This window comes from Solanum verrucosum, unplaced genomic scaffold (assembly GCF_900185275.1).
Source record: "Solanum verrucosum unplaced genomic scaffold, falcon-dt-bn FXZP01000281.1, whole genome shotgun sequence".
Lineage (NCBI taxonomy): Eukaryota > Viridiplantae > Streptophyta > Magnoliopsida > Solanales > Solanaceae > Solanum > Solanum verrucosum.
In genome coordinates this window covers 939,791-1,011,879 of record NW_026020554.1, presented here as the reverse complement: position 1 = coordinate 1,011,879, position 72,089 = coordinate 939,791, and the positions used below count along the sequence as shown (strand labels likewise).

At 31.8% G+C, this 72,089-nt stretch overlaps 3 protein-coding genes, 2 non-coding genes and 1 pseudogene across 6 annotated transcripts; 3 read left to right on the top strand and 3 right to left on the bottom strand.

The window, feature by feature from the left end:
• Nucleotides 1-10,023: 10,023 nt before the first annotated feature.
• LOC125810189 (organ-specific protein S2-like) lies at nt 10,024-11,249 on the bottom strand (annotated as a pseudogene).
• A 27,803-nt stretch (nt 11,250-39,052) lies between these two features.
• Nucleotides 39,053-56,815, bottom strand: LOC125810188 (organ-specific protein S2-like). 2 transcript variants are annotated; one of them, XM_049489719.1, is made up of 3 exons: nt 56,709-56,815; nt 55,862-56,032; nt 39,053-39,644 (listed from the first exon to the last, which is right to left on the bottom strand). In XM_049489719.1, the coding sequence occupies exons 1-3, from the start codon at nt 56,751-56,753 to the stop codon at nt 39,168-39,170; spliced, it is 693 nt and encodes a 230-aa protein (XP_049345676.1). In that variant the 5' UTR covers nt 56,754-56,815; the 3' UTR covers nt 39,053-39,167. The 2 variants fall into 2 exon arrangements, with proteins under 2 accessions (XP_049345676.1, XP_049345677.1); XM_049489720.1 differs by lacking the exons at nt 55,862-56,032; nt 56,709-56,815 and adding an exon at nt 40,486-40,530 and having other exon boundaries at nt 39,053-39,815.
• TRNAQ-CUG (transfer RNA glutamine (anticodon CUG)) lies at nt 42,312-42,383 on the top strand. Its single transcript has one exon. It is a non-coding gene; the product is annotated as a tRNA-Gln (tRNA).
• A 5,017-nt stretch (nt 56,816-61,832) lies between the features above and the next one.
• On the top strand, nt 61,833-66,577 carry LOC125810187 (uncharacterized). The gene is made up of 9 exons (XM_049489718.1): nt 61,833-62,051; nt 63,179-63,385; nt 63,493-63,588; nt 63,687-63,807; nt 63,956-65,222; nt 65,318-65,483; nt 65,800-65,964; nt 66,040-66,192; nt 66,310-66,577. The coding sequence occupies exons 1-9, from the start codon at nt 61,848-61,850 to the stop codon at nt 66,493-66,495; spliced, it is 2,565 nt and encodes an 854-aa protein (XP_049345675.1). The 5' UTR covers nt 61,833-61,847; the 3' UTR covers nt 66,496-66,577.
• A 2,003-nt stretch (nt 66,578-68,580) lies between these two features.
• On the top strand, nt 68,581-69,632 carry LOC125810127 (uncharacterized). The gene is made up of 2 exons (XM_049489652.1): nt 68,581-69,192; nt 69,315-69,632. The coding sequence occupies exons 1-2, from the start codon at nt 68,581-68,583 to the stop codon at nt 69,630-69,632; spliced, it is 930 nt and encodes a 309-aa protein (XP_049345609.1).
• Nucleotides 69,633-70,472: 840 nt separating this feature from the next.
• TRNAR-CCU (transfer RNA arginine (anticodon CCU)) lies at nt 70,473-70,545 on the bottom strand. Its single transcript has one exon. It is a non-coding gene; the product is annotated as a tRNA-Arg (tRNA).
• Between the last annotated feature and the right edge of the window lie 1,544 nt (nt 70,546-72,089).

Here is a 72,089-nt window from a genome sequence, read left to right as displayed (position 1 = left end):
ATATAGAATTAATCTTCTTATATACACTTTATTACATGTATCAGATACACATCAACAACCTGATACAATAAATGTGACAATATATAGTAAGAAGCTCCTTAAGAGAGAAGAATCGATTAATACATGCTTTTTAGATCTGAATATAATAGTCACTAACCTGTTATTTATTTCTTTCTTAAAAACAAAATTATTACGCATTCTTCATTGAAAAGATACATATAACATTGAAAAGTCACAACCGTGAATTTGTCAATGGAGTATAAAGGGACCACAAAGAGATACAACTCTCACAATGAGTAACACTTAGTATCCACTCAATCAATTTTTTTTTGAATTAACTAATGTATTCAGTTGCTCCAAAATAAAACTATGTGACAAAGAAAATTTGAACTAAGTTACATGGCCAACGAAATATTGATTTCACAAGTAGAGATTTCTGGGGTGGACTCGGAAAGATCCTTACTACCACCTTTTGCACTCTCATGCAAAGGTTGGTCAGAATCATTGGTCTGCTCTCTGTCAATTTCTTTGAAAGGAGAGTTGCTTCATAATTTGAAAGGTTCTTCAATGAAAATGGAGAAGAAATGTGAATTTTAAATTTTTTGGTTCCTTTAGGCTATAATGATTGAATCGTTGACAGTAATGGAATAGCTAGTACAATTTATGGGATCTTAATTTGATTTTCAGTTTTCTTTTTTCTCTTAATTAGCGCAACAGATGGATATTATGGGATCTTAATTTAATTTTCAGATTGTTTTCCCTTAATAACTGTAACAGATGGATACATAATGTATCCGAATCCTTAGTTATGTATCCAGAATGTCTAAAAACATGGGATTTGTGTAATTAGAAAAAGAGTAGGGATAAAAGGTATTTTCATCCTTACACTAAGGGATTCGTAAAATTTATACTATTTTTTTTAATCATCTATAACTATACAATGATAAATTTGTATTAAAATTGAATTATGCATACAATATAGATGTATTATAAGTGTTTTAAAATATATTAAGCTTGTTTGGTAAGAAATTGATACACTATATTAAAATATGTGCTAAACGTATTATCCATCAATAAATTTAGTAGTATATGTGGTTTACAAAATTTTCTCTATAATATGTATTAAAATTGTATTATAAGTGTTCAAGTGAAAAAAGAATGTTATTGTAATAAATGGTAAATATTTTCTAAATATAATATATTTATGTAAGTTTCCATAGAAAATTTCAGAAATAACAAAGATAATAAATATAATAAGACTTTATAGCTATAGTTTCGATAATTTCCCTCCATAGATATAGTTTTGTTTGCTATGGAGGTTGCGGTTATATATTTCTACCCATTTGTATATTTCACTTGTGAATATACAAAAATGGTAAGTATATACAAATTCTATATTGTACATTTAGAAATTTTACAGAACTCGATTTGTATATTTCGCTTGCTAATATATAAACAGGGTAATTTTTTATGAATTTTTCATAAATCGTATACAAATATCTAGGGCAAGCATATACAAAATTCTTGATTTATACAAATCAAGCGAATTATACAAATTAGACTAATAGCAAGATTGGACAAACTATAGTTGCAAATTAGAATTTCCCTAAACAGTAGCTATAACATTTAATATGGTTTAAATGTTTGTTGTTTTGCAAAATTTTCTCTATGTAATACTTCCCTCCGTTTAAAAAAGAATGACCTATCTTTTATTTTAGTCTGTTTAAAAAAGAACGTCTCTTCAATTTTAGCTTTTCACATGACATATTTAGGACCATAAAAAACATTTTGGTACATTTAACATAACTTTAGTTTAGAACCAAGATTAATTATTATTTTTATTAAACTTTGTGTCGAGTCAAACTCATTCACTTTTTTAAAACGGAGGGACAATGTTAAATTCAAAAAGAAATCTGAATACAACCATGCATCAAGTACTTAAAAAAGTTAATTAAATGATTCATGTTTATTGGTTAAATTAATTAATCAAAATAATTAAGTCATATTCATTGATTGAAAACTTGAGTTTCAAAAAAATTAAATAAGGATAAAAGGGTAAAGTTACATTATTTCTTAATGACATATAAAAAAATATGGAGGGAGTATTTATTAAATTCGATGAGAATCTTATACAACCCTGCATCAAGTATTTAAGCTCTTTATTCATGATCACTTGACATTGGAAGACACAAAAAAGCTGAAAGACACACAGTGCTCTTTATATTTCATATTATCAATCATGCTACACAGTAATATTTGGCCTTAGTTCGATTTTTTTTATATTTATTAGGCGAAATGGTCTGGTGAATTCTTATACTTGTATTAGTTTGTATTCTGAACCCTTCTACTTACACTTTTGTCATCTGGACCCTTAAACTCAATTAAAATGAGACTTTTAAGCCCCTCCAACCATGTGTGTAGCTCACTCTCCTTTATATAATTGACATGTCATATCCACGTCAGATATATTAATGCCACGTCATAATTATTTCATAGCTATTTTTTAAAATTATTAACCAAAATTATTTAATAAAATGTAAAATAATAACATTTTACTTTATTATTGGCATTTCTAATTGTCCCTATTTCACGACCAAAAGAAAGCCATCGCCGGCGTCGTCGCCATTTTTGCCGGCGAAATCACAAATACTTTTTCCCTCACCCATGTTCATCTCTGCCGCACACCATCACTATTTTTCTTTCCTCCTCCAACCTCCACAGTAACAACAACCTAAACCATCGTACAACCAGATCTGGTCACCGCACAATCAGATCTGGCCAAACTTTTTGTAATCCTCACACCCCAAATTGCTTACAAATACAATTTCATACCAACCTCTGCCGTGAAACTCGTCGAAATCTATCCATTATAGTTTCTCCCCTTCCCATTGTTTCATGGCCCAAACCATCGCCGCTTTCGCCATTGTTGCCGGCGAAACCACTCATATTCCTTCCTTTACCTGCCTTCATCTCCGCCACACGTCACGACCATTTTCCTTTCCTTCTCCAACCTTACAAAACCAACAACCTAAGCCAACACACTAGATCTAGCCGAAAAATAGATTGTGGAAAAAAAGAAAAAAAGGGTTGGGCAGGGGATGAATATGGCTGAAAATGAGATGTAATGGGTGAAGAAGAAGGAGTTTTTAAATTAATGGTTAAAATTTTTTTTTTATTATAATTATAAATATTTTAAAAGTAAAAATGCTCTTCACTCGCCTTAATAGGTGTGTAGTTACACACTTTTGTTGACTATACCTTATTTATCGACACTAGATCAGGGATCTCCCATTATGGCTAACGGTCATTAGCTTGAAATCAGTAGATAATTAGGACTCTATTACTTGTATAAATATCTTGTAAATCCTACAGTTTTATCATTCAATAAACAAATCACAATTCTTTTATCTCTAATTGTTTTGGATCTCTATCGTTATTCAACTTGGTATCAAGAGCCTTGTTTTTTTCCCAGTAAATTTGTTTCGTTCATCTTTGGTCCAAATTCTCAATCCATATCCATTATTCCTATAGTCATCTCTGAATCTATTCCTTGACTGATTAGGATGGATTCACGAGATACCTTGTCAACAAAATTTGATGGGCATAACTATCCGATTTGGAAGTTCCATTTCAAAACCTTTATTAGAGGCAAAGGCCTCCTTGGTATTCTGGATGGCTCAAAGGTTGTACCCACAGAAGACAAAGAAAAAGAGGCTTGGGAGGCTAACAATGGAAAAATTATCACATGGCTTGTCAATTCGGTCTCTGTTGATATTGCCATGGAACTGACATCTTTTGAGAAAGCATAAGAAATGTGGAGTCATCTATATACCCTCGGTAACTAACAAAATCTGGCTCGAGAATTTGAATTGGAAAGACTACTTGCAGAATCTATACAAGCTGAAAAAAATGTTCGTTGTTTCTATTCTGCATTACTCACATTATGGGCAGAACAAGATCAGGTTTTTTCCGCCTCTATTCCTGCGGCTGGATTGAAGGATTTCATGACTACGATGAAGAGGACAAGGACAGTCCAATTTCTAATGAAACTCAGGTCCGAGTTTGAGCATTTGCGTGCTAGTATTCTTAACAGGGAAAAACTACCAACTTTGGAGGTGGTAGTTTCTGAAGTTCTTCGAGAAGAAACTCGGCTGCGTTCTCAATCTTCGATAGAGAATTCCCTTACCATGGACACTGCCTTGGCTGCATACAAAAGTTCTTCTTCCTCGGGCAACTCTAACAAGCCTGTTTAATGCTATCATTGCAAGGAAACAGGGCACATTATTTCCCACTGCAAGAAGTGAAATTATTGCAACTATTGTAAGAAGGATGGTCATATTATTCTGGAATGTCGTAAGAAATCTGGTCCAGGGAAACGCTCAACTCCTCATAAAGCCTTCCAAGCGATGGCAAGGGATGCTGGAACACGAGAAACACCAAGCACAAAAGTGCTTGCTCGTAATGATATCTACAAAATGATACAAGAATCATTGGTGGCTGCTCTTCCTGATGCAATCTCTTCAGCTCTGACTGCTACGTATCCTGGTAAGACTAAACTTTCAGACTCAACGGTATGGCATATTGATTCTGCTGCATCTAATCATATGACAGGAAATCAAAAACTGTTTTCTGATTTATCTAAACCACGTTCTAGACATGAAATTGTTACAGCAAATGGTCATGTTTTAACTGCATCAGCTATTGGCACCATTAAGCCATTTTCAGAAGTTCTTTGTGCACCAAAGCTTACTGCAAATCTTTTATCTGTTGGGCAACTTGTAGAACAAAATTTTTTGGTTATTTTTTCTCCTAATGGTTGTGTTATTCAGAACATATTGACAGGGGAAACGATGGCCAGGGGACGTAAGGTTGGCAGGCTGTTTCTTCTTCAATCTCAGGATACCAAACTCCATCAGTGTTTTCTTTCAGCTTCAAATAAAGATATCCAATTTTCAAATAAAATGTGGAACTTGTGGCATCTCCGTTTAGGCCATCCACACGCTTCTCGGTTAAATTTTATGCTTAAATCTTGTAATTTGTTGGGCAAACATTCACTGATTTTTCCCTCTAAATTACCTTGTGAAAGTTGTGCAAAATCAAAGAGTCATAAACTTCCTTTCCAATTAAGCAGTACTAATTATTCTACTCCCTTTGATTTAATTCATAGCGATGTTTGGGGACATTCTCCAATTATATCTCGTTTGGGATACAAGTATTTCATTCTATTCATTGATCAAGTATCTCGTTATACATGGATTTTCTTCTTGAAACACAAGTCTGAGGTACCAAATATTGTCAATTTTTTTTATAACCTTATAGAAACCCAATTTGAGAAAAAGATCAAGATTTTTCGTTCAGATTCAGGAGGGGAATATGTCAATATAAACCTCACTAATTTTTTTCAAGAAAAAGGCATAATTCATCAGCGTTCTTGTCCGTATACACCAGAACAAAATGGTGTGGTGGAACGTAAGAATAGACATGTTGTTGAAACTGCCTTAGCTCTTCTTGATACTTCAAATGTTCCAAAAATATTTTGGGTTGAAGCAATCCAAACATCTATTTATCTCATAAATAGACAATCATCCTCGACCATGAAACAAAATTGTCCTTATTTTATTCTTTTCAAAAAATTGCCTGACTATTCACATCTTAAAGTATTTGGCTGTGTGTGCTTTGTTCTTCTTCCGGATCATGAAGGTCATAAATTATCTTCAAAAGCCGTTAAATGTGTTTTCTTATATAGGATACAATGATATTCAAAAGGGGTATTTGTGTTATGATTCAACACGTCGTTCATTAAGAATCTCACGACATGTTATCTTCTTTGAGAATTCTTTTATTTATACTAACAAAGACTCACAATTCTCTACTATGTCTTTCCTGAATAAATTTTCTTCTCATGATGCTGCTTGCCATAGCCACCTTGGTTGGTCCTTTGTCGACCATGTCCTCTACCACATCAGGTACTACTTATGACTTTGATCCTTTTATTGATAATGATACTACTTCGGCTAATACTAATTCTTTACCTCACCCACATAATGCCTCATTAAATCTTAACAACCAACCTTCTCCCACTCGTCAAAATAGCATTGACCCCACTAGACGATCATCTCGGCATGCCCCCCCCTCCAGAACGATACTCAACAGGTGAATATGGTCGATCTTATGCCTTACTAACAACCTTGAATTCTATAGTTGTACCAAACTCTTACATGCAGGCTAGTGGTCAGAAATGTTGGGAGGATGCAATGCATGAAGAATTAGTTGCCCTTGAGGAGAATGATACATGGGATATGGTGGATAGACCAACAAATGCAACAATTATTGAAAGTAGATGGGTGTACTCCATCAAGATAAAAGCTGATGGATCCCTAGATCGATACAAGGCAAGATTAGTAGCTCAAGGATACAAGCAGGAATATGGAATCGACTATGATGAAACATTTGCTCCAGTAGCTAAGATGACGACCGTACGTATATTGCTTGCCTTAGCATCAATAAAAGGTTGGAAGTTACATCAACTGGACGTCAAGAATGCTTTCTTGCATGGAAATTTGCAAGAAGTGGTCTACATGAATCCACCACCAGGTTATAAATATATTAAACTAAATCAGGTGGGTCGTCTTAAGAAATCCCTGTATGGATTAAAGCAGGCTCCTCGCTCTTGGTTTGGAAAGTTTCGCACTACAATCTTAGGTGCTGATTTTACTCAAAGTAGCTCAGATTATTCATTATTCTTACGTCGGACTACCTCAGGTATTACTATTCTTCTTCTTTATGTGGATGACATGATTATCACAGGAAACGAGGCAGAATATAGAAGTATGTCTGCTGCATGCTCTGAAATCATTTGGCTGCGAAGGTTGCTATCAAAACTTGGCATCGAAATGAAAGGATCAACCACATTGTATGGAGACAACACTAGTGCAATCAGAATAGCAACAAACCCCGTTCATCATGAAAACACCAAGTACATAGATGTAGACTGTCACTACATTAGAGAACTGGTTGAAGATCGGAGTATTAGCCTGAAGTATATATCCTCTAAAGATCAACTGGCTGACTTATTTACGAAGGCCATGTCAAGAAGTAGACACAATTATCTGTTGTCCAAACTCATGTTTTGTGATACACAACATTAGTTTGAGGGAGGGTGTTGACTATACCTTATTTATCGACACTAGATCAGGGATCTCCCCCAAAATCAGGGATCTCCCATTATGGCTAACGGTCATTAGCTTGAAATCAGTAGATAATTAGGACTCTATTCCTTGTATAAATATCTTGTAAATCCTACAGTTTTATCATTCAATAAACAAATCACAATTCTTTTATCTCTAATTGTTTTGGATCTCTATCGTTATTCAACTACTTTTGCCAACTCAGACATCTTACTGCCACATAAGTCTGGTCAATGGTCGGAGGGGTTTGTGAAATTGTGTTTTATTGAGTTTAATGGTCCAGATGACAAAGGTGTAAGTAGAAGGGTTCAGAATACAAACTGATACAAGTATAAGAGTCCACCATACCATTTCGCCTATTTATTATTTGAGACTAGTATCATTATCATGATAATTGAATACATTTGATTTTGGATCGAAATCTCTTTCTTGTTCAAGATCGATGTTATCACCATAATAACTAAAAAGTATTATTTGACCTTGACTCGAAATATTTTTTGATTGTAGATTTGCGTTATTATCATAATAACTAGATGCATTTGATCTTGGCTCGAGAGATCATTTGTGACAATCAATTTTGATCTATTTATGTGACCAAGGCATAAGATGTTGGATTACAGACTTTTGACTTGTCTTTCATTACATCTGTCTAATATTCTCCAGGGTCTTTTCTTGCATCAATAAAATAAAAATAATATATATAGATTAGCCTACCTCCATCATCGAGGCTTGCAACGACATGTTTAATATAGATTACAAACTATGTGAGATTTGGGGAGGGTGAAGTGTGTATACATTGCTATTTTTATTTTATAAAGATAAAGTGGTTGTTTTCAATTTTAAACTCTCGGCTCAATTAAAGAATATCAAAACACAAATGTGTAAAACAAATATAATACTTCCTCTGTCCAACAATACTTGTCCACTTATTTACTTTGCAAACTTCCTAAGAAACTATAAATAGAAGGATAATTTTACTATATCACCATTGGAATATAATAAATACACTATCTTGAAAAATGTAATAGAAAATTGCTATAATTAATAATAAGGGTAAATTATGAATTAAGTGTAAAATTATCCATTGATTTTATAAAGTAGACAAATATTATTGGACATTCCAAAATAGTACAGTGGACAACTATTACTAAACGACGAAAGTATACAAAACAATCATGTTGAAAACAATGTAAACGAAAATAATATAGCAACAATAAATAATATAATAACTAATGCACACTTACTTCCCATAGGGAGGATTATAAGTAATTAATTATCAATGAACACTTACCAAGGCAAGTGAAAAGATTAGGATGAGAGCAATATTGTTTTTGATGTTTAATGTTTTGCTTAATCACTTTATGCATATAAAATAAGCTTTATAGATAGGTAAAGAAATTATGATACTCTCTTCGTTTTAATTTATTTATTTGATTTTAATTTAATATAAAGTTTAAAAAAGTATAAAAAAACTTTTGAATCTTATGATCTCAAACTAAACATAGGTAGAGTGTATGAAAAAAATATGTAATTAGAAAAGTTAGAATTAAATAGTTGCCAATTTTTTTATTTCTTAAACAAATTAAAAATAAAAATAAGACGAAATAAATTGAAACTATGAAAATTATAATTATTATAATTATAATAACACCATATTGCAGGCAACACGCTAATTGATGTCAAGATCAACGTGAATCACACACTCAATAAAAAAAAAAAAAAGAGACACACTCCGGTACGTAAGACCAAATAATTAAGGATTTTTGGTACATCCAATCTTATGTCTACATCATCAATAAAAATATTTTTTTTAAAATTAAAAATATCATCAATAAAAATAATATTTTTTTTATATAATTGAAAATATCATCATTAAAAAGAGTTTTTTTTTAATTGAAAATATCACTACGGATAAGAGGCTAGAAGCAAATACGTTTTTGTCAATTTATCTATATCATGCAAATTATCGAGAGAATTTCTCAAAATTTCAAATCTCTTCATCAATATGTTTGCTTCATGCAACAAATATATATTTAGTAGTTCATTGTCTATATATGATTTAAAGGTGCTTTGGAGATGTTTTTCGGTTGATAATTTGGTCTCATTCAATAAAAGAGTTTTTAATCAAATAATGAAACTTAATATGGGTAAAATATTGATAACATTATTAAATAATTGTCAAATATATCGTTCTTCTGGGACTGACTAAAAAAATGTATCACATAAATTGGGATAGAAAAATATATAAGAATACTTTTAGTATGATTTGTTGGCCTCGTGCTAGCATAGGGCTTTGCATCTAGTAGTACCAATATTACTCCTAACCGTTTTCCCTCCAACGATTACGATTTAATTAGGGATTCAATCAGTGGCTAATCCCTAGCTATGTTTTATCTTGGGAAGTGCTTAGCCAAATCAAATTTAATTTTTAGCGGAAATTAATACGATCTTGGTGCTCATTTTCTTGTGGTACATCGAGAGGTTCATCATATCGTTTTGACTAGGCACGAAGTTTAAGAAAGAAAGAAAGATTTTTGAAACATATGGTATAAAATAAGTCAGAAATTAGTGTGATTATAAATCATTTTATTAAGGATAAAATTGATGGACAGTTTAAAGTTAAATTATTACTACTAAATATATATCATTCTTTTTGGAACTAATTGAAAAGAAAAGTAAGTTGAGATTTAGGAATAATACTACCATTAAATTCAAGAGAAATTTGAATACAACCATCAAGTAGTATTTTTTTATTCATGATCCATTTAACATTGGGAGGTACAAAAAGAGCAAGAAGACAATCTGTCACACATAGTACTCTTTATATGCCATATTATCAATTACGGTACATAGAAACATTTGGCCTTGGCTCAATTTTTATTTTTTTTGTTTGAGACCAACATTGTCATCATCATGATAACTAGATACATTTGGCCTTGGCTCGAAATCTTTTTCTTGTTTGAGACCAACGTTGTCATCATCATGATAACTAGATACATTTGGCCTTGGCTCGAAATCTTTTTCTTGTTTGAGACCAACATCATCATCATGATAACCAGATACATTTGGCCTTGGCTCGAAATCTTTTTCTTGTTGAGACCAACATCATCATCATGATAATCATATACATTTGGCCTTGACTCGAAATCCTTTTCTTGTTTGAGGCCATCCTCATCATTATGGTAACTAGATACATTAGGAATTGGCTCAAAAGATGATTTGTGACAATCAATTTTCTCTTTATGTGGATGAGGTATAAGATGTTGGATTGCTTTAGGCATTGGCTCATCTATCATCACATCTCTCCAGTATTCTCCAGGGTCTTTTCTTGCATCAGTGTACTGCCCAAAAGTGGAAAAAAATTGTTTAATCCCAAGCTATATATATGGATTAATTAATTCTTTATGATTACATAGTTCATACATGGCATAATATATGAACATACATTAAAAAGTTAGTCTAAGCAGACACGTAAGTACTCCAATTTTGAGAGTACATGTACATCGATCTAGACATCTCAACTTGGTCTCAACTGTCAAATAAACAATCCAACCTATCCTCATTGTGTCTCGTAGACACTCGATTTTAATGTGACACATATACTCTGGAGGTGTCTACATGACCAATATTTTGTAAGTTGGAATGTTCAAAATTAAAGTGTTTACATGAAATAATGTCAAATTTGAGTGTATGTTTATGTGTCAGTGGAATTTAAAGAAATTTCTGAAATATATCAATATTCATGTTACATATATAGATGAATGATTCTTGTAAGTAGATTAATTAAGTCCCTAACTAAATGGGCTAAAGCTGCTAGGTAATTTGTAAAAAAATTAATCAAATGTCAATTATGCTAAGCTAATTAAAAAGCAAAAATGGATTCTTTTTAATTAGACTTGTAACCATGATGTTCGAAGCCAATTTACGTACACCTCTACTGATTCTACGAAATATCTATCACCTTCCACTAACAACATATATCAAATAACTTTATTCAGAACAACTGAGAACACATACCAGGGCAAGTGAAAAGAGCAGGATGAGAGCATTATGTGATTTCATAACTTTAATAGCTATTGTAATTGATGTTTGCTTAATCACTTTGATGCATAGATAAGCTTTATATATAGACAGGTTGGGATATAATAATAATAATAATAATAATAATAATAATAATAATAATACAATCTCAAATAAACAGTTAATTAAAACAACTGAGCAATCTTTGGCGTTAAACTCGTCAGAACAAACTATTCGTTTATTAAATAAACGTGATATTGAATTATATAAATCTCAATATAAATTCTTGCATATTGACATGGTTCAAATTGCTTTCATGCCTTTGATTCTTAAAGGGTTACCAGAGCCTTTCTTAGCTGCTCTTCGTGATGCGAGAAATCTTAATTTTCGACAGTCTTTGATGGGTTCGATAGAATCTACAGTGGCCTATGACCCAGTTTATTTTAATGCTCAGCCAAATTTGCAGCTATCTTTGACTCACTCTAATATCTTGGATGCTTTAACTTTGAATGTTAAGACGCATGGTTATAACTATGCAGCTGGCTCTGAATTAATCTGCTTGTCTTATAGAATCTATTTTAAATTACTTGCTACTTTGAATCCTAGATGTAAGTTATATGATACATCTGATCAAACTATTTTGGTAGAAACTAATTTCGCTAGATCTAAGGTCACTACTAGAAGACCTATAAAATGGGAAGAAATTAATTTTCCTACTACTTGGATTCTAGATTCTGTTATACCCCCTGAACAACTGACAGATGCTGTCACCAATTCTGAATATTCTCATATTAGTCAAAATTCAGATGCAAAAATTTGTATGCAGTTTGATGAAAAAAGTGTTCCTTATAATAGATATTCTTTTGCTTCTGATAGAAGACTGACTATCCAACATATTTCTCAGATAGAACCTTGTTATGGTCCAGCTAGAAATTGCGCTGCTTCATTGTATACTTTATCAACAGTTATATCTGCAGAAAAATAAAAAATTAAATTTGATCCTCGGTTAAATATTGTTCAAACAAATAATAAATCATCTGATGTTTCTGATAAGGATATTCCTTCTGTATTCAAGATGGATTTTAATCTTAATGATGCTTAATGATGAGGGAACCTCAAATTGATTTTAGTCCAGGTTCACTGACAAGAAAATATATTCAAAACGAATTTTTAAATGAAAAATGAAACCGGTTTAAAACTTGGTTTTTTGACACTTATAGTGGAGAATATTTAAATAATATTTCTCAAGAATTTTATGAAACTTGTGCATTACATAATCATATTATGTTCTTTGTGCCTTGGTTTATAACCACTTATTTGCCTTTATTCATCAACTTTCTTGAACGATCTTACAAAGATGAATCAAGTAATATTATTCAATCCATTTATCCTCCTCAAGCTCCGTTTATTTTACTGAATAATACTGGTATTACTTTTACTGCTTTCATAAATTTATTTATAATGAGGTGGCCGCAGTAAGTATTAATGAGATTAATCGACTTATTTCTCAAAATAATTATTTGGGATTGTATGTTAAAGTCATTGGTGAACATATTTGTTCTCTATATAAGAAGTTAGATAATCTAACTAATCTGATTATTCAAATTGATGACAAGTTGAAATCAGCGAAACAAGTCTCTGAACAGGCTTCTACGTCCAAACAGCCTGATGTCCCTATTCAAAGACCTCCTGAGATTCAGGATTTTATTCTTAGACCTCTTCATGATCTTGAAAGCCTTTTAGATAAAAAGTTTTCAGAATTTGGTGCAAGTGCGAAACCGATAAGCCTCGCTGAAGATTTTGCAGATGAAATGGAAGCCACTTTCGATTTCAAGACACAAGTGGAAATGGAAGTTAATAAACTTCATGGTTATCCAAAGAAGAATAGTGGTAATATGTATGCTAGAAAACCCAGTATGCAAACTTACTATTATCCCAGACCAACTCCTCAAGATGTCTTAATAGAGGAAAGAAATTGGAATCAAACTAACACCTCTTATAGTGGAAGCAAGATTTATGAATGGAATCTCGATGGTTTGACTGATCGACATTTAACTATTTTAGTTCATATGATGCTTATGTATGCTATCATCTGCAAGAGTGTTAATAACACTGACAAGACTATTTGCAAGATGATTATTGCAGGTTTTACGGGTCAATTAAGAGGTTGGTGGGATAATTATATGACTCTTGATGCAAAGGCAGCAGTCATAAATGCTAAGGTTACAGCCGAAGGAGTTGATAACCTAGGATTTGCTTTAGTAAAAAATAGATAAGACGCTGTCTATACTTTAGTCTTGACCATCCTTAAACATTTTAGTGGTAGATTTATCAATCAAAATGAAACCATTAGATCTTTACTTAATGGTCTTAGATGTAGACATTTAGGTGAGTTTAGATGGTATAAAGACACTTATTTAAGTCGGGTAATGGAACTTCCCGGAAATGGCTTAGAATTCTGGAAAGCAAAATTTATTGATGGTTTACCTCCTTTATTTGCAGAAAGAGTGAAAAAGATTCTTAGAGATCCGCAAGGAATTATTCCCTATAGTAATTTTACCTATGGAAAGCTTATTGGGGCTTGTACGCAAAAAGACATAAATTTGTGCAATGAGTTAAAACTCTCAACACAGCTTAAGATGGATAAGCTTAGAGAAAAGTCTCAATTGGGAGATTTTTGTACTCAGTTCGGTTTACCAGATGCTTCTAAAGGTACCAACCGAGAAACTTCAAAATCAGAATTGCATAGATCTCATCATAACAAAAGAAGATCTAGGAGAAGAAAGAGATGAACATAGGGCTTATCGTAAATCTCATAGATTTACCAAGAATAGGTCAAGGTGAGATCTTGATAAGATTAAGTGTTATAAATGTGGAAAATTTGGGCATATAGCTCCAAATTGTAAGTTGAAAAAACTTAAAACTCTAGAACTTGATAATGATATTCAAGAGAAGATTTATAGTTTTCTATATACTTCTGGTTCCGAATCAGATTATGATGATTCGGAAGCAAGTTATGCAACAGAGGATGAGCAACCTGAGTCTTCTAAGGTTCATCAAGATTCGAATGATGCTTGCAAATGTGATGGTGATATTTGTCACTGCGAACATGATGAATTCTACAAGCTGCAATCTCAGTTCGAAGACATGAATATGTTCACTATCATTGCAGAAAATGTGATAGAACTTCTAAAAGAAGTTACCGATAATACTTTTCGTGAAAAGATCATTCAATTGGCTGCTGGTAAAACTAGCTCTTCAACTAGTATTCCTAATGATAAAAAGGTTAAAGATGAGTTTAATTATTCTGCTTCTTACTCCTTGTCTGAAGTGCATAATAGACTCTATTCTAAACAAACCATGGTTATTCGTGATACCTCTTTTGATGATTTAAAAGGAGAAATTGAACATTTAAAGAAAGAAATTAAATTTCTTAAAGAAAATCGTATTATCTGCGATCACCGTCTTACTCAGATTGAGTCTGCTAATAGCAAAGGTAAAAATAAGGTTGATGAATCTACTACTGAAGAAAATACTCTTGCCCACACTTTGAATATTGATCCGAAACAAAATTTGTTTTTAGGAATGATGCAAATTGTTACAGCTCATAAATGGTATGTTAAATGTACTATATTAATTGATAATACTTTTTCTATAACTAACATTGCTATGATTGATAGTGGAGCTGATGTAAGTTGCATTCAAAAAGGTCTAGTACCTACTAAATATTTTGAGAAATCAACTCATATGGTAAAATCTGCATCTGGTCATGCTTTAGATATAAAGTATAAATTATCTAATACTCGTATTTGTCAGAATAGAGTTTGTATTCCCCACTTCTTTTTCTTGGTAAAAAATCAGTTATACCCTCCTATTATTCTAGGAACTCCGTTTATAAATGCAATTTATCCTTTTACCAATACAAATGCTAAAGGATTTTCCGCTACTTATAAAAAACAAGATATCAGTTATACTTTTATCACAGAGCCTATTTCTCGAGATATTAATGATTTGATTGAAATGAAGAAAAAGCATGTGGAATATTTACAACTTGAGATATTTAGTATGAATATATTCGATACTTTAAAATCTACTAAAGTACAGGAAAAAATTAAGCTCATTTCTGAACAAATGGCCATTGATATTTGTGCTGATCATCCTAGTGGTTTTTGGATTCAAAAAAAGCATATTGTGACTCTTCCATATGAAGATGATTTCTCTGAGGAAAATATTCCTACCAAATCTCGTCCTTGCCAGATGAATACCGAATTGGTCGACTTCTGCAAAAAGGAAATTGATAATTTATTGCAAAAAAGTTTGATTAAACCATCCAAGTCTCCATGGTCTTGTACTGCATTTTATGTTAATAACGCAGCAGAAAAAGAACGTGGTGTTCCCAGGCTAGTTATAAATTATAAACCTTTAAATAAATATTTAAAATGGATTAGGTATCCTATTCCAAACAAAAGGGATCTATTAACAAGGTTATATGATGCTAATATCTTTTCAAAATTTGATTTAGAATCTGGATATTGACAGATCCAAATATTTAGAGATCATTCTTATAGAACGACATTTAATGTTCCGTTTGGACAATACGAATGGAATGTAATGCCTTTTGGGTTAAAAAATGCTCCCTCAGAATTTCAAAAGATAATGAATGATATTTTCAATCCCTATTTGGATTTCATCATAGTTTATATTGATGATATTTTGGTATACTCAAAGACTCTTGAAATGCATATTAAGCATTTAGACATTTTAAAGAAAATAGTTATTCAAAATGGTTTGATCATATCTAAATCTAAAATGAGTCTTTTTCAAACAGAAGTTAGATTTTTGGGTCATTTGATTTGTCAAGGAAAAATGACTCCTATTCAGCGATCTATTGAATTCGCATCGAAATTCCCTGATATTATTACAGATAGGACGCAATTGCAGCGGTTTCTGGAAAGTTTAAACTACATTTCCCCCTTTTACAAGAATTTGTCTCGAGATTTAGCTCCGTTATATGACAGGCTAAAAAAGGATCATAAGAAGCTTTGGACTAATAGTCTCACAGATCTTGTAAAGACTATTAAAGAAAAAGTTAAATCTTTACCTTGTTTAACCCTTGCTAATCCTGCTTGGCCAAAGATTGTTGAGACGGATGCATCTAATATTGGGTATGGAGGTATATTGAAACAAATTAATCCGCATGATAAAAATGAATATCTTATTCGATTTCATTCAGGAAAATGGAGCGATGCTTAGAAAAAATATGCGACGGTAGCTCATGAAATGTTAACTATCGTTAAGTGCGTATTAAAATTTCAAGATGATTTATATAATAAAAAATTCTTGATAAAAACTGATGTTCAGTCAGTCAAGTATATGTTTGATAAAGATTTTAAACATGATACATCTAAGTTAATATTTGCTAGGTGGTAGGCACAATTAGCCCCTTTTGATTTCGAAATTCATTATAAAAAGGGAAGTGATAAATCCCTCCCAGACTTCTTATTAAGAGAATATCTTTCTTCTTATGAGTTTTCTTGACTGCTTTCTTGATAAAGATTTGGTTACGATTTTGAAGGTAATTCCTCTTAATAGAGATTTACAGGAACATATATTATGGAGAATTATAGACGGAATGGTGATGGATATCGTCAATGATTACATGATTGAACAAGAGCTTTTTGAAAGATTTTATTGTTATGAAGTTTATAACCTCTTGAATGATTAAAAATATAACCTCTTAAATGATTAAAAATATAACCTCTTGAATGATTAAAACTAAATACTATGTTTGCAGGATGAATGCTCCTTGGATAACCAAGGATAGAGAAAAAGGCAGTTATACTCGCGAAAGGGGAAGATCATCCCCAAGTTCATCAAGATCGTCATACGGATCTTCATCATCTAGTACTCCAATTATACAAAAAGGAGGAATGCGTTTATATAACTTAAACTCTAGAGCACAAGAAAAAGCTTCGTTATCAATACATCTGGAAGATATTCCAGAAAGTGATCAATTTTATGCTAAACTACATGAGTTTCTAACTCAAAAGCAAGGTGATACTTTTGCTTCAATCGCCAAAGAAGAAGTTGATAATATCAAAACATATGAAATGGTAGAGAAAAGAGAAATGATATTTCTCTTAGAAAACTCTAACATACAGAGAAAAGAAAAACCTTGGAAGATATTCCAGAGGTATTTAGTTAATGGGCTTTATTTCCCGGGTGAGTCATACAAAACTCAGAAATATTATGAGACTCTGCTGATAAGCACAAATGTTGAATTTCAACATTTTTCAGGATATAATACAAGTGAGAATGTTTATAACTTCTCTAAAATGATTATAAAACACGTCATTCATATTGAAGATTGGGGTATTTCCTCAATGACTGAAAGACAATTCAGTCTGAACAAAGTCATGGTAAGCTTTACCTATTGTGATTATATTCAGACATTTAATAAAGTTCTCTGTTATAACAATCAGAGGCATAAACATACTTGGTTTATAAAAGTATGTGCCAAGATATTTGTTAACCCTATACCAAATTGGTTTTTAAATTGGTGGTTATATCACGGGCCAACCATAAAATATTGCTCGAACCATTTCTCAAGTTATACAAAGAATGGGTCAAGATTTCCCCAGATCTCAACAAGTTATATTATCAAGAACATTTTGTTATTTTCAACAAATTGAACATATATATTTTTTTATAGAATTCTCTGTTCCATGGATTCCGAAATGGGTTCCGGAAGTAGAATTCACTGAGGAACAAATCCCTTACCTATACAGAACTTATTATAATAATTTTTTGGACAAGTTGATGAAGAAAGATCCTCAAACAAAGTCTATATACGGACAAGAACTACTGGATCTTATAGCGAAAATCATACATGATTATAAATCGATTCCTAATAAGGGAATTATGACTGATGATTCAACCTCCGTAAAACATATGGCTAGAAAAATTTCTAATCATGATGAAAGAGAACAAAATGAAATGATTATGAAGTATCTAGAAGAAGTAAAGAAAAAGATTATTTTAAATGTAAGTCATTACGCAAAATCAGATTCATCAATGCGTAGTGAAACAAGTAAAGATATGCACGAAGCTCAACCATATGAAGAAGAAAGTCCAGTAGATGCACTAAAGAAAGCCGAAGATTTTTTGGCAAAACTAAAGGACAAGAAGTAGAAGTGTTAAGCTTTTCCGAAACAGTAAAACGCCCGGACTACTGTAGCAACACTGTAGCTCAACAGTAGATACACTGTTACCAGGACCCAGATAGGGGCCCAATATCCTGTACAAAGATGCTTTCTTTTCCTATAAATAAGTTTGTTTTTCTTTAATTAAGGAGCAGGTTTTAGAAACCCTCTCTTCCATTTTGCACTCTCTCTCTTTCTTGTAAACTTTTCTTACTAAGTTTTGTAAACTTGTCGGATTTTGGCCGGAATAATAAAGTGTGTGGTTTGGTAACAACAAGGTACTTTCTTTTCTCATTCTTTCTGTCTTTTACTTTTATAAATTCTCTGATCTAAGCCGTGACTATGTCCGGCTAAAAAATTATATCTATGCCGGATAACTAACTTCTCTCTTATATTGACCATGAAAGGATCTAAGCTTTATTTAAATATAGAAGAATTTTAGTATGACTTCTCGACTTGGTTCTGAGATTGAGGTACAGTCGGATCTAGTACTACTTTTATTGGCTTTGTCTTTGTGACTCTGTCTGATGAGCTGTGGTTTTTAGCTCGAAAAAGAGTTTGATAAGTAGGGCGCATGATACCCGGTTAGAACTATCAGACACATGGGCTCAATAAAAGTATGTATTAGCTTCTTGACAGGCCTTTGCTTGGGTAAAATAATTAAACTATGCAGTCTGAGAAACTATGTTAAAATTCTCGTGTATTTCGATTCTTATGTAGTTGGACTACCTCTAAGGATATTGACTTGCTTGATCTATGACTGGGTAGACCATTGCCAGGTCAGTGATCCTGTATTTTGGTATTAGAGCCTAGGAACTTTCATGGTATATATAAAATTGATGTGAAGAATTTCGGCATAGATATATTCTCTCTTTTATGGACGAAGGAGATATTAAAAGTATTCGATTAGAAGAGGTAGATATACCTCAAAATGTTGATTTGTTAAAAAAATGGACTATTCCGAAAGTAAATATAAAAACTATTTATGATTATGGTTGGTTTGATAAAATCTCAAATAAATAGTTGATTAAAACAACTGAGCAATTTTTGGCGTTAAACTTGTCTGAACAAACTATTCGTTTATTAAATAAGCGAGATATTGATTTGTATAGATCTCAATATAAGTTTTTGCATATTGGCATGATTCAAATTGCTTTTAAACCTTTAACTCTTAAAGGGTTACCTGAGACTTTCTTAGCTGCTCTACGAGATGCGAGAAATTTAAATTTTCGTCAATCTCTAATGGGTTCGATAGAATCTACGGTTGCCTATGGTCCAGTCTATTTTAATGCTCAACTAAATTTGCAGTTATCTTTGAGTGATTCTAATATATTAGATACTTTAACTTTGAATGTTAAAACACATGGTTATAACTATGCAACTGGTTCTGAATTAATCTGCTTGTCTTATAGAATCTATTTTAAATTACTTACTACTTTGAATCCTAGATGTAAGTTATATGATACTTCTGATCAAACTATTTTGGTAGAAACTAATTTCGCCAGATCTAAGGTCACTACTAGAAGACCTATAAAATAAGAAGAAATTAATTTTCCTAGTACTTGGATTCTAAATTCTGTTATACCCTCTGAACTACTGACAGATGCTGTCACCAATTCTGAATATTCTCATATTAGTCAAAATTACGATGGAAAAATTTGTATGCAGTTTGATGAAAAAAGTGTTCCTTATAATAGACATTTTTTTGCTTCTGATAGAAGACTGGGCTATTCAACATATTTCCCTGATAGAACCTTTTTATGGTCCAGCTAGGAATCGCGGTTCTTCTTTGCATACTTTATCAACAGTCATATCTGCAGAAAAACAAAAAATTAAAATTGATCCTCGATTAAACATTGTTTAAACTAATGATAAATCTTCTGATATTTCTGATAAGGATATTCCTTTTGCATTCGAGATGGATTTTAATCTTAATGATGCTTAATGATGAGTGAACATCAAATTGATTTTAGTCCAGGATCACTGGCAAGAAAATATATTCAAAATGAATTTTCGAATGAAAAATGGAACCGATTTAAAACTTGGTTTTTTGACACTTATAGTGAAGAAGATTTAAACAATATTTCTCAAGAATTTTATGAAACTTGTGCTCTACATAATCATATTATGTTCTTTGTGCCGTGGTTTATAATCACTTATTTACCTTTATTCATTAACGTTCTTGAATGATCTTATAAGGATGAATCAGGTAAAATTATAAATTCCATCTATCCTCCTCAAGCTCCGTTTGTTTTACATAATACTACATGTATTACTTTTACTGCGTTTCAAAAATTTATTGATATTGAGGTTGCCGCAGTAAGCATTAATGAAATTAATCGTCTTATTTCTCAAAATAATTATTTGGGTCTGTATGTTAAAGTTATTGGTGAACATATTTGTTCTCTTGACAAAAAGTTAGATAATCTAACTAATTTGATTATTCAAATTGATGATAAGCTGAAATCCGTGAAACAAGTTTCCGAACAGGCTTTTACATCAAAACAGCCTGATGTTCCTATTCAAAGACCTCCTGAGATTCAGAATTTTATTCTTAGACCTCTTCACGATCTTGAAAGTCTTTTGGATAACAAGTTTTTAGAATTTGGCGCAAGCGCGAAACCTATAAGCCTCGCTGAAGATTTTGTAGATGAAATGGAAGTCACTTTCGATTTCAACACACAAGTGGAAATGAAAGTTAATAAACTTCATGGTTATCCAAAAAGAATAATGGTAATACGTATGCTAGAAAACCTAGTATGCAAACTTACTACAATCCTAGACCAACTCCTCAAGATGTCTTAATAGAGGAAAGAGATTGGAATCAAACTAACACCTCTTATAGTGGAAGCGAGATTTATGAATGGAATCGCGATGGTTTGACTGATAGACAGTTAACTATTTTAGTTCATAGGATGCTTATGTATGCTACCATCTGCAAGAATGTTAATAACACTGACAGGACTATTTGCAAGATGATTATTGCAGGTTTTACGGGTCAATTAAGAGGTTGGTGGGATAATTATATAACCCTTGATGCAAAGGCATCAGTCATAATGCTAAAGCTACAACCGAAGGAGTTGATAACCTAGGATTTTCTTTAGAGTTAAAAATAGAGAAGACGATGTCTATACTTTAGTCTTGACCATCCTAGAACATTTTAGTGGTAGATTTACCAATCAATATGAAACCATTAGATCTTTACTTAATGGTCTTAGATGTAGACATTTAGGTAAGTTTAGATGGTATAAAGACACTTATTTAAGTCGGGTAATGGAACTTCCCAAAAATGGCTTAGAATTCTGGAAAGCTAAATTTATTGATGGTTTACCTCCTTTATTTGCAGAAAGAGTAAAAAAAATCTTAGAGATCCGCAAGGAATTATTCCCTATAGTAATTTTACTTATGGAAAGCTTATTGGGGCTTGTACGCAAGAAGGCATAAATTTGTGCAATGAGTTAAAACTCTCAAGACAGCTTAAGATGGATAAGGTTAGAGAAAAGTCTCAATTGGGAGATTTTTGTACTCAGTTCGGTTTACCAGATTCTTCTAAAAGTACCAACCGAGAAACTTCTAAATCAGAATCTCATAGATCTCATCATAAGAAAATAAAGTACCTTGTTGTTACCAAACCGCACACTTTATTATTCCGGCCAAAATTAGGCAAGTTTACAAAACTTAGTAAGAAAAGTTTACAAGAAAGAGAGAGAGTGCAAAACGAAAGAGAGGGTTTCTAAACCTGCTCCTTAATTAAAGAAAAACAAACTTATTTATAGGAAAGGAAAGCATCTTTGTACAGGATACTGGGCCTCTATCTGGGTCCTGGTAACAATGTATCTACTGTTGAGCTACAGTGTTGCTACAGTAGTCCGAGCGTTTTACTATTCCAGAAAAGCTTAACACTGCTACATCTTGTCCTTTAGTTTTGCCAAAAAATCTTCGGCTTTCTTCAGTGCATCTACTGGACTTTCTTCTTCATATTGTTGAGCTTCGTGCATATTTTCACTTGTTTCACTACGCATTGATGAATTTGATTTTGCGTAATGAGTTAGATTTAGAAGAATTTTTTTCTTTACTTCTTCTAGATACTTCATAATCATTTCATCTTGTTCTCCTTCATCATGATTAGAAATTTTTCTAGCCATATGTTCTACGGAGGTTGAATCATCAGCCATAATTTCTTTATTAGGAATCAATTTATAATCGTGTATGGTTTTTGTTATTAGATCCAGCAGTTCTTGTCCGTATATTGACTTTGTTTGAGGATATTTTTTCATCAACTTGTTCTAAAAATTATTATAATAAGTTCTGTATAGGCAAGGGATTTGTTGATCAGTGAAATCTACTTCTGGAACCCATTTGTGAATCCATGGAACAGAGAATTCTATAAAAAAATATATATGTTCAATTTGTTGAAAATAACAAATATGTTATTGATGATATAACTTGTTGAGATCAGGGGAAATCTTGACCCATTCTTTGTATAACTTGAGAAATGGTTCGGGCAATATTTTTATGGTTGGCCCGTGGTATGACCACCAGTTTAAAAACCAATTTGGAATAGGGTTGACAAATATCTTGGCACATACTTTTATAAACCAAGTATGTTTGTTCCTCTCATTGTTATAATAGAGGACTTTATTAAATGACTGAACATAATCCCAATAGGTAAAGCTTACCATGACTTTGTTCAGAATTCTTTGTTCAGACTGAATTGTCTTTCGGTCATTGAGGAAATACCCCAATCTTCAATATGAATGATGTGATTTATAATCATTTTAGAGAAGTTATAAACATTCTCACTTGTATTATATCCTGAAAAGTGTTGAAATTCAACATTTGTGCTTCTCAGCAGAGTCTCATAATATTTCCGAGTTTTGTATGACTCTCCCGGTAAATAGAGCCCATTTACTAGATACCTTTTGAATATCTTCCAAGGCTCTTCTCTTCTCTGTATGTCAGAATTTTCTAATAGAAATATCACTTCTCTTTTTTCTACCTTTTCATATGTTTTGATATCATCAACATCTTCTTGTAGTTGAGCATGTAATGGATCACTTTCTGGAATATCTTCCAGATGTATTGAAGAGGCTTTCTCTTGCGTTCTAGAGCTTAAGTTATATAAACTCATTCCTCCCCTTTGTATAATTGGAGAGCTAGACGAGGATCTATATGACGATCCGGATGTTTTCTACGTGGATGTTCTTCTCCTTCCGCGAGTATAACTCACTTTTCCTCTAGCCTTGGTTATCCAAGGAGGATCCATCCCGCAAATATAGAATTTAGTTTTAATCATTCAAGAGGTTATAAACTTCATAAAAATAAATCTTTCATAAAACTCTTGCTCAATTATGTAATTATTGACGATATCCATCACCATTCCGTCTATAATTCTCCATAATATATGTTCCTATAAATCTCTATTAAGAGGAACTGCCTTCAAAATCGAAACCAAATCTTTATCAGAAAAGAAGCCAAGAAAACCCATAAGAAGAAAGATATTCTCTAGATAAGAAGTCTGGGAGGGAATTATCACTTCCCTTTTTATAATGAATTTCGAAATCTAAAGGGGCTAATTGTGCCTGCCACCTAGGAAATATTAACTTAGACGCATCATGTTTAAAATCTTTATCAAACATATACTTGACTGACTTAGCATCATTTTTTATCAAGAATTTTTTATTATATAAATCATCTTGAAATTTTAATACGCACTTAACGATAGTTAACATTTCATGAGCTACCGTCGCATATTTTTTCTGAGCATCACTCCATTTTCCTGAATGAAATCGAATAAGATATTCATTTTTATCGTGCGGATTAATTTGTTTCAATATGCCTCCATACGCAATATTAGACGCATCCGTCTCTACAATCTTTGGCCAAGCAGGATTAGCAAGGGTTAAACAAGGCAAATATTTAACTCTTTCTTTAATAGTCTTTACAAGATCTGTGAGACTATTAGTCCAAGGCTTCTTGTGATCCTTTTTTAGCATGTCGTATAACAGAGCTAAATCTCGAGACAAATTCTTGTAGAAGGGGAAAATCTAGTTTAAACTTCCCAGAAACTGCTGCAATTGCGTCCTATATGTAATAATATCAGGGAACTTTGATGCGAATTCAATAGATCGCTGAATAAGAGTCATTTTTCCTTGACAAATCAAATGACCCAAAAATCTAACTTCTGTTTGAAAAAGACTCATTTTAGGTTTAGATATGACCAAGCCATTTTGAATAACTATTTTCTTAAAAATGTCTAAATGCTTAAAATGCATTTCAAGAGTCTTTGGGTAAACCAAAATATCATCAATATAAACTATGATGAAATCCAAATAAGGATTGAAGATATCATTCATTATCTTTTGAAATTCTGAGAGAGCATTTTTTAACCCAAAAGGCATTACATTCCATTCGTATTGTTCAAACGGAACATAAAATGCCGTTCTATATGAATGCTCTCTAAATATTTGGATCTGCCAATATCCAGATTTTAAATCAAATCTTGAAAAGATATTAGCATCAAATAATCTGGTTAATAAATCTCTTTTATTTGGAATATGATATCTAATCCATTTTAAAAATTTATTTAAAGGTTTATAATTTATAATTAACTTGGGAACACCTCGTTCTTTTTCTGCTGCGTTATTAATATAAAAAGCAGTACACGACCATGGTGACTTGGAAGGCTTTATCAAACCTTTTTGTAATAAATTATCAATTTCTTTTTTGCAGAATTCAACCAATTCGGTATTCATTTTACAAGGATGTGATTTGGTAGGGATATTTTCCTTAGAGAAATCATCTTCATATGGAAGAGTTACAATATGCTTTTTTCGATTCCAAAAAGGACTAGGATCAGCACAAATATCAATGGCCATTTTTTCAGAAATGAGTTTAATCTTTTCCTGTACTTTAGCAGATTTTAAAGTATCGAATATATTCATACTAAATATCTCAAGTTGTAAATAATCAACATGCTTTTGTTTCATTTCAATTAGAACATTAATATCTCTAGAAATAGGCACAGTGATAAAAGTATAACTAATATCTTGATTTTTTTAAGTAGCACAAAATCATTTAGCATTTATATTGGTAAAAGGATAAATTGCATTTATAAAAGGAGTTCCTAGAATAATAAGAGGGTATAACTGATTTTTTACTAAGAAAAAGAAGTGCGGAATACAAACTTTTATTTTGGCAAATATGAGTATTAGATAATTTATACTTTATAGCTAAAGCATGACCAAATGCAGATTTAACCATATGAGTTGTTTTTTCAAATATTTAGTAGGTACTAGACCTTCTTGAATGCAACTCACATCAGCGCCACTATCAATCATAGCAATGTTAGTTATAGAAAAAGTATTATCAATTAATATAGTACATTTAACATACCATTTATGAGCTGTAACAATTTGCATCATTCCTAAAAACATATTTTGTTTCAGATCAATATTCAAAGTGTTGGCAAAAGTATTTTCTTCAACAGTAGATTCATCAACCTTATTTTTTCCTTTGCTATTAGCAAACTCAGTCTGAGTAAGACGGTGAAGAAATTTAATTTCTTCCTTCAAATGTTCAATTTCTCCTTTTAAATCATCAAAAGAGGTATCACGAATAACCATGATTTGTTTAGAAGAGAGTCTATTATGAACTTCAGACAAGGAGTAAGGAGCAGAATAATTAAACTCATTTATAACCTTTTTATCATTAGGAATATTAGATGAAGAGCTAGTTTTACCAGCAGCCAATTAAATGATCTTTTCACGAAGAGTATTATCGGTAATTTCTTTTAGAAGTTCTATCACACTGTCTGCAGTGATAGTGAACATATTCATGTCTTCGAACTGAGATTGCAGCTTGTAGAATTCATCATGTTCGCAGTGACAAATATCACCATGACATTTGCAAGCATCATTCGAATAATAATAGTAATAATAATGTAACATCCTGTAAGTTGAAATAACTATGAAGAGGCTTAAAATCGGAAATAGTCATTTTTGGAAAAATTCAAAATCTGGAAATTTGGCTAAGTGTGGGAAAATGTGAGTTTATGGTCAACTTTGAACAACCATAAATTCTAGCTCAGGATGAGTTAGATGGAGTTCCAGTTATGGTTGCAAAGTTCGTGGAATGATATTTTCAACGCCACCGAGTTTGCTCGATTTCGAATTCGTATGAGTGAGATATGCCCTTTGAAAGTTGGGCAGTTGACAGGGAATCCGTCCGGAAATTTTTAAGGGCATTTTGGTCTTTTCCCTAGATTTTTTCTTTTGAGGATATATTGTTGTGTTAGGTTGATATTTGGATCATTTTGTTCCATTTTAAGAGAGTGAAAGCTAGGGCTTGAGAGTGAAGAAGAGAAGAAGAAGAAGAGAAGAAGGAGAAGAAGAAGAGGGGAAATAGGAGATCAACAAGTTTCCGTCAAGGATCATCGTGGATTTTCATCGGGGGTGATCCCTATTGAGGTATGTGAGTCATGAGTGTGGGTTGATCCTTTCCCCACACACCAAGCCCCTTTTATTATTGAGAAGAGATTGGTTGAGTTATTGATGTTGTTAGTTGTGTTGTTGGTTGTGTTGTTGAAATTCTTGTTGGTGAGGGATATGATTTGGTTGTGCATTTGAGTTGTAATCTAGTGTATGTTGAGGGATTTTGTGCTTCCAAGTGTTTGGGCTGAAACCTTTGTTATTGGGAGGGCTTAGAGTTGGAGAAAAGAGGGAGAAAAGTCGAGTTTCTGGGCAAGGGGGTTGGCGCGTCGCACCTGGCAGCGCGCCCCAAAAGGGGTTATGAAGTTTCCCCCTTGGGGCGGCGCGCCACTCAGCATGCCAGCAGGCCCTCTCTGAAGTTTTGGGTCTGGCGCTCCGCGCTTCTCAGAGCGCCAAGTCTTCCCATTCCTCCCCTACTTTTTCATGCATGTTCCTAGATATTAAACCTATGTTTCATAGTTGTTTCCGATACTCCAAGGTACGTTTAAACATTAAGAACTCCTCCATATCATGTGATCAAACACCTTGAATGCATAATCCAATTCAAGGAGAGTTAGTATCAAGTCAAAGTGAGGTTAGAGTCAAGTTAAGCAAAGTTAAGAAGTAAGTCCAAGCAAGTCTTTAAAGCTTTTCAAAGTCGTTATTGAACGCTTTAACGTCATTTCAAGTTTCAGGTCAAGTAAAGGGCTTAGAGTTCCAAGTTAAGTATAGAGTTTCAAGCTAAGTGAAGAGTCTCAAGTTTCAAGTTAAGTCAAGAGCATAAAGTCGAGTCCTTTTTTCTTGTTTCAAAGTTATTAGGGAACTATGTACTTCCCAAAGAAGTTTCTAAATGTTTTTACATTTAAGTAAGAAAGGAACCATGTTTTCCAAAAGAGCCTTTGGGCTAAGTTTTGAGTAATTATCTCAACCAAAGAAAGATGTGTTTAAAGACACTTATGAGCCAAAGTATTTTCGGGAGTAGTATTGAGCACCGAATTGGGGACACGAGTTCATATTAACTCAACTTTCCATAAGAACCATGCGCCAACATGGGGCTTGACGTATCATTCTTTTTAGATGATCACCTAAGATTAGGCTAGTGGATCCACTAAGAAAAAGTAAGGTCCTATATCACGGCAAGGTATAGGATGGTCCTTGGGCAACGTGAGGTAAAACGTTGTACCATCACTAGGGCTCATAGTGGTGGTTGTCGGTTAAAGAACCTCCCACAAAAGTTATATTACTTTTAAATAAGAAAAGTTGAGTTTGTTATTGTTTTATCACTAACGAGCTAAGTTGTGTACATGGTTTTACAAGCTAATTATATATTGCATGTGTCTTATTGCCTTATGCACGTGAGTTCAATTTTTCATGAGTCGAACATAGTCAAGGTAAGTATTCTTTATTGTACTCTTTCCAAGCTTAAGTTGTGGTTTAGCTTTTCCAGCTCGCATACTCGTACATTTCATAAACTGATGCCAGTTGGCCTGCATCGTTTTACGATGCAGATACAGGTACCCCGGATCACCATCCTGCACGTCGTTGATCCAACTGAGCACTCCAGAGTCAGTGGTGAGCCTCCTTGCATTCCGGAGGACTCAATTATTTTGTGTACTTAGTGTTGTTCTATTAGGATGTTGCGGGGTCTGTCCCAACATCCATCTCAGTATATTAGAAGCTTCATAGACAGTCAGTCAGTTAGTTTTGAGTCTCTTTTCTGTGTATATATGTAAATATCTATTTTGAGATTCGAGATGCCCTTGTGGCAAGATTTTTTAAAGTTAAGTTGCTGTGTAAACTTGCATTGCATTAAGTTATTCTGTTGAGTTAGGTTTCCGCTGAGTTAAGAAAGCCAAACCAAAGGTTTTCTTGGGGCCAGCAATGGTCTCCGAGTGCCGGTCCCGCCCAGGGTGTAGGCTCGGGGCGTGACAAATAATTATTGGCAAGGTGAACACGTATCCTCAGAAGTTGCATAATCTTCTTGTTGAAGGGCTTTGAGATCTTCACTAGTTAAGGATCCTTCATTACTGCTTTCTAATCCTGATTCATCTGAATCAGAATTAAGCATGATTTTATAAAGTGAATCCTTAATATCATCTCTTATATCAAGGCTTTTAATTTTTTCCTTGTCTCGACAATCCTTGACATAATGACCAAATCTTCCACATTTGTGGCAAGTATCTGATCTATTATAATTCTAACGATACTTCTTCTTTCTCTTAGAAGAGTCTCATTTTCCTTCGTCAGCTCTTCTAAGCTTTTTTTCAATCCTCTTTTTCTTCCATTTCTCATAATCTTTCTATGCAAACGAGGATCGTACATTCAGACTATGAGGAACATTTACTAACATAGATTTAGCTTGGCTATAATATATGAAAATCCTTACTATCCGGGTCCGCCTCGGTCCGCCCTCCACTTGGGTAATCCAACGGGTAATCCAACGGATCAATTCAGCGATCTTTCATAACTATGCCGGGAAAATCTATGTATGACCGTAATCTGAATGCTCAAACCATATTCATGATTGTAACTTACACCATTTATTGTAGTAGCCTAGTATGCTACAGCTCAACACAAACAGTTTAGCCCATCATTGGGCTTGTGAACATAAAGAAATATAACAAATAATTGTAAGAAATAGTACCTTTGGACGAAATCTTCAAACCAAATTGCAAACTTTTATTGAAAATTGCTTAGAAAATATTACAAGGGAGAGAGAGAATTCTTAAAAAAGAGGGGGTTCTAAAACCTGCCTCTTAACTAAAACCAACTTCCTCTTATATAGAGGTTTCAAAACCAAAAACGAATAAAAAAAGTGGCCCACCATCTTTAACATTGGCCAATAAACAAAGGATAAGGTCGACAAACCCTTATGGTCTTCACATGGCCTTCTTTTAATTTTTAGTTGGCTGACAATACTTTCGGCTATCATATTCCTACTTTATAAAAATAGCTTTAAGTATTTTGCCTCTTATGACATGTGACCAAAATAATATGCTGCAATATTATGCTTTTTCCCTTCCTTTGCCAGCTGTGCTTGCACTAGAAGATTCTTCTATTTGTTGTTGATAACATTTGAGAATAGTTTCAGTGTCTATCTCTTCATCAAAGTCTTGTCCTTCGCCAGCAATACATGCATCATCTTCTTCATTAGTATGGCTTGCTGATGCCACAGAGATATCATCTTTTATATCTATGTCAAGATTTCTCATCAAATCCTTTTTGACTTCCTCCATATATAATGATATGGCTTCTGATTTGGAGATGAGTCCTTTCTTCATTTGAAGTTTTCTTGTGATTTTTTTTTAATGGACTTAGATCCTCTGTTACTTGTGGTTCTGAGGTGGCAGTATCATAATACTTACTGATTTTAACATTGATTAAATCAATAATCTCTTAGCCATGCATTTGGCCTTCAGGGTTCCTCTGAAGCAATTTACTCCAGAACTTTGTATAAAAGGCCCTCTGTAAACAAGGAAATCCTTCTGAAGTAGTATTAACTTCTATTGACCATTTCATAATCCAAGGAAAAGAGAATTCAATAAAGAAATACATTAAAGATATTCCTTCGAAGAATATATTTTCTTCCTATAAACTTATCAGTTTCGGGGAGATATCTACCCATTCTAAATATAATTTTTTGTATGACTCTGGTAAGATTTTTACCGAGGGACCGTATAAAGTCCACCATTTGCAAAACCAATTAGGGATATGTCTGTCAAATACATTAGAACATATCTTAAGAAACCATGAATGCTTTTTATTAGCATTCTCATATAAAAGGACTTTATTAAATCCATCAATATAATCCCAGTAATTGTATTTAACTACAATCTTTTGTTCTGAATGGATATAATCCAATTCCTTTAATGTGCTCATACCCCATTCTTCGGGTGCTAAAATCCTTTTTATAATTAGTAGGGTAAAAATGCTAGAATTCACATCCTGTAGATGAGAGTATTATCTCATAGTGCATTCTGTATTTGTGCACTGCAATAGTATATGATATTGTGTCCAAATACCTAACCATTATTTGCCATGGCTCATTTCTCCATTTGAGATCATTTTCCTCCAAAAGAAGTATAACTTCTTTTTTGTCATTCATATCAAAGACCTCTGCGTTCTCATCATCAATCAAAATTGAAGAGTATGTAGGTGGATTATTATCCGACTCTTTTTTGGACTTCATAAAATCCATAAACTCTTTATACATCGGGTGGTTTATATCAATACCACTAGCTCCACTTGATGAGGCAGCTGAAACATTACTATTAAATGTTGTTAGTATTTTATTGCCTTGTTGAGCGAGGATATGACCTCCTCTTCCTGCATTCGTTCTTCCCCCTCTTCCCCTTCTGGAGGGAGGGGGCCATACTGGTCTCATCCTAAAACGAAGAAATGGAATTTTATTAATTCAAATATTCTCTAGTGAGAAAATCAGGAAGACTATTATCTTCTCCCTTTTTGTATTGTATTTCAAAATTGAAAGGGGCTAAAAGAGCTTGCCATCGAGCAAACATTTGTTTAGAAACATCATGTTTACAATCTTTATTAAACATAAACCTAGCCGCTTGGCAATCAGTTTTTATTAAAAAAATTTGATTATAAAGATCACCTTGGAACTTGAGAACACAATTTACTATTGCCAAGACTTCTTTAGCTATAGTAGCATAATTCTTCTGGGCATCATTCCATTTACCCGAATAGAATTGTACAATATAATGGCGCTTGCTATCAGGACAAAACTGGGTCAATACTCCACCATATCCTATGTCTGAAGCATCAGTCTCTACAATTTTTGCCCAATTTGGATTGGCTAAGGTCAAACAATGAAGGTTTTTAACCTTTTCTTTAATCCTTTTGACCGCTTCAGAATGATCATCTGACCAAGCTTTAGGATTATTTTTTAATCTGTCATATAAGATGGTTGTATCTTTTGCTAAATCCTTTATAAAAGGAGCAACATAATTAAGACTCCCAAGAAATCTCTGCAGCCGAGTCTTATTGGTAATAATATCAGGAAATTTAGAAGAAAATTCAATACTCCTATTAATAGGACTAATATTACCTCTTTCAATATTATGACCAAGGAATCTGACATTTGTTTTAAACAAAGCCATTTTAGGTTGTGATAAAACCAAGCCATTTTGCATAATAATTTTCTTAAATAATTCAAGGTGTTTAAAATGAGTTTCCACATTTTTGGAAACACTAAGATATCATCTATATAAACTATTATAAAATTACTATAAGGCATGAAGATATTATTCATAATTTTCTGAAATTCAGATGGAGCATTTTTTAATCCAAATGGCATGATGTTCCATTCGAATTGCCCCATTGGCACATTAAAAGCGATTTTAAATCTATCTGACTCTGGTATCTGAATCTGCCAATAACTTGATTTTAGATCAAATTTAGAGAATATGATGGCATCATATACTCTATCTAATAAATCTTTCTTATTAGGAATGGGATACATGATCCAACGTAACGCTTTATTAAGCGGTTTATAGTTTATTACCAATCTGGGAGCTCCTCTTTCCTGCTCTGCATGTTTATTAACATAAAATGTTGTACATGACCAAGGTGACTTGGATTGCTTTATTAAGCCTTTTTTGTAGTAAAGAACTAATTTCCTTTTTGCATAACTCCAAATACTCTGAGTTCATCTGACAAGGTCTGGCCTTGGTAGGAATATTATTCTCATCAAAATCATCTTCATATGGAAGATTAACAACATGCTTTTTCCTGTTCCAGAAAGCATTAGGGTGATCTCCACATATATCAAGAGAGAATTGATTTGCTAGGATAACAATCTTTTCCTGTAATTTAGGATTTTGTAAAATATGATCAACTTCAATGCTATTAATTTCTTGTTTAAAAAAGTTGACCTGATTATTTTTCGAAATTAATTTTTCAGTTAGATTATTTATCATTCTAGTAAAAGATTTTATAACAAACTCAAGTATAAAAGGTTTGTTATTCCAAGTACCTACAATTTTGTTATTATCCCAGTAAGTAAGAGGAAAAATATCATTTATGAAAGGGACACTCAAAATAATTTGATTGGTGAGGTTTTTTACTAAAACAAAGCTTTGGGAAACACAACTTTTTTCTCTGCAAATAAAAGCTTTGGGTAATTTAAATTCAATATTCATTTTGCTACCATTAGCAGAACGAAGACTATGAGTAGTTTTCTGAAAATATCTTGAAGGTATAAGTCCTTCCTGAATACAATTTAAATCCGCCGCACTATCAATAAGAGCTATGAACTCTTTTTTGTAATTATAATCTATAAGAAGAGTGATTTTTGTATAAAACTTTTGAGAAGTAAAAGCTTTAAGACTATATAAGAAATCTGTTTTATCAATTTTTAAGTAAAGGTTTTTCATAAAATCAAGACTATTATTTTCTCCTTCAAAAGAAGAGGAAGATTCATATACATTTTCCAAATCTTGGCGAGTTTGAATGGCGTCAAGTCTCACTTCTATTACCACATTCTTTTGTTTCAACCGAATAATGTCCTCCTTGAGGATCTTAACCTCTTCCTTTTGGTCATTAATCGTAGTGGGAGAACTTATCATCTTTCTCCTTTCGAGCAAAAGATTTTTAACTTCTGTCATGATATATGAACCTTCTTTAGTAGGGATTTCTTCAGGAATATGATCATTTTCCTTACTAGGAGGATTATTACTGATTTTATCAATAATTTGAGCTCTTATTTCCGGATCTTTAATATTTTGTAAAAGCTCCAATACTTTGTCATTATCAATGACATTAAGACTCAATTCTTTAAATTGGTCATATATCTTATAAAGATCATCTTCATCATCTTCCTTTTCACCTGCCATTCCTTGTTGGCAAGGTGAACACTCATCCTCAGAAGTTGCATAATCTTCTTGTTGAAGGGCTTTGAGATCTTCACTAGCTGAGGATCCTTCATTACTGCTTTCTGATCTTGATTCATCTGAATCAGAATTAAGCATGATTTTATAAAGAGAATCCTTAATATCATCTCCGATATCAAGGCTTTTAATTTTTTCCTTGACTCGACAATCCTTGGCATAATGATCAAATCTTCCACATTTGTGGTAAGTATCTGATCTATTATAATTCTGACGATACTTTTTCTTTCTCTTAAAAGAGTCTCCTTTTCATTCTTCAGCTCTTCTAAGCTTTTTTATCAATCCTCTTTTTCTTCCATTTCTCATAATTTTTCTTGGAAGATTTTTTTTTCTTAGGAGTATATTCCTTTTCTTTAGATTTTTGTTTAGGAATATCAAAAGCGAATTGTTCGCAAAATTCTCCTAGTTGCTTTCTTTCATTTAAGCAATGTCGCTTAATCTGTTGATTCAACTTAATCTCATTGCACAATGCTAATCCTTCCTGGACACAAGCACTTATAAGTTTTCCATAGGTATACTCATCATAATTTATACTGTGATTTTCTCCTCTGATGGCTTTTCTAACCCTTTCAACAAAGAGAGTTGGTAAACCATCTATAAATTTGAATTTCCAATGAGTGCTATTACACTCTAGCAATTCCATGACTCTGCATAAAAATACATCCTTATAATACCTAAATGATGTAAGAGTTTTACATCTAAGGTTTTGAAGCAAGGTTCTAATGGTCTCGCTATTATCTGACCATCTTCCTGAAAAATGTTCAATAATATTTAGAACCAGTGTATAAACTGCATTCTGAGTATATTGCTCTCCTTCTAATTTAACTGCCTGTAGAACTTTATCTCTTTGCTCCTGATTGAGATAATTATCCCACCAACCTTTCAATTGGCCAGTAAACCCTGCAGTTATCATAACTGCAATAGTCTTATCACTATTCTTATTGGTTTTACAGATAGTACTGTACATAAGCATATGATGGACAGTTGTATAAATCTGTCTATCAGTATAACCATCAATATTCCATTCATAAATTTCCTTTCCATTATAACTATTAGTTATAATATGTTCATGTTCCTCTAACAGAACATCTTGAGGAGTGGGTCTAGGATAGTAGTACATCGTTTGGACTGACTTTCTCGCATATCTTTCTGAGATTCTATTAACCTCATCAGAACATTCTATATTCTTACTAGATTCTCCTTGTAAGAAATTCTCTGCATTAATAGGCTGGGCTCCACTTTCCTTGAATTTCTTTTCTAAAAAATTCTCAAGATCTGAATAATCTTTAAGTTTGAAAATATCAATTTCAGGCGGAGGTTGTAAGCTACTATGAGCAACTTTTTCTTTACCTCTTACCTTAGTAGGTAATAGAGAAATAATTTTATCAATTTTATCATGCAAAGAGTCAATATGCTCACCTAAAATGCTCATATAAATATTTGCATAATTATTTTGTTTAATAATAGCATTAACATGACTAGTAGTCACTAAAGCCGTATCATTTTCAAATAATTTTGAAAAAGCATTAAAATTTACCATTTTATCATTTTTATTGATTTGAAAAGACTGTTGTGGAGGAAAAATTGATTTCGTAATTTCTCCATTGCTTAGAGTGAAATCTTTCTCTAGCATAGAAATATAGTTATGAACCTGTTTACACATAAACCAAGGAACAAAAGCAATCAATTTATTTACTTCTGAATTTATAATATCGTTATAAAATTCCTCTTGAAATCCATATTGTTCTTCTTCATTAAAGTTTTTGAAGAACCATTTTCTAAAAAGTTTTCATTTTTTCCGCTGAAAATTTTTAGCGATTCTAGCTCTTGCCGGTGATCCCGGACTAAAATCAATTTGTTTGTCGGACATCATAAAACAAATATCAAGTAGTCAATCCATCTGGAAAATTCATTTCAGATTTAGTTATATCTAAATCTGAGTTAGGCCTGGGGACAGGTCTTACAATTTTATCATTATCAATTTTTATATTATCACATCTATAATTTTCCCTTATTTGAGAAGTAGATGCTCTGGAAGGGACCTGAACAATATAATCAACAGGAGATATATAAGATGAATTAGATCTAGTCATTCTAGAAGACACGCTATGATTGTCAATAAGCATACTATATGGTTCTGAAAATCTAATTTTAACAGTTTCATCATTCAACTGCTCAATTTCAGAAACATCTGTATTAATATTATTTCGAGGTTGGGTAGCATTCTCAATGACCCATTCTTGTGGGAAATCAATTTCTTCCCACTTAATAGGTCTTCTAGTAACAACTTTTGATTTATCAAAATTAGTTTCTATTAAAATAGTTTCATTTTTAAAATCAATGGTTTTACACATAGGATTTAATGTATGCAAAAGTTTATAATAAATTCTATAATAGATACAAACGACTTCAGTGCCAGGCATATAATCATAACCATGCAGTTTAACATTTAATAAAAGAGAACTTAATGAGTTCTCATCCTTCAAGGAAATCTGCAGGTTAGGATAAGCATTAAAATAAACTGGTCCATAAGCTAGACTAGTTTGAATTGTCCCTATAAGAGACTTTTTCCAATTATGATTTCTACCATCACGTAAAGCTGCTATAAAATTTTCCGGTAAACCACGTAAAGTAAGGGGGTTAAAAGCTACTTGTACAAGACCAATATGCATAAAACGATAAATATCCCTATAAGGGGCTAAATCATTTTCAGATAATAATCTAAAAGTCTGATTATCACTGTCAATGATGATAGTCTCTTCTGTGGTTTTAACCACTTGTTTGAGACCAAGGTTCTCAAAAGTACCCATCTGATATATGATTCTAGGCGATATTTTCGGAATGGTCCACTTATTAAGTAGATCTAGGTGTTGAGGTGTATCATATTCTTCTTGTCTACTGTTTTTAACAGTAGACTTCCTCCTTATGATATTCATTTTAAAAACTATGTTGAACAGTAACATCTATAGTTACTATAAGTCCATGGCTTTGATACCAAAACAAACGAGAATCGTACATTCAGACTGTGAGGAACCTTTACTAACATAGATTTAGCCAGACTATAATATATGAAAATCCTTACTATCTGGGTCCCCCCGGATCCGCCCTCCACATGGGTAATCCAACGGATCAATTCAGCGATCTTTAATAACTATGCCGGGATAATCAATGTATGACCGTAATCTGAATGCTCAAATCATATTCATGATTGCAACTTACACCATTTGTTATATTTCTTTATGTTAATAAGAACAATGATGGGATAAAATGTTTGTGGATGATGATGACGATGATGATGGATGATGATGATGATGATGAAGATAATAATAATATGATTGTAATTATAATAAAACCATATTATAATACAGTTAAATAACAAGGTTCAATTATAAATTAAAAGTTTAGGGTTTCTAAATTTCCTTATAAAAAAAGAGAGAGGGGGTTCGAACCCACAACTCTAGCGTGAAAAGTATTTCCACGGTCTCTTCCTTAGCAGTGAACCGTCAATCAATTTTATTAGGGGTTCACAAGTTAATATACATATACATATTTATTTAATTTTCTAGTACAAATACAAGATCTACAGTAAAGGCTAAAACAATTGGATTCATCCGAACCCACAAATTCCTACCTAACTCCGCCAATATTAAATTCAACATGACTCATGCACACATGTTATTGATGTTTAATGTTTTTCTTAATCACTTTGATGCATATAGAATAAGCATTATAGATAGGTAAATACATTATGATACTCTCTTCGTTTTAATTTATTTATTTAATTTTAATTTAATATAAAGTTTTAAAAGTATAAAAAAAACTTTTGAATCTTATGATTTCAAACTAAACATATGTAGAATGTATGAAAAAATATGTTATTAGAAAAGTTAGAATTAAATAGTTACCAATTTTTTTATTTCTTAAACAGATTAAAAATAAAAACAAGACAAAATAAATTGAAACTATCAAAATAATTATTAAGGGTCTGAAAAATACTCCAACTTTGGTCGAAATTGTTGGTACGATACCAAACTTTATGGATGACCTTTTAACCCCATCACTATTTAATAGTGTATTTTAAAGGTATATATGTGCCCACGTGGACACGTTACTATTTATAATGATGCAATATTTAGGATGTTCACGTGGATGCATATATACCTTTAAAATACATATTAAACAGTACAGGAGGTAAAATGTTCTTTCCAAAATTCGATATTATTCAACAGTTTCGATCAAAGTTAGAATATATTTCAAACCTTTTTCTCTATTATAATTATAATAACACCATATTGCAGGCAACACGCTATTGATGTCAAGATCAACATGAGTAACACACTCCGGTTCGTAAGACCAAATAATTAAGGATTTTTGGTACATCCAATCTTATGTCTATATCATCCATAAAAATAGTTTTTTTTTTATAATTGAAAATATCATCATTAAAAATAGTTTTTTTAATTGAAAATATCACTAGTTTTCGTCAATTTATCTATATCATGCAAATTGTCGAGAGTATTTTTAAGAATTTCAAATCTCTTCATCAATATATCTGCTTCATGCATGTAACAAATATATATTTAGTAGTTCAATGTCTATATATGCTTTAAAGGTGCTTTAGAGATGTTTTTCGGTTGATAATTTGGTCTCATTCAATAAAAGAGTTTTTAATCAAATAATGAAACTTAACATGGGTAAAATATTAATAACATCATTAAACATTTATCAAATATATGGTTCTTCTGAGGCTGACTAAAAAAATGTATCACATAAATTGAGACAGAAAAATATATAAGAATACTTTTAGTATGATCTGTTGGCCTCGTGCTAGCATAGGGCTTTGCATCTAGTAGTACCAATATTACTCCTAATCGTTTTCCCTCCAAGGATTATGATTTAATTAGGGATTCAATCAGTGGCTAATCCCTAGCTATGTTTTAGCTTGGGAAGTTCTTAGCCAAATCAAATTTAATTTTTAGCGGAAATTAATACGATCTTGGTGCTCATTTTCTTGTGGTACATCGAGAGGTTAATCATATCGTTTTGACTAGGCACGAAGTTTAAGAAAGAAAGATTTTTTTTTGAAATTTATGGTATAAAATAAGTCAGAAATTAGTGTGTAAATCATTTTATTAAGGATAAAATTGACAGTTTAAAGTTAAATTATTACTACTAAATATAAAAATATATCATTCTTTTTGGAGACTGGCCGAAAAGAAAAGTAAGTTGAGATTTAGGAATAATACTACTATTAAATTCAAGAGAAATTTGAATACAACCATCAAGTAGTATTTTTTTATTCATGATCCATTTAACATTGGGAGGCACAAAAATAACCAGAAGACAATCTCTCACACATAGTACTCTTTATATGCAATATTATCAATTACGGTACACAGAAATATTTGGCCTTGGCTCGAAATCCTTTTCTTGTTTGAGACCAACGTTGTCATCATCATGATAACTAGATATATTTGGCCTTAGCTCGAAATCCTTTTCTTGTTTGAGATCAACAGTGTCATCATCATGATAACTAGATATATTTGGCCTTGGCTCGAAATCCTTTTCTTCTTTGAGACCAACATTGTCATCATCATGATAACTAGATATATTTGGCCTTGGCTCGAAATCCTTTTCTTGTTTGAGACCAACGTTGTCATCATCATGATAACTAGATATATTTGGCCTTGGCTCGAAATCCTTTTCTTGTTTGAGACCAACGTTGTCATCATCATGATAACTAGATATATTTGGCCTTGGCTCGAAATCCTTTTCTTGTTTGAGATCAACAGTGTCATCATCATGATAACTAGATATATTTGTCCTTGGCTCGAAATCCTTTTCTTGTTTGAGACCAGCCTCATCATTATGGTAGCTAGATACATTAGGAATTGTCTCAAAAGATGATTTGTGACAATCAATTTTCTCTTTATGTGGCTGAGGAATAAGATGTTGGATTGCTTTAGGCATTGGCTCATCTTTCATCACATCTCTCCAGTATTCTCCAGGGTCTTTTCTTGCATCAGTGTACTGCCCAAAAGTGGAAAAAATTGTTTAATCCCAAGCTATATATATGGATTAATTAATTCTTTATGAGTACATAGTTCATACATGGCATAATATATGAACGTACATTGAAAAGTTAGTCTAAGCAGACACGTAAGTACTCCAATTTTGAGAGTACATGTACATCGATCTAGACATCTCAACTTGGTCTCAACTGTTAAATAAACAATCCAACCCATCCTCATTGTGTCTCGTAGACACTCGACTTTAATGTGATACATATATTCTGGAGGTGTCTAAATGACCAATATTTTGTAAGTTGGAATGTTCAAAATTGAAGTGTTTACATGAAATAATGTCAAATTTGAGTGTATGTTTATGTATCAGTGGAATTTAAAGAAATTTCAGAAATATATCAATATTCATGTTACATATATAGATGAAAGATTCTTGTAAGTAGATTAATTAAGTCCCTAACTAAATGGGCTAAAGCTGCTAGGTAATTTGTAGAAAAATTAATCAAATGTCAATTATGCTAGCTAATTAAAAAGCAAAAATGGATTCTTTTTAATTAGACTTGTAACCATGATGTTCGAAGCCAATTTGCGTACACCTCTACTGATTCTACGAAATATCTATCGCCTTCCACTAACAACATTAAATAACTTTATTCAGAACAACTGAGAACACATACCAGGGCAAGAGAAAAGAGCAGGAAGAGAGCAATATGTGATTTCATAACTTTAAAAGCTGTTGTAATTGGTGTTTGCTTAATCACTTTGATGCATAGATAAGCTTTATATATAGAGAGGTTGGGATATTATAATAATAATAATAATAATAACAACAATAATAACAATAACAATAATAACAACAACAATAATAATAATAACAACAACAACAATAACAACAATAATAATAACAATAATAATAACAATAATAATAACAATAACAATAATAATAATAATAACAATATTAATAATAATAACAATAATAACAGCATCGATAATAATAATAATAATAATAATAATAATAATAATAATAATAAGAAGAAGAAGAAGAATAATAATAATAATCAACAACAACAACAAGAATAAGAATAATAAGAATAATAATAAGAATAATAGTAATAACAACAACAACAACAATTAGCAATGAACCGTCAATCAATTTTATTAGGGGTTCACAAGTTAATATACATATATATTTATTTAATTCTCTAGTACAAATACAAGATCTACAGTTAAGGTTAAAATAATTGAATTCGTCCGAACTTACGAATCCCCATCTAACTCCGCCAATATTAAATTCAACATGACTCATGCACACCTGTATAGTACATAGGACCAAAATAATTAAGGATTTTTGGAACACATATCACGATTATATGTCTCTATATCATCAATAAAAATATTTTTTTGATTGAAAATATAGTTCAAATTATAATTATTAATCCTAATAAATAAAACATACGTAACATGTATGGTTGGAGTGTAGTAATCAACTAAATCACCATCCAAAAGAAATACTAATAGGGCTTCTTTCACACTGTCATAATTAATTATTGTCGACCAAATCTTTTATATCTTATCATATTTTGATATGGTTTGTTATAAATACATTATTACAGGCACCATTTGCTCATAAATAATCAATATTTACTGCCCCAAATTCAGAGCAATTGTTTGAGTCCAAAAATGATTTAAAATTAATAATTTAAATTTATGTTGATTTGAAATTAAAACTTTGTTTGAATATCTAATTTAGATTTTTTTAAGTTATACTCTTTTTTTTAAAATATAAAAATTCTACGATTTATGAAAACTATCAACTTTTCCAATTAATATTTATATATCTAATCTTACCAAATGAGTAAAATTATAAATAAAAAACAGGGAGGTATCAGTATATTCATAAGGCGTGTCGTATTAATGAATCTCATATCTCCGTGTTCTTTTATAAATAAATGTTTAAATGTTATTACAAATTTTAAAAACACATACAATTTTACAAAGATCACAAGTTAACACTAGTAGTAACTAGCTATTTTTTACTATATTCCTTCCACTTGGTACGGATAATCTCTTCCACAAGCTTGACAACAACCCAAAAGTGATCATGAAACCATCGTCAAACTTGTCCTTTTTTTTATTTTTTAAAATCGAGATGTTCATCATGCCGATTTCACTAGTAGAAAATTTTCTTTTCTGTCATATGTCAATAATAAATTGATATAGTTCAACAAGCAAATGTAGATTCTTAGTTTATATAGTTATAAAATATTTCTACTGAACAAAATAAGGCGTTCATCTTCTCACCTTCTCTCACATGAAATTATCATTTCTACTAAATATATAAAAAGACGATTGAACTAATACTACAAACATAAAGGACTATTAATACTCCACGTGAAAACACAAGGATTATTTTGGGCTTTATTCTCTTTTAAAATTTGTTTAATTGCTCGTCATTCTAAAACAATGACATCAAATTGTTTATTTTGTGTATTTGGTACAAATTGGTCCTATGGTCTAGTGGTCAGGACATTGGACTCTGAATCCAGTAACCCGAGTTCAAATCTCGGTAGGACCTATTCATTTTTATTATTATTATTGATTTGACGTAAACAATCTCATTTTTTGTGTTTTCTTTTGAGGTAAATTTAAAGAAACAAAATCTACGTCAATCTCTTTAAGCATTACTTTTTAATAAATTTACCTATTAATGCATATATATGACACAAAAATGAACTCAAATTACTGATCAAGAAGTTTATCTTGACTGATCATAGATGCACTTCTAATTATTGTTATTCCAAAGCTAGTTTGACTTATATCATCACTTCAGATCTTTGAGGGGATAGATGATGATAATCAAACGTAACAAATATTGCACGTGCAAGCTAAATTTGATTAGACTCTAACTTCCATGTGTCAACTTCGTATATGTCTAAATGTCAAACCCGTATTTTGACTCATCAAATAACTACAAAATTAAAGTTTTAAGAATTACAAAACTCTAATAACCTTTTTTTTTTTTTCAAACTTTAAATTCAATATTTCAAGTTTGAAGCTAGAAAGAGCAATTTTTACATATTTTCAAACATAAAAATTATATTTGTATGGTATAACTATAGTTTGTATAATTGCGCTCCATAACAAATTTTATGTTTGTTGTGGAGCTTTTGATTTGTATAATTCGCTACAAACATCCAATTTTATACAAATTGTTCAATTTTGTATAAATTCATTTATATATTGTAATTTGTATAATAAGATTTGTATTTGTATAATTATAAGTGTATAGGACGAAAATATATGTATTTGTATTTGTATATACACTTTTCTCTCGTTTTATACAAACACAAACACATTTTATACATTTTATACTGAAATGTATAAAATGACTAATTGTATACCGAATCAGATGACCAAAAAGGGGGATGTTTGCTGCGAATTACAATTAAAATAAACTATGGCTATAACATTTAATTTGAATTAATAGTTTGCTATTTCATATAATTTTCCCTAGGTTTATCGGTTTCAGTTTCGCATCCGGAAATTTTTGGGTTCACCGAAGGCATCTTTCCAATCCAAGTGACAATGCGCCAAGAGCTTTGAAAATTATGTCCGTGTAAGTTCTTGATTATGGGTGTGAAGTGCGCCACATTCATGGCTAAGAGGTTGCAAGCCTCTTTTTCATACTCGAGTTACTTTGTCGCTCTTCCAAAATTGAAGGTGATCTAGCATAATAGATTTCTTTTTCAACTGATTGAGTCGAACTACAAGCAGCCTGATTCCCTAAGTTGGGGGGGGGGGGGGGGGGGGGATATGTAGGCAGAATCGGTGTTGAAACTCGGTTGTATTCCATCATTTGCTCTGAAATCTTATTCTCGAGCATGTTGATCTCTTCATAATCCGATATTGGGATGACTTTTGCATTATTTCAAATTGTGCGTCAAATCAAGCATATCGAACTACAAGTGGCCTGAATTCTCATATAACCTGAGATATGTATGAAACTCATTTCTGGGGTTCGGCCATAATTCCTAAAATCCATACCAAATCCCTCTCCTAAAGAATGAAGATGTGGTCGGTCAATTTCATTTTCCTCGAATTTCCTGCATCAATCCAAGTAAAATGAGGGACAATTGTTGACACCTAATTTTGACCCTCCACGATAAGAATTAATTTAAGAGCCCTTAATTCCAAACGATTTGAAATAACTAATTTTATAAAAATTCAAAATATGTTCAAGATATTTTAAGAATTTTATACACTTTTATAATATTTTAAATAATAAATATGTTTTATATTGTTACGTATGTAGCTACTATATTTTATAAATACTTGAAAACTATCTTGAAAAAAGATTTCATTATTATTATTATTATTATTATTATTTTAACGTTAAACGCTTTATTAATCTAATTTAGTTTGAATTTGTAACACCCCAGAAATTTTTTGAACTAAGACTCGAACCGTTCTTCGTAGTGAGTGAGATTTTACCAAGGAGTTTAAAATTTCTTTAAGTGTTAAGGTCACTAGATGTAGCACCTTGAGTTTCAAAAAGAATTAAATTGGAAATAGCAAAATCTGAAATTTTGCTATTTATGCTTAAGTATAAGTTTTGGGTCGACTTCAAACAACCATAACTCCTGTCTCAGGATGAATTAGGTGTGCTACGAGATACCGTAGCGAAGATATTTGAATTATCTTTCCAACGCCGCGGAGTTTGCTATGTTTCGAGGTCGGATGAGTGAGATATGGCCTTTTGAAGATAGGCTGTCCAGTTAAGGAAAGTTAGCCGAAAATAAAGAGGGGTATTTTGGTCTTTTCCTTAGCCAACCAGATTTAATTCGTTTTTAATAATATTTTAAGGGTCTAATCTGATTAGGTTCAGTTTTATAATCCTATTTTACACCTAGGGTTTTAGTTGAGAGTTCAAGAAGAGAAAAGAAGAAGAGAAAAGAGGAGAAAAGAGAAAGGATCGAAGCGTTCGTCGAGATGCTTGAGAGTTGTTGCAGATTGTCACCATGGGATTAAGCCCTAAGAGGTATGTAAGCTTCCATAGTGTTGGGTTCTTTCACCCACACGCCAATCATAATTTATTCAGCGTAATTTCGTTCTTGAAATTTAAAGATTAGAGTTCTTGATGAGTTCTTGATAAGTGTTCTTGAAGTTTCATTAAGTTTTGATGTAAGATTCTGCTTGGGTCAACTTTAAACGACCATATCTCTTAGAATATTAAGAGTTACGTGAGCCATAACCTATCCAATTAAAGTTAATTGAATCTACTTTCCAATCCCACCAATTTCACGTCAATCCAATATCTGAGTAAAAAGTTATGACTATTTTAGTAACCTATACAGTGCTGTTACGTATTTGCCGACGGGAATATATTGAAAATAATCGTTTGTCTTTTTACCTCCAAGAAAACCATCAACGAATTTGTTGACTAATTAAAAAGCTCAAAACAATCAGATTTTCATCTTCACTCATGAAAATCATAATTTTTGGCTATAGAGATTTTAAGAAACTAACTCGAGAATCTCAAGAAAGGTTTTCTTGATTGTTTACCTTCAAGCTAGGGGTTCAAGGCTTCTAATCAAGTTCTTCTTCAAGATTCTTCAAGAATCTTGTTCTTCTAGGTATGTAAGGCTATCATAGTGTTGGACTAGTTCATCCTCACGCCCTACCTCTACTTTCAGATCAGTAAAAGAGTAATCTAAGATACTTTCCCTAGATTTGAGTATTCTTGAGATAAGTTGATTTTGAGTTCTTGAATTCACGTTTCTTTTAAAAGTTATATTCCTAATTATCGAATAACTATATAGTTATTGAGATCCTTCATATCATGAATCATAACTCTTGAATTCATAATTCAAATTCAAGAGAGAGTTAAGAGTAGAGTTCAAGAAAGCCTTTGAGTTCAATTGTGAATCATTTGAGATCATCTATCGATTTGAACTAAGTTTTGAGGAAGTAAGTCAGAGAATGAGAAGAGTCACATACATGAGTTTCATAATGTTATATAGACCTACGAGTCAAGTCGTTCATGCCTATAAATTCTTCATGAACTCCAAAAGTTGAGTATCTTTGAGAGGAGTAGTATCTTCAAGTTCTAAGTCTTGAGTATTGAGTTCCTAATCCCCTTTGAGATTATATTTCTAAGCATGGGACTATTACATGTTACCCATAAAGTCTTTGAGTTGAATTGTTCATGCCCATAATTCCGCATGAATCCTATAAGTCGAGCAGTCTTGAGAAGAGAAGTATCTTTGAGTCCTTAAGTTGAGTCGTTCATGGTTATAATTCCGCATGAACCCTCTAAGTTGAGAATTCTTGAAATGAGTAGTATTATTGAAGTTCTTGAGTTCCAAGAATTTGAGTTCTATCTGTGGTTATTGAAAACCTTGCATTGAGTCGTTCATGTCCATCATTCGACACGAACCACATTTTAAGAAGTCTTTTACAAATGTTTTACCTTTGTTTTAGACTTAAGTTTTGAGTTCAGTAAAGAGTGAAGAGTAAAGTTTGAAGTCTTTTTCTTCAAAAGTATATGTGGACTAAGTATTCCCAAAGAGTTTATAAATGTTTTCACATTTAAATAAGAACGGAAACTGAGATTTCCAAAAGGCCTTCGGGCTAGTTTTCAGAAAAGAGTAATAGCTTTCTAAATGAAGCAAGTAGGGAAACTGAGATTTCCAAGATAGCCTTTGAGCTAAGTTTTTGAGCAATTATCTCAAATCAGCAGAAAGAAGTATGTTTTTTAAAACATAAGAGCTAGTATATTTTTGGGAATAGTATTGAGCATCGATATGGTGGAGAGTTCAGACAACTCACAGCCCCCATAAATCATATAGCCATCATGGGTAGAAAAGGGTCATACTTTTTAGATGAATCCTTTTCACATAGACTAGTGGATCCATTAGTAGTTCAGGTCCTATACCTTTGGCCGGGTATAGGATGCGCTGGCAGCGTAAGGTAGATCACTGTATCATCACTATAGCTCTTATGTGATGGTTGTCGGTTAGAGAAACTCCCACATAAGTTATTGTATTTTTATATACATCAGTTTATTGTATATTTATATACATTTCAGAATTATGTTGTATCCTTGCATACACACGGATTTGACAGCATGTTTTTAAACAGTTTGTTTCTTTATATTGCACTTGTTTTAAATTGCTTTATATTGAAATGAGTTCAGTCATATTTAGTTGAGTATTCAAAGTTGAGTATCCAGAGTCGAATATCATATCTTTGAGTCGAATATCATATCCTTGAGTTGAGTATCTAATCTCGGAGTTGAGTATCTTATCCTTGAGTACTTCTGAGTTGAGTAAGTTTGAGTAATTTTGAGTACCCTTGAGTATTCTTTGAGTTGAGTAAGTTTGAGAAGAGGTAAGTATGTTTCATTTCTATCAAGTTTCAAGCTTATGTTTATGTTTTAGAATTCCTCTTACATGCTCGTACATTCCACGTACTGAGTCATTTGGCCTGCATCTTCTCATGATGCAGACAGGGGTATTCAGGATCATCAACAGGAGCTTCGTTGATACATCCGAGAGTTCGAGTTAGCTATGGTGAGCCTAATTGATTTCGGAGGATTTCATTTACCTTTCAGTTATATCAGTTGTTAGGATGTCGTGGGTCTTGTCCCGACTTCCATCTTTATCAGTTAGAGGCTTCATAGATAGTCAGTATAGTTGAGAAGTCTGTATCATTTATTTTATTAAATGTTTTAAAGACTAAAGTTGCCTTTTTATGGCGAGTTGTATATATTTTATTATACAGAGGTTTCTTTGGACTTAAAGTTTGTATTTAAGTTTTATGAACTTTTATTTCAGTTTTTAAGCTTTGTATGCTTGAATCAGTTTTCCGCTTGTAATCAGCCAGGATGAGGGTTCGCTTGGGGACCAGCAATGGTCTTCGAGTGCCGGCCACGTCCAGGGTGTAGGCTCGGATCGTGACAGAATTATAGTTATGTTGTTGAATTAGTTATTTTTATCAGGTTAATTATTTTATTCCATTAAGATTAAGAAGCTCGCCAATTAATCTTTTATTGATTCGCCTTATTTAGTTTTTTAGCCGAATTACCAACTAACTTCATTTCGGTTAAAAATGTTGATTCAATTTGGCTATGTTTGAATTAATTGCAAGACCGAGAGGGTGGGCCATTTTCGAGCAGCCCACTTCAATACATCAGCAGCAATATGCCAACAATATCAATATTTTCCCAAAGCCAATTCCCTTTTCCAATTCAATAGCCCACTTTTCAATTCCTCAACCCACTCAATCCAACGCAAACCCGGTCCACTCCATTTTCCTTCACAAAAATTACCCAACATTATAATACCCACCCACATACAGCGATCCCAAATACAACCAGACGACCCTGCGTCTTCTTCTTCATCGCGAAGAAGCCCAGAAAATCGAAACCCATCCCAGCAGCCCAGCGTTCCAGCGGACTGACCCGAATCCAGTGGCTAACGTGAACTAGAAGGAAGCTACACAGCGTCTAATTTGTTTTCGACGTCTTCTCCTTTTGCTTTGCCTGTGAGATCGTACAGTAGGCAGAGGCACGCAATCTCCCCTTTCCCTTTTCGGAATGGGGTTGAAGAGCTCGGAAAAGGGTGTTTCCCTATTTTGGTGTAAGTTTTTTGAGGATTTGAATTTTGAATTGGGTCCTATCCATCCGGATTTTCATCTCCCCCCCCCCCCCAAATTCTACCCTAAAAAATCCCCTATATATTTTTCCTCTTAGTCACTGTTGAAGGGGGATTATTATTATTTTTGGGGGAGTTAGAGAAAAATTGGAAAAAGATTATAATCTCTGTTGATATACAGACATAGAGGGAAAATCATATAAAAAATATAGATACATAAGAGACACAAAAAATAGCAAGGAAGACCTCTTTTCTATCCATTCCGTTGTTACTCGCTTCGCTTGTTTATCAGGATTTTTTGAGGTCTAAGATTGTGGTGGTAGAAGCTCGATATCTTTGGCTCGTTCGATCTCCATTTCGCTGCCCAGGAAGAGGTGAGAATCTCGCCCTTATTTCGATTATGGCCTTCTTCCTTCTCGGCCTTTGTATGTCTATTTTGATCTCTCAAGTAGTTTTCTCGTTTAGATGTCGATCGTTGTTTGGGAAAAGACTCATGTCTCTTAGATTATCGCTTGAATATAGGCCGAATATTGACGGTACTCTCTTTAAAAATGCTAGATATGTTCATGTTGTCTTGCTCAGAAACAGATTAACGTATTGTTCTCCATGTTGAGCGTTTGAGTGCTCTGATTACTCTTAGCTCTCGAGTTGTTTTAATGTTGCAGTTTGTCTACTTTCTTTCGGCTTGAGTCTTTCTTTGGTTGTCTGTTAGGTTATGATAAGCCGATTATCTCTAGTTTTTTTTTTTAATCTATCTGAAGAATGCAAAGTGTGTTTGTATTGCTAGCCTTGAGCCTCACCATATGATCCTGAAGCATTTGTTTTTAGCTTTGTTTGGCTCGTCGTGATACTTTCTCAGTCTATCTCTAGGTGTTGAAGCGTGATTGTTTCATCCTTCATCTCTTACGTGGAGTTGTAAAAAATGTTGAAGTCCGTTTTTTTTTATTCATGTCGGTGAATTCTTGTCTTACTTTATTAATATTGTTCTTGGTGATTTGTGCATGAACAAAGCTTTTAACTTCATTTTAGTATTACATAAATCTGTTTTCCACTTTCTTAATCGTTACCATATGCATATTTCCTTATTATTTGGAGTTCATTGTTGCCAATATTGGTTTTTTGTTCAAATTCTTGGTTTTTACTATTTTTGTGTCATTCCCCAAAGTTGTTCAATATGCATATAGTCATCCTTTCTCTTTCAGTAAAAAGTAGTCAAATCCATACTTCCATGCTTTAATTTTGTGCAATATTTGTCATATGTGGGTCCTGTTACTTTTTATTTTTTTTATTTAATATAATAGTTTGGTGGAATCTTCTTCTTCTAATATGTTTAAAATTTAGTATAGTAAGTGGCAGTATATTGGTTCTACATGTTTTCCTCTATATAATGCATGTGATCTGGTCCTTTGTTACATTTATGGTATCCCATCTCATGTTTTAAATATTACAAGTGATATTATTTGGATAAGCATAGAGTAGTCGGTGATTTTTAAGTGATATGTTGGAATCCATTATTATTTGTTTTGCTTAGAATTCTAGTTTTAGATCAATGATGTGAGTTAATTCGGCTAAAAAATGGTTTTTTTTTTTAGTGTTTCACTTTGTTATGATGCTACTGCCTAGTAATTTTTATTTTTATTTTTGTTGTTGTTTATTTGTGCTTATAATTGCTCCATATTTCACCATTTTATACTCCTATGTTAGCTTAAGCTTGGATAAGACTTTTTTCTCGTGTTCAATATATATATATATATATATATATATATATATATTTATCAGCATGGAATTAATTTTAATAGCTTAGTTTCTTTGCTTCCCAAATACTTCTTTGTCTAACAGTCTAGTATGTAGTGTTTAGTTAAATTACTGCTAGTTGTTTGCTATTGATAAGTTGTATTCCTTTGATGCAGTTATTATTTAATGATTGGTTCAAAAATAATATTGTTGGTTACTAATTCTTGTTCTCTTTGTCCATTGTATGTGAAATCTGTCCGGGTCCTCGCGGACTCTATTCTCGCATTTTTCTTGGGGCCACGGAGGCTCATATTCCATTTTTATCCGAGTCAGCCAGCCTATTAAGAATCGACGAACAGGTCTCAGAAGAACATGCAATATAGCTTGGAGAGTCGAAAATAGGGCCAAAGGCCCACCCTTTATTTCAAAATTGTATTTTGTTGTTCTGGGTCTAAGCCCTTGTCATTTTATCTTGTTAGAAGTCTAGGACAGGTGAAAGAATTGGGCCAAAGGCCCACATATAAAAAATATATTTCTTTTTATGTTAGTTTAGGATAGGTACTCAAATGGGCCAAAGGCCCAAAATAAAAATGGTCCCAAGTATTGATCCAGGCTGACAGAAAAACCAAACTTGGGCTCTTTCCCTCTTTACTTTACTGTGTTTGTTTTGCTTGTTAGTATTTGTCGTTAATCTTAGGGTCGAAAAGTTCAAATCCCCAAAAGGCGCTCATTTCATTTTAACAATTTAACTAAATCGATCATCTTTCAAAAGACTTAAAAGAATAAATTTTTGAGAAGTATCACATTTAGATCATAGATCAATATTTCCCTTTTCCCCTTTTAAACCGTCTCAACTATAAAATAGTTCAATTATGTTATTCAAATTAAGTTAAAGTATTTTTAGCCAAAAAATTAATAGCCGGATAACCGCGTATTAGCGGGCATTTCGGATACTTTTAAACCCTTCCCGAAATGTTAATAAGAACCCCGAACCCCCTTAAATATTTTTCAATTGATTTCCTGTTTTAATCTTTTGGAAAAAAAATCAGTTTTCTTAATTTCCCTTCAAAAATTAAATGGTGACTCTTAAACCAGTCTAAGGTATATTTTTAAATAAAACAATAGTTTGCTATTTCATACAATTTTCCTAGAAATAATGAACCTATTCAACAATCACACAAATTTTGAAATAATCTCCAAATATTATTTCATACTAATTTTTCCTTGTGTTTTTTTTATATCAAATTCTGAGGAAAAACAACATTGAACACCCGGAAAATAAGCAGCTTGAGCCTAAATAAAACAAAGAAAAAAATAATTTCAAAAAATTGACTTTCATTTCTCTTTTTCTCTCTTTTGGAAACAAAAGAGAAAAAAAAATTCAAAGCTTGTCCATGGGGATTTTTCTACAACCATAGAGGTTCAAGAGTTTGCCAAAAAAATTATTTTACTTATTTTTTGAGTTTTTTTAAAATAAAAAAAGAACATTATTTTTCACTAATCTGGTTTTTGGAAATTTGAATGTTCTTTATAATTTTCATCCTCCTCCTCAATTGTTTGAATTTTCTTTATTATTCAGCAAAATCTTGGTTTTTATTTGTCAAAACCAAGAAAGCTGAATTTTTTTTAATTAGAAATTGTTATTTTTATTGGTTGCAAATGCAATCTGGGGAATGTTCTGTTGTGGCTCCTCATTCCCCACCCTGGAAGTTCTCTACATTTGAGGTATTTTATATTTTTTTATCATTTTTGAAATTTATGTTGCGGGAATCTTAGTAGCTCAGTTGTTTGGTTACCTGAATTTTTTACCTTATTTGTTCATAAATATTCTATTATCCGCCTTGTAATCCCCTTCCTCATTTCTCCTTTAAAATGAAAAATGACCTTTGTATGTGGTTATAATATTGAAGAATGTGTTATTTTTTCTGCATTTGTTATGTGAAAAAGAAAAAAAGAAACTATTTGAATTTGTGTTTTCATTATTTCAATATGTTGCATGCTAAGAAACAAAGGTTGAGTGGACATAGTTATTCGATACTTATATTGGTGGAGGGAAGGAAATACTTTGTGAAATTAGTCGAGATGTGCGTAAGCTGGTCCAAGACCATATCTAGGAATTTTAGTGTGCATTGATAAAAAATATTGAATTATCTAAATATCTCATTTAAAAGCTTAAATTGTTAGATAGAGCATATTGTGTATTTTTTAGGCCAAAGCTTGTGTATTTTTTTTGACAATGGGTGACGATTAGGCTAGCTTATAACCTCGGCCTCTATATGCTATGTTATCATGTTGAATTGTATTGCCACCTCTAAAACGTAAGTTGTGCTAGAGAGAGCATATACTCTTAGTTATTTAATTATGTGTGGACTTGGAAAACTCCGCGCAATCATGATGTAGCGCAACTTCAATAAGAATAGTTTGTTAAGAACGGAATGTTGGGAATTGTGTGATCACCTTATCTAAAAGCTTAAATCGTAAGATAGAGAACACTATTGAATATTTAATTATATCATCCATGTGTCCTTTTACGTGCGGGCTTGACTCTTTTTCTTAGGCTAATCACATTGATTTTTTTTGTTGTCGATGATGGGTGACTATGAGGCTATCTTGTACCCAAGACGAGATCTACTTTGTTATCATGTTGAATTGTGTGATCAGTGATCACCTCGTCTAAAAGTTTTAAGTTTTGAGAAATATCTTTTACCTCGAAACTGAAGTTGATCATCCTTGTAGTTGGATATATCGATGATCTTCCTGTTGTAGAGTAAATTAAAGGGATTGAAACACTCAAAAAGAAGTTGCATTTTTCGGCATTTGATAGTACATCACGGAGAGTAACGACTTTTGTATTGACAGGAAGATGAAATGCATGAAACCGAAAAAACATCCTCCATAGTAGTCTCGAAAAGTTTTAATGCAAGTGCAACCAAAGGTTCCAGAGTTCACCTTGAGAGATTTGCTTGACAATCAATTTTGGTCTCTTTATGTGACCAAGGCATAAGATGTTGGATTACTTTAGACTTTTGACTTATCTTTCATTACATCTCTCTAATAATATTCTCCAGGGCCTTTTCTTGCATCAATAAAATAAAAATAATATATATAGATTAACCTACCTCCATCATCGATGCTTGCAACAACAACATGTTTAATATAGCTTACAAGCTAAGCGAGATTTGGGGAGAGTGAAGTGCGTATACATTGTTATTCTTATCTTATAAAGATAGAGAGGTTGTTTTCAATTTTAAACTCTCGACTCAATTAAAGAATATCAAAACACAAATGTGTAAAACAAATATAATACTTCCTCTGTCCAACAATATTTGTCCACTATTTACTTTGCATACTTCTTAAGAAATTATAAATAGAAGGATAGTTTTACTATATATCACCATTGGAATATAATAAATACGATGTCTTGAAAATTAAAATGTAATAGAGAATGACTATAATTAATAATAAGGGTAAATTATGAACTAAGTGTAAAATTATTTATTGATTTTATAAAGTGGACAAATATTATTGAACATCCCAAAATAGTACAGTGAATAATTATTATTGAACGACAGAAGTATAAAAAACAATCATGTTGAAAACAATGTAAACGAAAATAATATAGCAACAATAAATAATATAATAACTAATGTACACTTACTTCCCATAGGGAGGCTTATAAGTAATTAATTACTCCCTATGTCCATAATTACTTGTTCACTTTTAAATTGACACACTTATTAAGAAGTCAATTATTGACATAGTGAATTTACCCTTTTACCCCTATTAATTATGAAGTGAATGGATTAAAAATTTTAAGATTCTCAAGAAATTGTACATTTTTCAAAGTAATTAATTGAGGGTATAATAGATAATTATATTGTCCCTTCTTGATTTGTCAAAATGGACAAATAATTAGGGACAACTATAAAAAAAAATGTGAACAAGTAATTAGGTACATAGAGAATATCTATGAACACTTACCAAGGCAAGTGAAAAGATTAGAATGAGAGCAATATTGTTATATTGTTATTGATGTTTAATGTTTTGCTTAATCACTTTGATGCAAATAGAATAAGCTTTATAGATAGGTAAAGATATTATGATACTCTCTTCGTTTTAATTTATTTATTTAATTTAAATTAATATAAAAATTAAAAAAGTATTAAAAAACTTTTGAATCCTATGATTTACAACTAAACATATGTAGAATGTATGAAAAAATATGTCATTAGAAAAGTTGGAATTAAATAGTTGCCAATTTTTTTTATTTCTTAAACAAATTAAAAATAAATATATGACAAAATAAATTGAAACTATGAAAATAATAATTATTATAATTATAATTATAATAACACCATATTGCAGGCAACACGCTATTGATGTCAAGACCAAATAATTAAGGATTTTTGGTTCATCTATAAAAATAGTTTTTTTAAAAAAAAATTGAAAATATCATCAATAAAAATAGTTTTTTTTTTTTATAACTGAAAATATCATCACTAAAAATAGTTTTTTTTAAAATTGAAAATATCACTACTGATGAGAGGCTAGAAGCATATACGTTTTCATCAATTTATCTATATCATGCAAATTGTCGAGAGTATTTTTCAGAATTTCAAATCTCTTCATCAATATGTCTGCTTCATGCATGTAACAAATATATATTTAGTAGTTCAATGTCTATATATGCTTTAAAGGTGCTTTAGAGATGTTTTTCGGTTGATAATTTGATCTCATTCAATAAAAATGTTTTTAATCAAATAATGAAACTTAACATGGATAAAATATTGATAACATCATTAAATATTTATCAAATATATGATTCTTTTGGGGCTGACTAAATAAATATATCACATAAATTTAGACAGAAAAATATATAAGAATACTTTTAGTATGATTTATTGGCCTCGTGCTAGCATAGGGCTTTGCATCTAGTAGTACCAATATTACTGCTAATCGTTTTCCCTCCAAGGATTATGATTTAATTAGGGATTCAATCAGTGGCTAATCCCTAGCTATGTTTTGGCTTGGGAAGTGCTTAGCCAAATCAAATTTAAATTTTAGCGGAAATTAATACGATCTTGGTGCTCATTTTCTTGTGGTACATCGAGAGGTTCATCATATCGTTTTGACTAGGCACAAAGTTTAAGAAAGAAAGAAAGATTTTTGAAACTTATGATATAAAATAAGTCAGAAATTAGTGTGATTATAAATTATTTTATTAAGGATAAAATTGACAATTTAAAGTTAAATTATTACTACTAAATATAGAAAATATATCATTCTTTTTTGGACTGAAAAAAAAAAAGTAAGTTGAGATTTACGAATAATACTACTATTAAATTCAAGAGAAAATTGAATACAACCATCAAGTAATTATTATTTATTCATGATCCATTTAACATTGGGAGGCACAAAAATAGCCAGAAGACAATCTCACACATAGTACTCTTTATATGCCATAGTATCAATTATGGTACACAGAAATATTTGGCCTTGGCTCAAAAAAAATTTCTTGTTTGAAATCAACGTCATCATCATGATAACTAGATACATTTGGCCTTGGCTCGAAATTTTTTTCTTGTTTGAGATCAACGTTGTCATCATCATGATAACTAGATACATTTTGTCTTGGCTCGAAATCCTTTTCTTGTTTCAGACCAACCTCATCATTATGGTAACTAGATACATTAGGAATTGGCTCAAAAGATAATTTGTGACAATCAATTTTCTCTTTATGTGGCTGAGGCATAAGATGTTGGATTGCTTTAGGCATTGGCTCATCTTTCATCACATCTCTCCAGTATTCTCCAGGGTCTTTTCTTGCATCAGTGTACTGCCCAAAAGTGGAAAAAAATTGTTTAATCCCAAGCTATATATATGGATTAATTAATTTTTTGTGAGTACATAGTTCATACATGGCATAATATATGAACATACATTAAAAAGTTAGTCTCAAACGGACAAGTAAGTACTCCAATTTTGAGAGTACATGTACATCGATCTAGACATCACAACTGTCAGGTAAACACTCCAACCCATCCTTATTGTGTCTCATAGACACTCGACTTTAATGTGACATGTATATTCTGGAGGTGTCTACATGACCAATATTTTGTAAGTTGGAATGTTCAAAATTAAAGTATTTAAGTAAAATAATGTCAAATTTGAGTGTATGTTTATGTATCAGTGGAATTTAAAGAAATTTCAGAAATATATCAATATTCATGTTACATATATAGATGAATGATTCTTGTACGTAGCTTAATTAAGTCCCTAACTAAATGGGCTAAAGCTGCTAGGTAATTTGTAGAAAAATTAATCAAATGTCAATTATGCTAGTTAATTAAAAAGCAAAAATGGATTCTTTTTAATTAGACTTGTAACCATGATGTCCGAAGCCAATTTACGTGCACCTCGATTGATTCTACAAAATATCTATCACCTCCCACTAACAACACATATCAAATAAGCTAATCCACCAAAGATAAAAAACAACTGAGAACACATACCAGGGCAAGTGAAAAGACCAGGATGAGAGCAATATGTGATTTCATAACTTTAAAAGTTGTTGTAATTGATGTTTGCTTAATCACTTTGATGCATAGATAAGCTTTATATATAGACAGGCAGGGATATAATAATAATAATAATAATAATAATAATAATAATAATAATAATAATAATAATAATATGATTGTAATTATAATAAAACCATATTATAATACAGTTAAATAACAAGGTTCAATTATAAATTAAAAGTTTGGGGGTTCTAAATTTCCTTATAAAAAAGAGAGAGGGGGTTCGAACCCATAACTCTAATGTTAAAAGCATTTCCACGGTCTCTTTCTTAGTAGTAAACCGTCAATTAATTTTATTAGGGGTTCACAAGTTTATATATATAATTTTTTAGTACAAATACAAGATCTACAGTAAAGGCTAACACAATTGGATTCGTCTGAACCCACGAATTTCCACCTAACTCTGTCAATATTAAATTCAACATGACTCATGCACACCTGTATAGTAGGACCAAAATAATTAATTTGGAACACATATCAAGATTATATGTCTCTATATCATCAATAAAAATATTCTTTTGATTGAAAATATAGTAGAAATAATTATTATTTTAATCCAAATAAATAAAACATACCATGTATGGTTGGAGTGTATAATCAACTATATTATCATCCAATAGAAATACTAATAGGGCCTCTTTCACACTGTCATAATTAATTATTGTCGACCAAATCTTTTATACCTTATCATAATGGTTTGTCATAAATACATTATTATAGGCACCATTTGCTCATAAATAATCAATATTTACTGCCCCAAATTCAGAGCAATTGTTAAGTCCAAAAATGATTTAAAATTAATAATTTATATTTATGTTGATTTGAAATTAAAACTTTGTTTGAATATCTAATTTAGATTTTTTTTAAGTTATACTTTTTTTTTTTTTTGTAAATATAAAAATTCTACTATTTGTGAAAATTATCAGCTTTTCCAATTAATATTTATATATCTAATCTTACCAAATGAGCAAAATTATAAATCAAAAACAAGGGAGGTATCAGTATATTCTAAGGCGCGTCGTATTAATAAATCTCATATCTCCGTGTTCTTTTATAATAAAATGCTTGTGATTAAATGTTATCATAAATTTTAAAAACACATACAATTTTACAAAGATCATTAGTTAACACTAGTAATAACTAGCTATTTTTAACTATATTCCTTCCACTTGGTATAAATAATCTCTTCCACAAGCTTGACGACAAACCAAAAGTGATCATAAAACCGTCGTTAAACTTGTCTTTTTTATTATTATTAAAATAGAGAGATTCATATATTTCACGTGTAATAATAGAATTTTTTTTCTTTTCTTGCAACATCTTATGTCAATAATAAATTGATATAGTTCAACAAGCAAATGTAGGTTCTTAATTTATATAGTTGTAAAATATTTTTACTGAACAAAATAAGGCGTTCATCTTCTCACCTTCTCTCAAATGAAAGCCCCCTATTATGGAAAAACTACTTAACTACACATATATCACTACCATATATACTATATTACCTTTAGTTTAAAATAATTACATATACTATCACTTTTAATATTTATACCATATATTTTAAAAGATTTAATCAGATACACAAACTCCTTAAATATGATATTGAATAATTATCTTAAATTTAAATTCCTTAATGATCCATCGAATTTCCCCCTCCCAAACGTCCACCAACCCTCTTTCCTTCTCCCTCTTTCTTCCATCTGTCGTTGCCCCCCACCCCCACTCATTCCTCTTTCTTCTCCCTCCTCACATCTGGCATTGCCCCCATCCCTACCCATTCCTCTTTCTTACATCTGACATTACCCCGACCCCCACCCAACCATCTTTCTTCCTTCATCTTCTCTCTCTTTTTCTTTTATTCTCTCGATACATGTTTGCATATTCAAATCAGCATAATGCATGTAGGTTTATTTCTATTGTTTTATTACTTTTATTTATCTTAGTATTGTGTCTGAGTTAAAGTTCATAATGTTTTGAAGTTCAATTTTTAAAAAACTTTTACAATTAGGCTTTATATTTTTTAATTTTATTGTTTCTCAAACATTTAAGTGACTGACCATTCTCGAAATCGGATGATTCTTGTTAAATGTACTATGCATTAACAATATTATACTAAATTAAACAACTTTTATTTGTTTATTTTCACTTATGAATTTCTCATTGCAGGGACTGACTCTTCATCCGCCAAGATTCAACCCGAGAATAGATTAAATATAGGAACAACCCAATCAAGATGGAAGAATTACGCAAAGCTTTAATTAACAGAACAAATATATCATTAGATACACATCAAGTGCAACAATGTTGAATACATATCAACTGTATATATATCTAGTTAAGACTTCGTGTGTCTAAGTTAAAATTATATGTCTCTATGAGAAAAAAATTCAGATGCTAAAAAGGAAATAATTTTAAATTTTTTTACTTTTTTTTTGGATAAATGATAAGACAAATACTCTACACTCGTGATTTATTCCTACATTCATGTGTTTCAATTACATTCCATATTTAGATATACATAATTATATGTATACGCTTACTATGTATCTGAGATACATGTTTTTGAATATAATGTATGAAATTGATAATTGGTACATCAAATTAATACTAGATACATATAAAAGATACACGAAATTAAAATTAGATCATATAAATAGATACATGAAATTAATATTAGGTCATATAAATAGAAACATGAAACTAAAATACTTTACACATATAATAAATACACGAAATTAATATTAAATACTTCTATGATACATATGAATGTACTTGTATGATACTCATGTATCTAAATGTTTCGTTTGTATCCAATAGATACATCAAATAATTGTATTTATTATTTTAAGAGTAATAAAATGAAATTAATCAAATTAAATGACCAAGATATACATGTTTTTTGTCTTTTATTAATAATATTAATGGATTTATTATTTCAAAGAATAATAAAATAAAATTAATTAAACATATATACAATACTCCTTGATTTCCGTCTTATATTAAGGGATTTGATTAATTTAAATTTCTAAAATTAAAAATCCATCGATTCTGAAAATCCTCAATTACTCTTCTAATTAAGGAAATCAGTTACAACCAATTAATTTAAACAAATAAAATATGTATCTCGATTTTAAAATTCGGCAAATACATGTATCTCACAGATTCAAACTCGTGTATCCTAAGCATGAAATATGGTAGAAGAAGTAATATTTGAAACTATCGGGAATCTTAGTAATTAGGATCTAAACTAGTGGGATTTATGTAGTTTGCCCTATTATTATTTCTACTAAATATATAAAAAGACGATTGAACATTCATACATAAAATTGTGAACAAAATCAATGTTAAAAAATAGGCAAAAGTTCGAAGGAGTAAGAAAAATGCACTAATACTACAAACATAAAGGACTATTAATACTCCACGTGAAAACACTAGTATTATTTTAGGCTTTTTTCTCTTTTCAAATTTGTTTAATTGCACGTCATTCTAAAACAATGACATCAAATTGCTTATTTTGTGCATTTGGTACAAATTGGTCTTATGGTCTAGTGGTCAGGACATTGGACTCTGAATCCACTAACCCGAGTTCAAAACTTGGTAGGACCTATTCATTTTTATTACTATTATTATTATTGATTTGACGTAAACAATTAATGCAGATACATATTTACAAGAAAGATACCGATCTATATCAAATTCTCTTTTTTTGTGCTTTCTTTTGAGGTAAATTTAAAGAAACAAAATCTACGTCAATCTCTTTAAGCATTACTTTTTAACAAATTTACCTACATATATATGACGCAAAAATGAACTCAAATTACTGATCAAGAAGTTTATCTTGACTGATCATAGATGCACTTCTAATTATTGTTATTCCGAAGCTAGTTTGACTTATATCATTACTTCAGATCTTTGAGGGGATAGATGATGATAATCAAACGTAATAAATATTGCACGCGTAAGCTAAATTTGATTAGACTCTTAACTTTCATGTGTCAACTTCGTATATGTCTAAATGTCAAACCCGTATTTTGACTCATCAAATAACTACAAAATTAAAGTTTTAAGAATTACAAAACTCTAAAAACCTAAAAAAAAAATCAAACTTTAAATTCAATATTTCAAGTTTGAAGCTAGAAAGAGCAACTTTCACATATATCAAATATAAAAATCATATTTGTATGTCATAACTATAGTTTGATTAATTGCGCTCCATAACAAATTTTATGTTTGCTATGGAGCTTTTGATTTGTATAATTCGCTACAAACATCCAATTTTATACAAATTGTTCAACTTTGTATTAAATTCATTTATATATTGTAATTTGTATAATAAGATCTGTTTTTGTATAATTATAAGTATATAGGACGAAAATATATGTATTTGTATTTGTATATACACTTTTCTCTCGTTTTATACAAACACAAACGCATTTTATACATTTTATACTGAAATGTATAAAATGACTAATTGTATACCGAATCAGATGATAAAAAGGGGATGTTTGTTGCGAATTACAATTAAAATAAATTGTGGCTTCCGAAAGGTTACTAGGCCGGCCGTTAGGTCCAAAGTTGTATACCACTGCTATGATGCCGATAGATTCACTACTTCAGCGCCGTTTCGGACATTGCAGGCTGAGCATATAACATTTAATTTGAATTAATAGTTTGCTTTTTCATACAATTTTCCCTAGAAATAATGAACCTATTCAACAATCACACAAATTTTGAAATAATCTCCAAATATTATTTCATACTAATTTTTCCAAGTTTTTTTTTATATCAAAATCAGAGGAAAAACAACATTGAACACCCGGAAAATAAGCAGCTTGAGCCTAAATAAAACAAAGAAAAAAATAATTTCAAAAAATTGACTTTCATTTCTCTTTTTCTCTCTTTTGGAAACAAAAGAGAAAAAAAAAATTCAAAGCTTGTCCATGGGGATTTTTCTACAACCTATAGAGGTTCAAGAGTTTGCCAAAAATTATATTTTACTAATTTTTTGAGTTTTTTTTTTTAATAAAAAAAGAACATTATTTTTCATTAATCTGGTTTTTGGAAATTTGAATGTTCTTTATAATTTTCATCCTCCTCCTCAATTGTTTGAATTTTCTTTATTATTCAGCAAAATCTTGGTTTTTATTTGTCAAAACCAAGAAAGCTGAATTTTTTTTAATTAGAAATTGTTATTTTTATTGGTTGCAAATGCAATCTGGGGAATGTTCTGTTGTGGCTCCTCATTCCCCACCCTGGAAGTTCTCTACATTTGAGGTATTTTTTTATTTTTTTTCATTTTTGAAATTTTATATTGCGGGAATCTTAGTAGCTCAGTTGTTTGGTTACCTGGATTTTTTACCTTATTTGTTCATAAATATTCTATTATCCGCCTTGTAATCCCCTTCCTCATTTCTCCTTTAAAAGGAAAAATGACCTTTGTATGTGGTTATAATATTGAAGAATGTGCTATTTTTTCTGCATTTGTTATGTGAAAAAGAAACTATTTGAATTTGTGTTTTCATTATTTCAATATGTTGCATGCTAAGAAACAAAGGTTGAGTGGACATAGTTATCCGATACTTATATTGGTGGAGGGAAGGAAATACTTTGTGAAATTAGTCGAGTTGTGCGTAAGCTGGTCCAAGATCATATCTAGGAATTTTAGTGTGCATTGATAAAAAATATTGAATTATCTAAATATCTCATTTAAAAGCTTAAATTGTTAGATAGAGCATATTGTGTATTTTTTAGGCCAAAGCTTGTGTATTTTTTTTGACAATGGGTGACGATTAGGCTAGCTTATAACCTCGGCCTCTATATGCTATGTTATCATGTTGAATTGTATTGCCACCTCTAAAACGTAAGTTGTGCTAGAGAGAGCATATACTCTTAGTTATTTAATTATGTGTGGACTTGGAAAACTCCGCGCGATCATGATGTAGCGCAACTTCAATAAGAATAGTTTGTTAAGAACGGAATGTTGGGAATTGTGTGATCACCTTATCTAAAAGCTTAAATCGTAAGATAGAGAATTCTATTGAATATTTAATTATATCATCCATGTGTCCTTTTACGTGCGGGCATGACTCTTTTTCTTAGGCTAATCACATTGATTTTTTTTGTTGTCGATGATGGGTGACTATGAGGCTATCTTGTACCCAAGACGAGATCTGCTTTGTTATCATGTTGAATTGTGTGATCAGTGATCACCTCGTCTAAAAGTTTTAAGCTTTGAGAAATATCTTTTACCTTGAAACTGAAGTTGTTCATCCTTGTATTTGGATATATCGATGATCTTCCTGTCGTGGAGTAAATTAAAGGGATTGAAACACTCAAAAAGAAGTTGCATTTTTCGGCATTTGATAGTACATCACGGAGAGTAACGACTTTTGTATTGACAGGAAGATGAAATGCATGAAACCGAAAAAACATCCTCCATAGTAGTCTCGAAAAGTTTTAATGCAAGTGCAACCAAAGGCTCCAGAGTTCACAATTCGTGTGGGGTGGCAGGCAACTTCGTTATAATGACAGCGCTCAGGAGCAAGATCCTCACCTTGAGAGATTTGCTTGACTTATCGCCGTGTTTTGGCTCTGCATCCCTAAATGAGGTATTGTTCTGTCACTTTTGATGCAATTTGCAGTTTTCTTGTAGTGTTCAGATAAGAACAATGACAAGTCATTTTAACTCCTCTTATATATGAGTAATTTTCGACAGCTGCTGATATTAACGCTGAAGGATCTGCATAAAATGTATCCTTCCGTCAACACGAATGTTCCATTGTCAAGTATTGATGGAGCAGGAATGGATCAGGTTACCTATTTACTCACTGAATTGTGTACTTTACACTTAAACCAGTTTTCGTATAGCAGATCGTATCTTTGATCACAAAATTGTCATGTTTATATTAGGCACTACAATGCTTTTGTGATACTTTGAAATCAATCGGGGCAATATGGACGGGTGATGATGAATTCATAATGAAATTGGACGAGGAGTACAGTAATCTCCACAATGATCTAAGACGTTATGGTACGTCATAATGTTATGTAGACGTTGTTTATTTACCTCTTTGCTCTGAGTACTGAATTGTGTTATTGTTTCATTTGATAGGTAGTTTGAGTTGGTAGATATGGCGTGTTTTATTTACTTAATTATATCTTCAACGATTACTTTTCAGGATTGGTATTGCTTGACGAGATGATTAAACTAGCCACTGAAAGGGTGTTTGATATGATGGACGAGGATGACCAGACGAGAGATGAAAGTCCTTCATCCGATGCATTTGAGAGGGCTCTTCCGGAGTCTCATTCGGACAACGAGTCTTCCCTCTCAAGCCCTCCACCTACCCCAACTTCAGTCCTCTCCTCAGCAATTAGTGCTTCACTGAAGAGTGAAGTCAAGGCTAAAGAAACTGAGAAGTTGAATCCTATCGATGTAAAACGCCTCTATTTTGACTTGCTCCCTTATGCAATAGATCAAGATCCAAATTATGTTGTTCAGCTAGCAACCAACTTCAGTGAGCAAAAATCAGAAATACAAGCAAAGGTTGGTTCTGAAGTGAAAGCAGGGGATGCTTATGAATTTGGCCAAGATTTCGAAATGTTGGACTCAGCAGATATTCTACTAACTGATATGGATAATGTATCAGAAAACGGAGGAACTTGTCGGACTGGTTCTACAAATAATCAGCTATTGTCAAGTCGTGTCTCGTTAGACTTGGTTTTACCTCCATCTACACTCCCTGAGTTGAGATCAAATGTCGAAGAACAAGCTACAGCTCCACTAGCACCATTCACATTATCTTCAAATGTCATAAAGTCACCATCTTTGACATCCAGAAACATAGTTACACCTCCGTCTCCGCCCCCACTACCACTACATCCCATGATGGTGCCTCCACCACCTCCATTGCCACCTAAGACCACAACCAATATAATAACACTTCCACCTCCACCCCCTCCCATGACATCCGGAAATGTAATAGCACCTCCGTCTCTGCCTCCTCCCCCAGCACCTCCATCGCCACTTAAGACAACAACACATATAATAACACTTCCACCTCCACCACCGCCGCCACTGATGACATCCAGAAATGTAATATCACCTCCACCTCCACCACCACCTCCCATTGGATCAAAGGGTATGACACGTCCACCACCACCGATGGCTTCAAATGGAGCAGTGCCAGCACCACCTCCACCCATGCCAAAGGGAAAAGGACCGGCACCTCCACCACTAATAGGTTTTATAGGTGTGTTACTAGTCAAGAGAGCAGCCACTAAATTGAAAAGATCAACGCAAATGGGTAATCTTTATCGACTTCTCAAGCTCCAAGTTGAAGGCTCTAGTTTAGATAGTACATCACATCACAAAATGGGAAAAGTTGGTGCCTCAGCAGGAGGTAAACAGGGAATGGCTGATGCATTAGCAGAGATGACAAAGAGGTAATCTTGTTTAAAATCTTCACTCATTATTTCGTGGAATTTCGCATTTTTCAGGAGTTTGAGTTATATTTTAAAATGTGCAATGTTTGTATCAGGTCAGCATATTTCCATCAAATTGAAGAGGATGTTAAAAATTACGCGAAAACAATCAAGGAGATAAACACAGCCATTACTTCTTTTAAAACATCAGACATGTCTGAGCTCATTAAGTTCCACGGATATATAGAATCTCACCTTGAGAAATTAACCGATGAATCTCAGGTTCGTATATAGTCCCTCCGTTTCAATTTGTTTGTCTGGTTTTTGACTTGACATTGAGTTTAAGATAGTAAAGAAAACTTTTAAACGTTGTGTCCTAAACATAAGATAATGTAGAATGTACCAAAATGCCCTTTTTCATGGTCTTAAACATGTCATGTAGAAAATTAAAATTAAAGAAAGTGACATTCTTTCTGAAACGTACTAAAAAGGAAAGTAAGACAAACAAATTGAAACAGAGGAAGTATCTATCTACTTAGTTCATATTTCTTCCGTTATTCCCATATGACGATGTTGGCCTCAACCTTTCTTGCTACAGGTGCTAGCAAGATTTGAAGATTTTCCTACGAAAAAGTTGGAAGAACTCAGAATGGGAGCAGCATTATATTCCAAGTTAGACACAATAGCCACTACTCTACGAAATTGGTCGATAGTCTCCCCTGTTGGCGAACACCTTGACAAAGCTGAGAGTTACTTTAACAAGGTACAAATTACTAAAGTCCCTGAATTTAAATACTCTCATATAATAGTAGCTCTAACAAATAATTCTGTCGCGTAGATCAAAGTAGAAATTGACACATTGGAACGAACAAAAGACGAAGAGGCCAAGAAATTTATAAGCCATAACATTCATTTTGATTTCGGCATCCTCATTCGTATCAAAGAACTAATGATAGATGTTTCCTCAAACTGCATGGAACTTGCCATAAAGGTTAGTACAATGTAGCTAGCTAGTAATATGTCGTATGCAGTATAATTTCGAGTGAAAATAACCGGTCCATGATGATCTAGTGAACCTTTTTTTATAGTTACTTGTATGTTGAATCAGGAGAGTAGAGAAGCAAAGACAAAGGAAAACAGAAGAGGTGGATCGAAAAATGGATCACGTAAACTGTTATGGAAGGCCTTCCAGTTCGCGTTCAGAGTCTATAGTTTCGCTGGTGGACAAGATGATCGCGCTGACAAGTTGACAAGGGAGTTAGCTCAAGAAATACAAAGAGATCCTAACCAATAGACATATTGTTATACTCAAAAGGCGGATGCATATGGAGCTATCAAACAATGGGTATGACAATTGAACTCAATATTCTCGACATATGGAATATAGATTAAAAAAAAAAGTAATATATTTTTTAAACCCATAATTTTAAATGTACAATGAGTTCAGTGCTTAAAATATCTCAAAGGGTGAACCTGTCAAGTTTAAATCTTGAATCTGCTTCTTCTGGTTCTACCATTTCTTAATAGTAATGTCAATGATGTTGGCGATATGAAGTCATCGTGTAGATGCATTTCGGAAAATTTTTGTAGCATGTTCGTAGAACTAGATTGTCTATTCTTTTATAAAATAAAACCATAAGAGAGACTTGTAACTTCAACATTTGCCTAATTTTTGCTATATAATCTTTTCTAGTTCTTTTGTAGTTGCAGTATTTGTTATACTTATGCACACTAGTACATGAACAATCCACTAAAAAGATATTGTTGATTCAATTAAGCAATTAAACAATACTAAAGTTATCATTACACGAACAAAGTGATTCAATTAAGAGAATGTGTAACTATCTTATGAAAGGTATAGTAGGTAAAGACTAAAATAATGAATTTTGATAGACTTGGACTTGTGATTGTAATAGATGGGCTAAAATTTACGTGTTGGCTTGAGAAAATGGTAAAGTTAAAGAATTAAGTTACTTAAAATTTAACAAAATATTTATATTTTATTTATGAATAATATATAAATAATTATAAAATTTATATATCTAATTTATCGGTTTGGTTTGGTTATTTTTGCAGTTATTTTTTAGTAAAACCAAAACCAAACTAAATAGTATCGGTTTTTCAAAATGTAAAATCAAACTAACCAAATATCAATTTTTTAATCAATTTGATTCGAATTGCGATTCGATTTGATTTTTTAACCATAACCATGAACAACCCTAGATTTACCTATGCAAAAATAGACAAAGTCGCTCGATGTATCATAATACTTTATGTATCAAAAAAAATCTCCCAAACTATATATATATATATATATATATATATATATAATATAACTACTCATGTGTGGATGTTGCTCTAGACCTTACCTTATATTGCCCTACCACGTCTAGTGCAAAACTACAAATGGCGAAATATGGATATATTCCGGCGTAAATCTAATCGACAAGTTGTTACACGTTCATTTGAATTCAATTACTTTAAATAAACTTTCAAATACAAGTAATATATTTCGAACCAACTAAATCTGAATAGGAAATTGTAAATATTTTAAACATGAATTCATATATAAAATTAAAATCTTGAATCTATCTCCCTCTATAAATATATTAAATTATAACTTTTTGTAAGCCTAGCTCTTATAAACATGGCATGCCACACCCTCACACTAAGACAAATCAACCCTTCATCTCATGTTTCTTTCCTATAAGAGAGTGCATTGAACTTTGAATAAAAGATGAATTGAGATACTAATTCAAGTTCTTTCCTTTCGAATGAGATAGATTCATATCTGAAAGAGGTAGAAAATAGAAGTTATTTTAAAATTAACTGTATATCCCTTTTGTAAGAGGTATTCCAGAAATATTTGCGATCTAGTAAATAACAAACTCATTATTTGATCTTTTATAATATTTAATACCTAATAAAACTATCCCTCCACCCTCCTCCTCAATATGGCTATCTATATATATAATATGTCAAATAAAAAAAATATTTTGACAAGATTTTTCATGGATCAATTTGAACTAACATATCAACTCATTTTTAATAAGCTGAAATAGATTGAATTGAGCTAATTATAAATAGACGAATCAATGAGTAACCCAAATTTAAACGAATCATATTTTCATGCGCTGATTTTACCACCTCTAAAGTCTAAACTCATCACTCTCTCACCCCCCACCCCATCCCACCCCAAAACCAAAAGAGAGGATGAAAGGAAATTAAAGTAGAAAGAACTTAGAAAGTTACTATTAGGGAGAAGACATAGACTACACACTCAAAAGACACATTAGTTTCTATATAAAGAGAGTTACCAACACTCTTAGCACAATACAATTCATTGACATCATTTCTATCTCTTACACAACCATTTTCCATGGAATTCTTTTCCAATCATTTATCCTTCTTCTTCTTAGTCTTAACTACTCTCTTATCTTCATGCCAAATTCATGCTAGAGACAACCAATTCTTCAACAAAATCCACACCACCAACATTAACAATGATCATATTGAAAAAGAAACAAAAGTAGTAGTAACTCCAAACAAAAACCAAGAACCAAATTTCATTCCTAAAAATGAAAATGCTTATGGTGTTTATGGTCATGAGTTAGGTCAATTGCCACCTTCCACCCGCACAACTAACCTTATTCCTAACAACAAGTACCTTCCCAAGAATTACAACTCTGTGGCTTATGTTACTGTCCCTCAGTACAACACTGATGAAACCAACACCATGAATAGTAACAACCAACGCTATAATAGTGGTCGTGGTATTAGTTCTGATCACGACCACTATTATATAGGTGACAATACTTATAACAATAACGACAACAACAATAATAATGAGTATTATATTAATGGCAACACTTACGACCACTACTACAAAAGTGACAATAATGACGACAACAACAACAACAATAATCAGTACTACAACAGTGTCAACACCTATAACGACCAATATCACAATGGTGGCAAGGCTGGCTCTAAGGTAAGGCCATTAATTAACAAAAGTATAAAAGCTCAAATATTTTCAATTAGTCTTTCTCTGTTTCATTAGTATATGAATTTTATGAAATAAGTTCAAAGCCTCTTATTATAATTTGGATTTAGGTCATGACCACTTCCACAGAGTCATACCTAAATGGTGATGGCCGCGAATACTACTACATCAAAAAAGATCAGTTGCAGGACATGAATGAGCCAAGATTAATGGACAAAGGCTACGCGACCGCCACCTCCTACAAGAATGGTGGCAATAATTTCTATTACAACAATCAAGAACAAAGTCCCAACACAAAGAAGTATGTCAAGAATCCATATGAAAAATCAAGAGAATTTGCAAACTCCTATATTGGTAACAATGAGTTAAGCAACAACAACAACAACAACTTTGTGAACTATGAGAATGATGAAGAGCACATGCCTTGAGTTTTCTTTTTCTAAAAACAAATTTTCAATAGTTTTAAATTAAGTGAGCAACATGTGTCATGAGTTTCAATCATCATGAGTGTTTCATTTTCAGTTTTGAGTTATGTTTAGTAGGTAAAATGTTAATGTATTTTTAAGATCTATGTACCAGCGATATAAATCATGTTTACAGACTTATTTGATACTGAAACATCGTAATTGAGCCTATAATATGGTGTAAGTGTATATATAGTAATTGTTTTAATGAGCTTGAAAAAAGCTACTCCCTCTGTTCCAATTTATGTGGCACTTTTCATTTTTTTAGAGTCAAACAGTTTAAGTTTGATCGGGAATTTGCACACGGAATGTTCAATTTTTTTAAATGAAATTTATATATTTGTAAACTGCATAAAAAGTACTATAAGTCACAATAATTGATAATTCAAAATGTTTAAAAGATCTATGAAGACTTACGGTCAAAGATAGACTTGCTTGAATCTCGAAATCCAAAAAGTGTCACATAAAATGGGATGGAAGGAGTAAAGAAAGATAATTCAAACAATGAGTTATGTTTAGTGGATAAAATGTTAATGTAATTTTAAGATCTATGTACCGCCAATATAAAATAACTTATTTGATAATGCAACATCATAATTGAGCCTATAATATGGTACAAGTGTATATATAGTTTTTCTAATGAGAGTGAAAAAAGCTAAAAAGACAATTCAAACAGAACGGAGTAAATTGCGTAGAAAACACTATTTAAATAGAGTTTAATTTGATCGACATAAATTGAAATATAATGCACCTAATAAACAAAAGGAATTGAAAAATTTATATACAAAAAAAAATAATGAATAACGCGCCAGGTAGGGGTCGAACCTACGACTTTCTGCTTAGGAAACAGACGCTCTATCCACTGAGCTACAGGCGCTTTGTTTTTCTACTTATACAGTTGATATTATTACTTAAGAAAAAGCATTTTAGATTGTTTTGCTCCATTAGTTTGAAAGGAAATCCCTAGTATACTATTTAATAAGTTGAAACAATTTTATTTTATTGTGATTTTATCAAGCATTATTAAATATACAAATAATTTTTTTTTGTGACACTTGTTTTATTTAAAAATGAATTAGATTGGTTTTAAGAGTCGCCACTTAATTTTTAAAGTAAAATCAACAAAACTACTTTTTCAAAAGATTAAAACAAAAATCTAATGAAAATATTCAAAGGGGTTCGGGGTTCATATTATCATTTTGGGAAGGGTTTGAAAGCACCCGAAATATCCGCTAATACGCGGTTATCCGACAATTAATTATTTGGCTAAAGTAATTTAACTAAACTTGAATTGAAAGATTGAACCATTTTTATAGTTGAGGTCATTTTAAAAGGGAAAAATGGGGAGAATTGGGATATTACCTAAGTAGGATCTTTAGCAAAATTATCTTTTAAGTCAAGTGAAAAATGAATAATTTAGTTAAGTAGTTAATTCAAAATGGGTGTCTTCTGAGGGTTTGAATTTTCGAAACCTTAAAATCGATAGCAATTATTAATAAATAAACAAACACAATAAAATAAAGAGTCAGACTTGGGCCCAAGTCTGATTTTCCTGTCCGTCTGGGTCAGTACTTGGGCTTAATTTCAGTTTTGGGTTTTTGGCCCATTTAAGTCATTTATACATGTTCTATTCTAACATAATAAAAATATTTTCTATTTGGGTCTTAGGCCCAATTCCTCCACCTGTCCTAAACTAATACAATAATGAGCAACTTACAAAAATAACTACATTTATAGGGTTAATGAATATCAATAGCTATAAGTATGCTATTTAAAATAAATGACTACAATTTATATCACTTTTTTGCTGTATTTTTGAATAGTTTTTTATTTTTTTTATTTATACATTAATACATCTTTAAGTACAACAAATTAAATAAGGAATTGACTCTAAATATAACTCACTATCCTTACATTACGTCCATACAATGAGCAACTTCTCATAATTAACTTTATAACTGAAAATTACTCATTTAAAGACATATCATATCATATTCTTTATCAGTTTAACAAAAAATGTGATACATCATACTCAATTTTCTTGTTGTCTCCATAATTCTTATTCTGGCATCGTGAAGGTATTAAAAAAAAATTTTTGTTAATTCAAGTTATTGTATGTAAGCAAATTGTTGAATTTGTAAATGATGGTTAAGTATTTCGATTTTGAATTAGGTGAACTACATGGCAAAATATACACTAGTTGTTAAACAAAAAATGAATACACCAATATAGAATACAATGAATACGTTGTTGTTAAACACAAAAATGAATACGTTGGATACAATTATACTTGTATTCCCTAATCAACTTTTTATCTTGGATATAGTACTTATCTATCTAGATATAACTATATTCGCAAATCAACATTTCAACTTGTGCTTATATAACAATACAAGTATCTATGGATATAAATATGGATAC

Excerpts from the sequence above, each read along its gene's own strand:
- LOC125810188 (XM_049489719.1), bottom strand. The coding sequence starts at position 56,753 with ATGAAATCACATATTGCTCTCATCCTGGTCTTTTCACTTGCCCTG. Across the intron at positions 56,033-56,708 it reads TGGTCTTTTCACTTGCCCTG|TACACTGATGCAAGAAAAGA; the intron begins GTATGTGTTCTC and ends ACTTTTGGGCAG. Across the intron at positions 39,645-55,861 it reads CTAGTTACCATAATGATGAG|GCTGGTCTCAAACAAGAAAA; the intron begins GTTGGTCTGAAA and ends CATAATGATGAG.
- LOC125810187 (XM_049489718.1), top strand. The coding sequence starts at position 61,848 with ATGTTCTTTATAATTTTCATCCTCCTCCTCAATTGTTTGAATTTTCTT. Across the intron at positions 63,386-63,492 it reads GCTCTGCATCCCTAAATGAG|CTGCTGATATTAACGCTGAA; the intron begins GTATTGTTCTGT and ends AATTTTCGACAG. Across the intron at positions 63,589-63,686 it reads ATGGAGCAGGAATGGATCAG|GCACTACAATGCTTTTGTGA; the intron begins GTTACCTATTTA and ends TGTTTATATTAG.
- LOC125810127 (XM_049489652.1), top strand. The coding sequence starts at position 68,581 with ATGGAATTCTTTTCCAATCATTTATCCTTCTTCTTCTTAGTCTTAACT. Across the intron at positions 69,193-69,314 it reads GTGGCAAGGCTGGCTCTAAG|GTCATGACCACTTCCACAGA; the intron begins GTAAGGCCATTA and ends ATTTGGATTTAG.